Source organism: Panthera uncia, assembly GCF_023721935.1.
Source record: "Panthera uncia isolate 11264 chromosome A1 unlocalized genomic scaffold, Puncia_PCG_1.0 HiC_scaffold_17, whole genome shotgun sequence".
NCBI lineage: Eukaryota > Metazoa > Chordata > Mammalia > Carnivora > Felidae > Panthera > Panthera uncia.
Genome location: NW_026057577.1, coordinates 11915383 through 11987471, shown reverse-complemented (window position 1 = coordinate 11987471; position 72089 = coordinate 11915383). Strand labels below are relative to the sequence as shown.

Here is a 72089-nt window from a genome sequence, read left to right as displayed (position 1 = left end):
GGCTCTGTGCGGACAGCTCAGAGCCTGGAGCCTGCTTCGAATTCTGTGTCTCCCTCTCTCTCTCTGCCCCTCCCCCACTCACACTCTGTCTCTCGCTCTCAAAAATAAATAAAACATTAAAAAAAATTAAAAATCACAAAATATGCTAAAAGGCAAGGCAAAACAAAACAAACAAACTAAACACAGCCTGAGGAGTCAGAGCAAGCATTAGAACCAGACTCAGATATGACCGAAGTACTGGAATGATCAGATTAGGAATTTTAAATAACCATGATTAATATGCCAAGGGCCCTAATCAGGAAAAAAAAAAAAAAATGGACACCATACAAGATGAAATGAATAACGGAAGCACAGAGATGGAAACATCAAGAAAGAATCAAAAGGAAAGGCTAGAGATCAAAAATGCTGTAACAAGAATGAAGAAAGCCTTCGATAGGCTCATCGGTAGATTCAACATGGCTGGGGACATGTAAATCTGATCACATCCTTTTCAACTTGAAATTAGCTAATGGTTCCCTTCTCACTCAGAGTAGAAGTGGGAGGTTTACGATGGCCTGTGAGCCATACCTGATTTGTACACCTTCTCTGTACACCTTCTATCTCTTCCTCGTCCCCTACTCTCCTTCACATACTCACTCCACCACACAAGCCTGCGTGCTATTTCGCAAACACACCAAGCATGCCTCAAGCTAGGATGCCGCTACCTCTGTCTGGAAAGCTCGTCCCCCTGATATTGGCATGGCCGCCCCTCACTTCATTTTAATATGCTACATAACGTACTTGCTAATTTTGTCTGGGACTTATCGTCTCTTTCTCCAATTCCCCGCCAAGCCCACTTTCCCACCAGAACATAAACTCTACTTGAGAGTGGATCTGTGTTTTTATGCTTTGTTCTTCAATGCATCCCAAGAACCTAAAGTATTATCAGACACATGGTAGAACCTTAATATATATTTCATTGAAAGAATAATGGGTCAGAGTATCTAAAGATACAGAGCCATTCTTGACAGAAAATAAGGGAGGAATACAATAATAGAAGAAGACTTCAGCAACCCACTTCCAACATTGGATAGATCATCCAGACACAAAATCAGTAAGGAAACGGTGGACTTGAACAGCACAACAGAGCAAATGGGCCCAACAGACATATATAGAACATTCCATGCAACTGCAACAGAATACCCATCCTTTTCAAGTACACATGGAATATTCCCCAGGATGGATCATAGGTTAAGCCACAAAACGAATCTTATCAAATTTAAGAAAACTGAAATCATATCAAGTATCTTTCCGCACCACAATGGTGTGAAGTAGAAATCAATAACGGGGGAAAACAATGAAATCCACAAATGTGTAAAAATAAAAAAAAAAAAAAAACACTCCTAAAGTACCAGTAGTTCAAAGACGTAATCAAAAGGGGGATCAAAAAGTATCTTGAGACAAATGAAAATGGAAATGCAACATATCAGGAAGTCTTTCCGCTGAAATCAGGAGGAAGATAAGGATGTCCATTCTGACTACATCTATTCAACAGAGTACTGGAAGTTCTAGCCAAAGCAATTAGGTAACAAAAAGAAATAAAAAGACATCCCAACTGGAAAGGAAGCAGTAAAACTGTCTGCAATTATATGATCTTATATAAACAGGAAAGCATAAAGATTCCACCAAAAAAGTATTAGAAATAGTGAACAAACTCACTAAAGTTGATTGGCACACCTGACTGGCTCAGTCCATTAAATGTCTGACTTTGGCTCAGGTCATGATCTCATGGCTTGTGAGTTTGAGCCCTGCGTCGGGCTCTGTGCTGACAGCTCAGAGACTGGAGCCTGCTTTGGATTCTGTGTCTCCCTCTCTCTGTCCCTCCCTTGCTCACAGTCTATCTCTGTCTCTGTCTCTCTCTCTCTCCCCAAAATAAATAAACATGAAAAAAAATTCAGTAATTTGCAGGATACAAGATCAACATGCAAAAATCAGTGCATTTCTATACACTGGCAACAAACTATACAAAAAAGAAATTAAGAGAACAATTCCATTTACAAAACTGTAGCATCCAAAAACAACAAGTGCTTAGGAATTAAATTTAACCCAGGAGGTGAAAAATCTGTACACCAAAAACTAGAAAATTCAGGTCATGAAAGAAAGAAACTGATGAAAGAAACTGAAGAAGACACATAAAAACTGAAGATAACCCATATTAATGGATTAGAAGAAATAATATTGTTAAAATATCCATACTACCCAAAACAATCTATAGACTCAATACAATCCCTATTCAGATTCCAATGCATTTTTCACAGAAATAGAAAAAAAAGTCCTGAACTTTATATGGAACCATGAAAGACTGCAAATAGCCAAAGCAATCTTGAGCAAAAAAGACAAAGTTGGAGGCATCATGCTACCTGCCTTCAAAATCTACTGCAAACCTATAGTACTTAAAACTGCATGAAATTGGCATAAAATACAGATATATATAAAGCAATAGAGCAGAATAAAGAACCCAATAAATCCACACATTTCTGGTCAATTGATCTTTACCAAAGTTGCCAAGAAACACGCAACAGGGAAAGGACAGTCTCTTCAATAAATAGTGTTGGGAAAATTGTTTTCCACACACAAAAGAAGGAAATTGGACATTTATCTCACTCCATATACAAAAGCCACTCAAAGGATTAAAGACTTAAATGTAAGGCCTGAGAGGTGCCTGGGTGGCTCAGTTGGTTGAGTGTCCAGCTCTTGGTTTCTGCTCAGGTTATGATCTCATGGTTCATGGGTTTGAGTCCCGCATTGGGCTCTGCACGACAGCGTGGAGCCTGCTTGTGATTCTGTCTCCCTGTCTCTCTGCCCCTCCCCCACTCGTTCTCTCCTCTCTCTCTCTCAAAATTAAATAAACTTTTTTTTTGTTAAGTGTAAGGCCTGGGGCGCCTGGGTGGCTTAGTTGGTTAAGCATCCAACTTTGGCTCAGGTCATGATCTCCCTATTCATGAGTTCGAGCCCCGAGTTGGGCTCTGTGCTGACAGCTCAGAGCCTGGAACCTGCTTTGGATTCTGTGTCTCCCTCTCTCTATGCCCCTCCCCTACTCATGCTCTGTCTCTCTCTCTCTCTCTGTCTCTCAAAATAAATAAACATTAAAAAATCTTTTTTAATAAATAAATAAATACATAAAAATGTAAGACCTGAACTCATAAAACCATTAGAAGAAAACGTAGGGGAAAACACTTCTTGACGTTGGTCTGGGCAATCATTTTTTGGACATGACCACAAAAGCATAGGTAACAAAGAACAAAAACAGAAAAATGGGCTTTCAACTAGCAAAAAAGTTGCACATTAAAGTAAACAACCAACAGAGTGAAGAGACTACATATGGAACAGGAGAAACTATGTACAAACCATACATCCGATAAGGGGTTTATGTCCAAAATGCATAAAGAACTCAAATCAATGTCAGGAAAATGAATTACCCAATTAAAAAATGGACAAAGGATCTGAACAGACATTTCTCAAAAGAAAAAAGACAAGTGGCCAACAGATATATGAAAAGATGATCAATAGCAATAGTCATCGGAGAAATGCAAATCAAAACGACAAGGAGATAGCACTTCACACCTGTCAGAAAGGCCAATATCAAAAAGACAAAAGATAACAAGCGTTGGTGAGGACGTGGAGGAAAAGGCAACCCTTGTACACTGTTAATGGGAATGTAAAGTGCATTAGCCATCATGAAAAACAGTAAGGGAGATCCCTCAAAATACTAAAAATAGAACTGGCCCTGTAATCCAGCAAGCTCACTTCGGGGCATTTACCAGGAAGAAATGAAATCAGTATCTTGGAATGCTTTCTTCCTTCCCATGTATGTTGCAGGATTATTCATAATAGCAAAATATGGAAACAAACTACATGTCTGTCAACGAATGAGTGGATGAAGAAAATGTGGTACACATATGCAATGGAATATTACTCAGCCACAAGAAAGAAATGTTGCCATTTGCAATAACATGGATGAACCTGGAGGACATTAATGAAGCAAGCCAGACAGAGGACGAGAAATACTGTAAGATCTCACTTACAGGTGGAATCTTTAAGAAAAAAAAAATTGTTGCATTCATAGAAGCACAGAGTAGAATGTTGGTTACCAGGAGTTGGGGAGGTGGAGGAAATGGGGAGATATTGGTCAAAAGGTACAAAGTTGCAGCTACATAGAATGAATACATCTAGAGATCTCACGTACACCCATGATGGCTACAGTTAATAAAACTGTATCAAGGGGCACGTGGGTGGCTCAGCCGGTTAAGCGGCTGACTTCAGTCTCTCAGGTCATGGTCTTGAGGTTCAGGAGTTCGAGTCCTGCATTAGGGTCTGTACCAACGGCTTAGAACCTGGAGTCTGTTTCAGATTCTGTGTCACCCTCTGTCTGCCCCTCCCCTGCACATGTTCTGTTTCTTTCTCTCTCAAAAATAAATCAATATTTTAAAAAATTGTTTTTTAATTTTTTTAATAAATAAATAACAAAACTGTAGCAAACACTGGAAATATGCTAAGTGAGTAGATCTCAATACCAAAAAAACCTGATGTGCAAGGAGATATATTCATTAGCTTGACAAGAATAAGCCTTTCACTACATATATCATGTTATACACCTTAAATACACAATTTTTATTTTAAAAAAAGAAAAATGTGGAGATCAAAGTGGAAACTGACCTATCGAACATGGTGAGACAGAGAGGGGGTGAGTTTCAAGGAAGCAAAGTCAATTATCTTTCCCTTTGCAAAACCAGTAATAAGGGCTCATTGCAATAAGCAGATGATAAGGTAGATAATAAGGCAGTGTGTCCACTGGAGTCTTCAGGGTCCCATAAAGCAAAGAAAGGTGGGTCACAGAAGAATGAGCAAAAGGGCAAATACACAAGTCAACAGCAAGAGAAATGGAAGACCACCATTTTGAGGACGGTTGAGTACAAGGCTTCTCCCCCACACACATACCTTATCCATAGGCATCCACAGCCATAGGCATCAAGGAACACACCCAGGATCAGAAATTTGGCCTCCCAGAAAGAGCAGAGGGAAAGGGTGGTTGGTTTTATGCACCCACAGCTGAGTTGGTATGTTTAAAACAACTGCTAATGTAATCTAGATCTGAGGTCACAGATGCTGCCCCGTTTATCTAATATTTGCCAAGCGTTAGGTGAGAAATTACATTTGCCACCTCAATAGATTCTATGCGGTTAATTACATGAGTCACTTGTAAAAGCATAACCCGCCTCCCGTGTTCAGCAAAACTTCAGTGGTGTTCATACCATATGAGGTTTAGTGGTACTGAAAAGATCAATATAGAAACAGTCGTAACCACACAGCATCAACAAAAACCCCCAAAGCAATTTGTTCTGACTCCACAATGGGGGTTACATGTTCCCAGTCTCCATAGAACACTTTCCTTTAATATTTTTTCTACCAAATTCAGACAGCAAATTATATATAAATCAACTCCATTATACAGCGGAGACCTAGAGACCTCATAGGAGAGGGGCGAAGGGAATAGTAACTCTTAGCCCAAATAATTGCGCTCCTGACTCCATACATACAAGTCATCCCTTAGTTTAGAAAGAACGTTACCATGTATAGGACAAAGCGATCTTTTATTCAGTAAGGAATAAAGTAGCAAGCACAGTATAGCTGAGCAATCTCTGACCTACGAATTAGAATATCCGTGTTCTAGTCCTCCGTCTACACCTCAGAAACAGTGTCCTTGGGGGAAGTGGTTCGCCCATTTGGGCCTCCTCTTCCTCTTCTGCAGGATATTTCAAATTGTGCTATTACAATCGACTGAGATCTGAGATCATGCACATGTTGGGGAAACCATCCGTTATCATTGACATTTTACTATTTTTGCCATACATTCCAGAGCCATTATTACATTTAATTAGGAAACCGCCATGAATACACAAGTTATTGTCCAAGTTACCATGTTACATGGTCTTAGACACTGTGGACAGAAGTCACGGCATGATTCAATATCTTCCATGTGACTAGAGCATAAAACCCCCAAGACATGGAATATAGTTATTTGGGCTGCTTTTAAGGAAAACCATATTTTGAGGCATCATTTTATTTTCCTCTTCAAAGAAGACATCCAAAATGGCCAAATGTGTGTAGAGACACAGTAAGCAAGGAATAGAGGTAAGAGAGTAAAATTGTTTCAGATTTACACTTCATAGGATTCTAATGTCGTGTAGTGAAATCATAAGTAGGGAATATATTTTCTCGAGCTATCTACACTGCTATAAAGACACAGTGAAATATATCTTTATCTTGTTTGATAGCACTTGGTAAATATTGTTCACTTAACAGACGTTATAAATTACTCACTGCCAAACAGGAAAAAGAAAGTCAGCCTTAACAACTATGAAGTGATCAAAAGGCTATATTTAAAAACTTGGAGGCCATAGTCATAAAATGTGATTTAACTGAAGATTTTATGGTATGCTCATGAACAAGTAAATCAGACTCTTCAGTGTTTATCTCTGATAACTGCTGGTTTCACAAGCCATCACCCAAGAATGAGGTGCTGTAATTAACCCCTAACACAAGATTCCATAAGCAGCACACAGATAATAAAAATGACAATGGTTTCCCCATCTTTTGGTGTCGGCAAGGGGGCACCTTTTAACTTTCTTTCCTTGATCAAATATCAGATCTGAAATCTTGAAGGAGAAAAAAAAGGGGGGGGAGGGAACAATATCTGAAATATGATGAGAGTTTTTTAAGGTAACCTCGTCCAGAAAAATTAATTTTCAGAAAAAGCTGTCAAAATGTATTCATGGAACCAAAGTACAAATAAATCTTGGTCTACTTAGGGTTCTGCTTTGAAATAAAAAATAAGCACATTATCTAAGGAATATTCTAAAACAACTGTCGGCAAACTTTTTCCGTAAAGGGCCACATAGTAAATAGTTCAGGCTTGTGTGCCATACGGTCTCAGTTGCAAATACTTAACTCTGCAGTAATAGCTCAAAAGCAGCCATAAACAATATGTAAATGAGTGAACATGGCTGTGTGCCAATAAAACTTTATTTACGGGCACTGAAATTTGAATGTCATAGACTTCTCGCGTGTTATGAAATGTTTTTGTTTTGATATTTATCCGCCATTGAAATGTGTAAAAGCCACACAGTTCTCAGGCTGTTACAAAGACAGGGGCAATGCAGGATGTGGCCTGAGGGCTATAGGTCGACAACTCCTATCCTAAGATATCACGGACAGTATCACCCTAACAGACAAAGGTCGTTTTTTCCAGAAGGCTGTGGGTTTTTCTCCATTTATCTAATTTTTGGAAGCCAAGAAAGGAAAATCTATGCCCTACTTCTCATATAAGCTCTCACTATGGAATCATCATTGAGGCTGACCTACCCCATCTGGTGAAAGCATGGATAAAGCACAGGACACAGAAGAATCCCATCACCCCCAACACCTGTCCCTTCTATCCTTTTATACACTAAATTCTCTCCACGCAATATACACATACCACTGTCCTGTCCTCTGTCACTGTAGGGCTGTCTTTTCAAGACTGTCATAAAAATGGAATCAGATAGCGGGTAACCTTTTGAGACTCACTTTTTTCACCAAGCAAGATGCCTTTGACATTCATCCAAGGTGTTGTGTACATCAACTGTCTCTCTTCCTGTTTCCTGCTGAGGTATTTAGTGTCCCATCATGTGAAGGCACCACGGTGTCTTTATCCCTTCACCCACTGAAGGACATTTGGGTTGTTTCCAGTTATTCATGATTACAAAGAGAGCTTCTATAAATATTCACATATAGGTTCTTGCGTGAACATAAGCTTACAGTCCACCTGAGAAATTAGCTAGGGAAAGTCTTTCTGGGTCACATGGTAAGTATATGTTCAATGTCACAAGGAACTGCTAAAACAGCAGCTGGACCCTTTTGTATTCTAGTTACTTCACATCCTCACCAGCACTTGCTATCAGTATTTTTCTTGAGTTTGGTCACTGTAGCCGGTGTGCATTGGTTTGAATTTGCGTTTCCCCAGTGGTTCATGACGTTGGATATCTTTTCATGTGCTTACTTACCACCCGTATTTCCTCTTCAGTGAAGTCTCTGTTCAACTCTCAGACCCACTTTTAAGCTGGGTTGTTTGTTTTCTTACTGTTGAGCTTGGAGTGTTCTTTATATACTCTGTACAAGCTGTTCGTCGGGTATGTGATGTGCAAATACTTCCTCTCAGTCTGTAGCCTGTCTTTTCATACTCTTAACACTGTTTATTTATCAAGAACATTTTTAAGTTTGATCAACTTCAATTTATCAGTACTTTTTTTTTTTTATTTTAGGTATCTTTTTCCGGTATCGTGCCTAAGAACTCTCTAACCCCAATTCCTAAAGACTGCTAATGTTTTCTTGAAAATACTACATGGTTTTATATTTTGCATTTAGATGTTCTATCCTTTTTCTGTCAAATTTTTAAAAAACGTGTGGTTTAGATTAAATCAGACTGTAGGATTCTTCCTTCCACAGTTCTCTGAGACTCTGTTCTTTTTTTCTTTTCTTAATAGCATTTCTCAGGGCACCTGGGTGGCTCAGTCCTTTAAGCGTCGGGCTTTGGCTCAGGTCATGATCTCACAGTTTGTAGGTTCGAGCCCCGGGTCAGGCTCTGTGCTGACAGCTCAGGGCCTGGAGCCTGCCTTGGATTCTGTGTCTCCCTCTCTCTCTGCCCCTCCCCCGCTCATGCTCTGTGTCTCTCTCTCTCAAAAATAAATGGACATCAAAAAAAAAATCTTTAACAGAGAGCATTTCTCTGTGTTGTTCCAAATGGGTAATTTTCTCGATCTTCCAGTCCGCTGATTTCCCTGCCATCTCCCTTCTGCTATTTTGCCAACATGTAAGCTTTTGACTTCGGTTATCGTTATTTTTCAGTTTAAAATTTTTCATTTGGTTCTTAATTGTATCTTCTACTCGCTCAGATGTACTACCTGTTCGTTCTTTTTGAGAGTATTCACCCTTACGTACTGGAGCATTTTATAACAGCCGCTTCAAAGTTGATCCCTGGCAATTCCACCATCAGTACCATCGAGGCCTCAGCAACTATACTGTCTTCTCCCACGTGAGCTATAATTTTCCTGGCTATTTCTGTGCCAAGTCATCTTTTTGTTTTTAAGTTTATTTATTAGAGAGAGAGAGAGCACGAAGGGAAGAAGGGCAGAGAGAGAGGGAAAGAGAGAAAATCCCAAGCAGGCTCCACTCTGTCAGCACAGAGCCCAATGTGGGGCTTGAACCCGTAACCTGTGAGAGCATGACCTGAGCTGAAATCAAGAGTTGGGTGCTTAACCGACTGAGCCACCCACGTACTCCAAGTAATCTTGAATACGGTAAGACTGCAGCTCTTACTTAAATCCTATGGAAAATGTTGAAGCTTTGTTTTAGGAGGCAAACAACGCGGCTGGACCCAATTCTCAAGTTTTAATCAGCCTGCCACAGGTTGTGATTCCACTGCCAGCACCATTTCAAAGCCTCTGTGATGCTATTTGGACCTAGATGTCTGCTACCCAGTGACCAACCTGAAATCTAAGCAGTGGTCTGCTCTGTCATTCAGTTGTCAAAACTTACTGTTTAAGGTCAGATATTCACATGAGTAGCTCGGATGCAATCCCAGGAGCTCACAAACAAATTCCTGGAGCTACTTGGGCCAACTCCTCCCTCTCTGACATTTGTTCACTTCTCTTTGGTTCGCTGAAAATCCCCTTCTGGATCCATTAATCAGAAAACTGCAGCTTTACTTCCCCTGTTCTACACTTCTGGAGAATGTGCTATCAGGGACAGGCAGCAGGAAGACAGAGAGAGACAGAAAATCAATTCGGTCTTTGTCCCACCCTCTGGAGGCCACAGGAGGGAGGCTCCCCTCAGGGTCCCACTGGGAGAAGACGGCTGGAATTTCCACGTTTGGAATTCTCCCAGACTTGACTTCATGTATCTCTCCACACAGCTGACTGTGATCTTTCACTAGAATAAAACAGAACCGTGAGGGCTCCTGGGGGGCTCAGTCGGTTAGACGTTGGGCTCTTGATTTCCCCTCAAGTCATGATCTCAAGGTTTGTGAGATTGAGCCTCTTGTCAGACTCTGCACTGACAGCATGGGTCCTGCTTGACATTCTCTCTCTCTCTCCCTCTCCCTTTGCCCCTCTCTCTCTCTCTCTCTCAAAATAAATATATAAACATTTAAAAAATAAAAAGAGGGCCCCTGGTGGCTCAGTTGGTTGAGTGTCCAACTCTTTTTGTTTGTTTGTTTGTTTGTTTGTTTGTTTCTGAGAGAGAGAGAGAGAGAGAGAGAGAGAGAGAGAGACAGCCAGAGAGGGGCAGAGAGAGAGGGAGACACAGAACTCTAAGCAGACTCCAGGATCTGAGCTGTCAGCACAGAGCCCGACATGGACTCGAACCCACAAACCACGAGATCATGACCTGAGCCAAAGTCGGACACTTAACCAAATGAGCCATCCAGACGCTCCTGAGTGTCCAACTCTTGATTTAGGCTCAGGTCATAATCCCACGGTCATGGGATCGAGCCCCACATTGGGCTCTGCACTGAGCATGGAGCCTCCTTGGTGGGATTCTCCCTCCCTCCCTCCCTCTCTCTCTCCCCCCCCTTCTCCCTACTGTGCTCTCTCACTCTCTCAAAATTTTTTTAATTAAAAAATTTTTTAAAAAATAGAACTGTAAGTATCACAGAGTTTAGTGAGTTCTTGAAAGAGGACCCAGTTGTTCCCTTAATTACCTCCATTTTGACCTCCGTGTGTACTTTCCAATGGATTAAATCCTTCCTTCCAGCTTATGTCTTAACTCCAACCAAAGACTCAACAGGCAAAAAGTTCCCATGATGGGAACCCAAAGTAACCCCTCAAGCAATCAGGACTGCCATGACACCAGCAACACCCAGCATAACCGATCCCCAAGACAATGACTGACCCGACCTTTACTGCCTAGCTGCACAGATCTGTCAACCTTTGTCTCACATTTTCCTTACATAAACCTAGAGGTCTTTTCTGCACTTCAGAGCTAGTTCTTGGGACATTAGTCCTCTGTCTTCTCAGCGTCGGCCTCAGTGAAATCAATTTCTTGTTTCACCACCCCTGTCTCTCTGCCTTTGGATTTACTAGTGGCAAGTGGCCCAACCTGGCCCAACTGGGACCCCCAGAGCTCAGGTGCCCTTGGGCCTCTGCACCCCAGTTCCATTCTCTGAGTCCTTTCTAGTGAATTATCAAAATGGACAGGGGTTGGGGCGCCTGGGTGGCTCAGGTGGTTGAGTGTCCAACTCTTGGTTTCGGCTCAGGTCATGATCTTATGGTTCATGGGGTCAAGCCCTGCATCGGGTTCTGCCCTGATGTTGCAGAGACTGCTTGGGATTCTCTCCCTGTCTCTCTGCCCCTCCTGCAATCTCTCTCTGTCTCTCAAAATAAATAAATAAACTTAAAAAAAAACGGAGGGTGGTCTTTGGGAACCCCTAAATTTGAAACTGGTGTCAAAAGTGGGGGTGGTCTTGTAGACTGTTCCCTAACTTCACGTTCTGTGTCCCTTACTCGGATGTATTAGAATTAGGGTAGGCCAGAGGAGGGGGGCCTGTCTTTGAATCCAGCTCGTGAAACTATCCAGGCTTCTTCAAGACTCTGGCGTAATCCCAGAAGCAGAGAAAGAAAGTGTAATTGAAAAGCCTTCCCAGGGAATCCTGATAGGCTCCTGGATTTAAAACTACTTCCGCTGAGAATTCTTGATATTTTCTAAATATGTAACAAAACAGAAGATAGCCAGGAGTTGGACAGAGTTTATAAGTTGATTGCTTTATCCCTGTCCTGTTTAAAAGCCTTCTCTGGCCTGCCATTACCCAAGTAATAAATCAAATAAGCTTCACATTCCATATTCCCTGCAATCTAACCCCAAACCAGCTTTATTTTCTGCTGCTTTCTTCTACACTATCCCAGCGAGTCCTATCCCAAACCTCTGATTTAATTAGTGGTTTAGGGTGGGGCTCTGGCATCAATATATTTTGAAAGCTTCCCAAATGGTTCTACTATGGATCCAGGAGAGATAAGCTCCTAATGTTTTATTTTATAGCCAAGTAGATCACTACTTATTATATAAACCTAGGATAACATCATATTTTTACCTCTAGAAATCCACACATTCTTGAAGGTCCAGCACAAATGAGAAACGTTCCAGGAAGCCTTCTCTGATCACACTAGACCAGAATCAATGTCTGTTTCTCTAGGGTCCCTCTGTGTTTTGTATGCAACACTCCATAGGCCCTTCCACATTCCACATTACCTCATGCTTAAGAGGCTGCAACGAAGAAAAAGTATGATCCAAATATCAGCTCTGTGAATTACCCTATTATTTTTTTTTTAATTTTTTATAAGTTTATTTATTTATTTTGAGAGAGAGAGACTGAGAGCATGCAGGCAGAGAGAGAGAGAGAGAGAGAGAGAGAGAGAGAGTCCCAAGCAGCCTCCACCCTCTCAGCACAGAGCCCAACGTGGGACTCGAACTCACAAACCATGAGACCATGCCCTAAGCCAAAATCAAGAGTCAGACGTTCAATGGACTGAGCCACCCAGGTGCCCCTACCCTGTGATTTTAATACAGTGTTTAATTCCCAAAGATTTAAAGACTTGATCTATAAAATTTGAAAACCAAATGGTTATCTTCCAGTGTTGCTCTAAGGTATAAATGAGACCCTTCTGTGCTCCCCCCACCTTCTTCACATCACAGGGCATAGAAAAGACTATTCTAACAGCTTCCTGGTGGTGTTCCAGAGGCTATGGGTACAAGTGCGCCTGAGCTCCGGGGGTCCCAAACGGACCAGGTTGGGCCACTCACCGCTAGTAAATCCAGGGGCAGAGAGACAAGTGGTGGGTGAAACCAGAAAGGAATTTATTTCAGCGAGGCCAACCCTGGGAAGACCAAGAAGTAGCTCTGAAGTGCAGAAAACCCCTCAACGTTTTTATAAGGAAAATAAATATAGGGCAAAGGTCAGTTGGGAAGCGCAGGAGGGCAGTGAAGGTCAGGTCAGTTACTGTCTTGGGGTCAATCACGCAGGGTGTTGCCGGTGTCACGGCAGTCCCTGTTGCCTGAGGGGTAGTTTCAGTTCCCCTCATAAGACATTTTGTCCACCGGGTCTCTTGCCTGGGTTAAGTGACAACTTGGAAAGAAGGACTTAATTCATTAGAAAGCACCCATTGAGGTCAAAATGGAGGTAGTTAAGGCAACATCCAGGTCCTCTTCTAGTGCGGGCTGCTTGTGGTCAGAGGTGATGGGCAGTGGCTTCCCTCTACTCCAGGCCTTGTGCTACTGCTCCAAGAGTTAACAAGACCAGTATCTGGACATACCTGCAACCCATTCAAAAAATACTGATTGGGTGCCCATTAGATTCACAGGGAGAGCATTAAAAGCTACCACTGCTTGGATATCACCCCCAGAGATTATGATTTCATTCGCCTGGGCCACAGCCAGAGGCACTGGGGGTTTTTAAAGCTCCCAGATCATTCTCCTGCACATCTAAGGTTGAGGACCACTGAACATAAAAAATATGAAGCAGAAACATCATTACATGGGTGCTTGGGTGGCTCCGTCGGTTAAGTGTCCAATTCTTGGTTTTAGCTCAGGTCATGATCTCACAGTTTGTGAGCTCAAGCCCCCCATCATGATCTGCACTGATAGCGAGGAGCCTACTTGGGATTTTCTCTCTCCTTTTCTCTCTCTGCCCCACTCCCACTCATGCTTTCACAGGCTCGGTCTCTCTCTCTCTCTCTCTCTCTCTCTCAAAATAAATAAATAAAAACTTTAAAAAAAAGAAACATTTTTAAGTAAACTTCTAGGTTATAAATTTCTTAAGAATGGAGAAGGTAGATTTTTCAAATCTACAGCACAAGCTTCCAGGCTTAGTAGGACAGACGTACACACCGTATCATTAGGGTGACTCTAGTGTTTCTCAATCTTACTATACAAAGTAATAAAACAAATGTTAAGAAAAGGAAAAGTTCCATAAAGCCATGAATGGTTTCAGGCCTAGTTCTTTCAATTCAAGAAAGCTGAACATCTTGAAGCCTAAGGAATGAATTCCCCCATTTGTTTCTGGTCTTGGGTTTCGTGATAAACAGGCTTCTCTCTTACAGAATTTGCCTCCGGTGTTTGGAAACTTCAAAATGGAAGAGAGACTTTTCAGTGATTCTGGTTCTCATTGATGAAATCACTTAATGTAAATGGGGCTTACCTTTACCAATTCATCAGAAATTCTAAAGCTCCTAATCAATCCCATTTATATTCACAAAATCCCAAATGTATTTCCATTGAGTATTTTCACAGTAGATAATAGGTTCGACTAACCACTGGCCAGTGTCACCAAGAATAACAAAAGAGGCAATAATCCCAAATGAGGCATTCCACCTCTGTTCAAAAGCTTGAAATGTACCTGGGCAGGCCATGTCAACAAAATTTCAGGTAGTGTAAAATATATAAACCCCTGCCCTCCCCCCAACACACATGCATGCATGCGTGTGAGCACACACACAAAAACACACATGCCTGTTGTTTCTGTCATGCACCTTGGAGGTGAAACACTTAAGTTTGACTCTCCTAGCCTTCGTATACTATTGGATGTACCATTCAAACAAGTTTCTGTGCCTCAGTTTTCCATATCTATATAACAAGGGGCCATAACATTACTAATGCCTCTTAAGCACTGATTATGATTTGAAGAAACTTAGACTAAATGAAAGGGAAATCAGTATTTGGTGAGTGCTTGCTTTCAGAAGCTAATCACGTGGCTTCAACAAAGAAAAACATGCCTAAACAAGCTTAACAAAAACGAAAATTTGGAGGGTGCACCTGGCTGGCTCAGTCAGTAGAGCAAATGACTCTTGATCGTGAGTTCCAGGCCCACGTTGGGCATGGTGCCTACAGGACAGGTGAGGCAAAGCGAGGCGAGGCAAGACAAGACAAGGCAAGGAATTTTTTGGAAAATACCTGTAATACCCAAAAGTAGGCATTGGAAGAGATCCTCATAAGGGACTAGGTCTTCCTTGGAAAGAATTTACTTATCTTTCAAGGGAAATTCTTCTCTTTCTTGGTCTCTGAAAAGGGAGTGAAGTCTGTCCATGGTCAGCACATGTGCTGAGGTTCCTCTTGAACAAATTAAGAAAGACTATCATCCAGAATCCATCCTGCTGCACAGGCATCTCAAACTCTTACTCACCTGGTTTCTTTTTTCAGTAATTCCTCAACTACAGCCACACGAATGAGTGGACGAGAGCAGGAAGACAACATATAAATATATACGTTAGTTAAAAGGAAAAAAAAAAGCAACCCAGTTCTGTCACATTTAAAGAAAGAAAAATGTAAAATACTTCACCCATCTGTGTTGCAAGTTAAGAAAAGTATTAGGGCACCTAAACGGCTCAGTAGTTACGTGTTCGACTCTTGATTTTGGCTCAGGTCATGATCTTGGCTCAGGTCATGATCTCACAATTTGTGAGATCGAGCCCCACATTGGGCTCTGCACTGGCAGTGCAGAGCCTGCTTGGAATTCTCTCTCTCCCTCTCTCTACCCCTCCCTGACTCTCTCTCTTTCTCTCTCTCAAAATAAATAAACATTGAAAAACATTGGGGAAAAAAAGGAAAGCCCATTAAACTGGCATACATTTAAGAAGTATAATTTACAACAAACCCTATGTTGTACTTCTATGAAAGTAAAACCAGAGAAGAGAGAGAAGAAAAAGAGAGAGAGAGAAAATCAACACAATTGAAGAAGGAGTACGTGGATTTACAACACAAATATTTTATTCCCATCTAATCTGAGAGCACTTTTTTGTCATTTTAAGAAGGATTTAAGAAGAAAAATCCCACTTCCTGGCTGGAGAGTGTCAAACATTACATTTCATCTCAACAATGAAGATTTCTTCTTTTTTTTTTTTTTTATTTATTTGGGGGGGGCGGGGGTACACATGCACATGAGTGGGGAAGGCATAGAGGGAGAGAGAGAGAGAGAGAGAGAGAGAGAGAGAGAGAGAATCCCAAGCAGGCTATACACTGTCAGTGCAGAGCCCAACCTGGGGCTTAATCTCACAAACTGAAATTGACCTGAGTAGAAATCAAGAGTTGGACACTTAACCAACTGAGTCACCAAGGCACCCCAAGGTTGCTTATTTATTTTCTAATCGTTGACAACAGAGAACTTCTGTGAACTTCTTGAATAGTGTATGAAATTTTATAACTGATGCTCATTTTTCTGAAGAAAATGTTCAGAGGATTTATCAGATGTTCAGTTTGTGTTATCGACTCTCCCACAAATCGAGAACCACTTATTAAAGTTAACACTGAGTTTCAAAAGTCATGTTGCGTTTTTGCAACTATAGGCACAAAGCATATCCGAATTGATCCAATTGTTTGGTCTGACTGGTGAGCCAAAAATTTCTTCTTCATTGCCTCAAACAGGCAGTAAGTTCTGAGAACCAAACTTTGATATTTGACCAATTTGGATTTGTAGATCTGAACCTGAAGTCAGATCATTTTGGCAGTTTGATTAGTCTTCCACCACTTTGCTTCCTTCTACATTCCATGGACTTCCAGTGTCAGTTTGTCTACAGTTTCTCCCTGGGGGAGAGTTCAAACTCCTTCCCTTCAGGTACCCATGTTTGCATCACTGTCTAGAATTTTCTTTTATTTGACACTGGAGGAAATGACTACTTTTTAAACCCTCAAAGTCCGATGGCTCAAAGCCCGTGCTGCAAAGCCAGCCAATTTCCATGTATGTCTACAGTCCACAGATTTTCCATCCTTAATACAGATTCATAAAAGGAAATTTCGCCAATTGTAAATAGCATCATTTATCACGTTTATGGCTCCACCAAGTATGATTTCAGAATTTACCTGACTGGATGACTTTTACATGGCTCCAGTCTCCTGGCAAAAAAAAAAAAAAAAAAAAAAAAAAAAAATCATTTTTTTTTTTAATTTTGGCACATGAGGAGGGAGGAAGAAATGGTACGCAAGAAATATGTGCAGTTCTCAGTGTATCAATTATGCCTCAGTAAGGCTGGGGGTTTTTCTCTTCTTCTTTCCTTTTTTTTTTTTAGAAAGAAGGGGAGAGAGCAGGCTGTGCGCTGTCAGTGTGGAGCCCGACGCGGGGCTCAAACTCGAGAAGTGGGAGATCGTGACCTGAGCCGAAGTCAGATGCTTAATTGATTGAGCCACTCAGGTGCCCCAGTAAAGCTGTTTTTAAAAAATAAGTAAATAAAAAGCGAGGGACAAAAAAGATAAGAGCGCAAGATATCCCAGCCAGGACATATGCACTCTGCAAATTTATTTAGGCTGTGACACTATGTGACAGAGACCAATCCTTTGTTTTCTTTACCAAGCCAATCCCCCCACCTTAAATTATAAGAACATACTGCAAGTCATATACTCAGTTACCCCACAAATTAACCAGAGTCCTTACAAAGACTAGAAAGCAGTCAATTAATCGCATGAACAAAAGAATTTTTCATGTGCCTGCCATGTCGTTGCCACTAACCCCTGCTCACTCCTAAGCACCCTGAGTGCTCTTCACGGACACAAGTTGTGTCTTAGAATTGACCTTAACTTAATATATATGTTATTTTAAAAAAGAGTGCGATCAGCCCAGTGCTATGTTTTGTGTGTCTTTTATTGGAGGTGACACAAGTAATATTTGTGGTCAGTCTTTGGACGATGGAGAAAACATATATTTATGACTGAGATAAGCAATTTCGAAACATTTCATTTCCCCTTTCTTCTCCCTGCAAAATGAAACTTTACCAACGCTTAGGGTTTTATCAACATCTCCCTTCTGGGAGGTGGGGGGGGGGGTGCGCTTCACCATCTCAGAGTACATGCTCAGGTTAATGATTTGACCTCATGAATTGTAGCCTTGGAGCTGTAGGGATCCCCATGGATATAAGTAGGTACTGGCACCCGACTGTTCTTTTCCATTCCAAAACCAAAATTCAGAGCTGTAGCAGAGGACAGGTTCTCATCACTGTAAGACATATTTGCACGGCCTTCCAGAAAAGTGGGGGGGGGAGGGGGAGAAGGAATGTATTCATTAGTCTCTCAAATGCTGGTCTGAGAACAGGTGCCTGTACAGTATCTTCTGTACCTGGTGACCCCAGGACTTCTTCCCTTCCCTTCCCACCCCCAATCTCAGCCCCAACGTTGCCACCAAGATCCCACTTTGGATTCTAGAATTTGGGAACACTTCTCTGTGGCACTGACAGGCCACACATTTGGGGGTCAGTTGAACCAAAAGGCCTTGGAGAGCATTTGAAGTCCCTCCCCAAGTCTCTAAACTCTCATTAGAAGGGTTCACAGTTACTGGAGGGGTCATAAAAACATACACTCGGATATAGGATGGGACCACATCTACTGGATGTGCTTTGTGGCAATCTGTGTCTTCTCTGCTCATCAGTGTCTAGCAATTATCCACAATTTGGAGGGATGAGAAAGAAAAGGAAGCAGCCTTGTTTCACCAACAGCAGTTTCCGGGAAAAGCGTGGACATGGGCAGACTGTTGACTTCAGTGTTTGCCAGCAAATTCCAGGAGCTGAAGATACCCAAGTCTTCTGGTGATGACTTCCCTGAGATTTCCTGAAAGCAACTGTCTTCATCCACACCCCTTCCCACCCCCCACCCATAAAATGGCTATGTAAGCCTCTGAGCCTCCGTATTAAATCTCTTCCTTCCTGAATCTGAAGTGGCCACTGTTTTCTGGACATGGCCGGATCAGTCGTGGTTACACCCATTATCCTGCAGATTCTCAGAGCTGAAGGTATTAGCCTAGGAATTTGCTCTGTGTGCCCGTGAGAGTTACAATCCAGCAAAGACAGAATCTCCTAGAAAACACATAGTGAAAACTCACAAATCCCAAAGCTCCAGGGGAAAACACACATGAATCACCTCACTGAAAAATCACGTGCTGCCTAGCACGGGCCCCATGAGCAAAGGTAGCAAATACAAGTTCTAGAAACATCGGCTGTACCTCCATCCTCCTACTACACTCCCCTCATCTGTGATGTGGTGCGCTTCAGAGTTTTTCTCTCTGAAGTCTAGGGCAACTTTAAAGAAAGGTTTGACTCGAACACTGGTGGAAATCTGAGCAGCTCCAAATACGAAATTCTTCAAGGGATTGGGGACAAATTTATTTTGGCAGGAGTTAACTTTCAAAGTGTTAGAGGATAACAGATGTAAATATATGGATTTTCTCCTTTCAGTGGGCAGGGTTAATATAGTTCGTGTCTTCAAAAAGCAACCCACAGTTTCAGAAGATGGGCAAGAACCTAGAAAACGCAATCTTTGAGACCAGCACTGTTCAACAGCACTTCCTGTGATGAGAGAAATGTTCTTTATCTGTGTCGCCCTATCTATGTAGCTCCTGATTATATATGGCTGCCAAGAAAACAAATGTTTAATTTTATATAATCTTAATTCGTCTACATTTAAATTTAAACAGTCACATGTGGCTATGGAGAGCACAGATTTTTTTTCAAACCTGTTTGACACAGCTCTTACAACAATATAAATAGTTTATCGTATTAAATACATTTATAAAAACAATAAAATTGCCTCAAAATATCAAGTCCTCTATCTAGATAGAGTCAGTAATAAATGGATTGCTGTAGAAAGCCAGTATGTATTGAAGTCATAGCTATACGTCTCTTTCCAATTTAAAAATTAATTTGATTGTGGGGCGCCTGGCTGGCTCGGTCAGTAGAGCACGTGACTTGTGATCTTGGGGTCATGAGTTCAAGCCCCACATTGGACATAGAGATTACTTTAAAAATAATAAAATAAAATATTAATGTTTAAAGAAATCAACTGGGTTTTAATTTGGCAAGTAGCAGATGAGAATGTTCTTATAAACTCTTCAAACAATGCCGATAAACACCACGCCTCCTCACTTCTGCCCCCTCAGTCAATTTCGTTCCCCACATCCTGCAGGGACATGGCAGAAACACTACTATAGTTTAGATGTGTATATTTTCAGAATTTCTTCTATGTGTTTCAAAACATATTTGCATACAGATACAAGACAAACTACGGATCCATGTTAGATTAAATTAGATCATATTTTATTATTCTCAATGTGGTCACACCTATACCTTATTCTTTGTCATAGTTGTGTAACATTCCTAAGTGTGGATTTATTTTTTGTAGTCTATTTGATCATTTTGGTCATTGTTCCCTTGCTAGAATCCTAACTCGTATTTTTTTTCCTATTACAAATAATATCACAATAAGTGTCCTTTTATGCAATTCCTTGTGCATATTTTAAATTTTAACAGGTTACAAAATTTCCCCTCTCTGATGACCATATAATTCATATTCACCATTGCCTCCCCTGATATTATTAAAAGGTTTCTGTTTGTTTGCTTGTTTGTGTTTTTATGGTTTTTTGCCAATCTGATGAGTGAAAAGGGAATCTTATTAAGTTTTTATTTCTCTATTTACTAATGAGATCAAGCAACTTTCCATATGCCTGCTAAATTTCATCTTTTGTGAATTGACTATTTATATCTTTTTTTTTTTTTTTCAGGAAAACACATACTAAAATACAGCAAGAACAGGGTGACTTTCTTTTCTGGAATATACAGTGCCTTGCACATAGAGCTCCATAAATATTTACTGAATGAATGAATAAAACAACCAACATCATGAAAATCTCTCTCTCAAGATAAAAGGATAAATTAAGTCCGTATTGTTTTTAACTTAAGTTCCATATTTCAGAATATCGAGGGTAGACAGGTAAACGACCAGTTTATATTACAACTTCTAGAACTCCCCATTATTCTACTAGATTGGTATATTTTAAAAATCCAACTAAATATTCATTCTGTAATCCCCTCAAAAAGAATTTCTGATGGGGGCGCCTGGGTGGCTCAATCAGTTGATTCTTGATCTCGGCTTAGGTCATGATCTCACAGTTCATGAGTTCAAGCCCCACATCGGGCTATGCACTGACAGTGCAGAGCCAGCTTGGGATTCTTTCCCTCTGTTTCTGTCCTTCCCCAACAGTCACGCACACATGCTCTCTCACTCTCTCTCTCTCTCAAAATAAATAAATAAACTTAAAAAAAAATTTTTTTAAGTATTTCTGATGGAACGGTTATTCTAATTCCAAGTAATTTTTTCTCGAGACTTCAATCTCCCTAATATCTCCAGAGTAAAATAAGAATATTTTAATGCACGTTCTTTTCATATTTCACAGAGTTGTCATAGCTAGATTAGGATAACTCAAGCTTCTTTCCATCACAGATAACCCCAGAATGTTTTCACTTCTGCCTTACTAATGTCTGCTCTTTTCTGGTAAGAGTACTCTATATTTCTTGGTGGAATCTGCCTCTCCCCGGTCTCGATCCACATGGCATCTATAAGGCTGACTCCAATCCAGCCCTGTGGGTGGGTTTAGAACCAAAAAGCAGCCTGAGTAGGCAAGTAGAGCCAATCATATATCATCCCAGGGCTTCTGCAAGAGAGGCAACCTCTATCCAGTGTAAGACCAAGGTGACTAGCAGCCATTTTGCTACTTGGTCTAAAAAACATGCTTGAGAAGAAGCCCAAAGCAAAGGAGAGCAAAATCTAGAAATGGAGAGAGAAAGAAAGGGCAGGAAAGGAGAGAAACAGGTCCTGAGAGTGACATTTAAACCATGAGATTGGGGCGCCTGGGTGGCTCCGTTGGTCAGTTAAGTGTCAGACCTCGGCTCAGGTCATGAGCTCACGGTTCGCAGGTTCAAACCTCGCATCCGGCTCTGTGCTGACAGCTCAGAGCCTGGAGCCTGCTTCCGATTCTGTGTCTCCCTATCTCTCCACCCTCCCCTGGCTTGCGCTCTGTCACTCCAGAACAAATAAATGTTAAAAAAAATTAAATAAAAAATAAATCATGAGATCAAATTGCACTTGAAACCACATCTACCAGAGACTTCTCAAGCATACTAACATATGAAATTTTACAAGAAATTTTTAAGTCCTTTTTTGCCTGGAATTAGGGTTTTGGTCACTTACAATAGAAAGAATCCCGAAGTTGACACACTTGGACAATAGGTATTTTTTTTGAGGGATCATTCTGAATTATCCAGGATCCAGATCACCTCAGCTTCCCTCTCCCTCTCTGCTTACTCTAGACTTTGTCCAAACTTGCATTTCTATGCTTGACAACAGCATCACTTCTTACGTGTGAAACATATTTTCTTTTTATATTCTCTCATGGAAATAATGGCACAGAAGGTATATAGTAGATCCAATGCTATTATCCTTGTTTTAAAAAAAATTTTTTTAACGTTTATTTTTGAGACAGAGAGAGACAGAGCATGAACGCGGGAGGGTCAGAGAGAGGGAGACGCAGAATCTGAAACAGGCTCCAGGCTCTGAGCTGTCAGCACAGATCCTGACGTGGGGCTCGAACTCATGGATCACGAGATCATGAGTCGTTCGCTCAACCGACTGAGCCACCCAGGCACCCCTATCCTTGTTTTATTAATGAGAATAATGGAGGCACAGCAAAGCTAACGATATTCAAGGTCTGGGGCAATATCCAAGGCATCCAGCTAGCTGCTTCTTCTGAGCCCAAGCATTACCCACATGATGCTAAAGGTGCAGTGAATGAGGGGTAAGTCCCCAGACACTGCCAGAAGGTTCTGATGATGCCATCCTGGACCTTTCCTGGCCTCATGAAGTAGAAATCACCTTCAGTGTATACTCTACAGAAAGTGTATGAAAATGCCCTCTTCCATAGTACTAAATAGCCCACGACAGAGAATGTTCCCAACCACAGCCAATGCTGATCCCACCAAATGACTCAGGGAAAGGACAACAGAGACAGATACACAACTTATTACACAAAGCAATCAGAAGTCACTGGACCTCTGGCATCCAACTTTTTAAAGGAGACAGAGTAAACAGGGGTCAATACTGTAGTGGGAAAGCTAGGAACGTGATCTGGAATTAGACAAATTGGTGTTCAAATGTGAGCTTTGTCACTTATTACTTGTGTGACATCAGTAGGTCATTAGGCGATTTTATTCTTACTACCTCCTCTGAGTTGGCCCTACCTGCGGACTGTTCTGGTAAGTGGCAAGGAGGAGAGCCATTTAAGCAACTGCTCCAGACTTGAGATGCCCTATCAGAGCACAAAACGGTGGGCCTCTGTCATATCCCTGTCCTTCCTAGCTTCCTTCCAGGCAGTGATGACGTGACAACACGTACTACACAGTTTGTTACCTACCTTGACTTGCATTAGAGCCAGAGGAGCAGTGACCTGCATGGTACCCAAAGGCTCTCTTGCCTACAGGCTTTATACCTCATTCCTTTTTGTTTTGTCTTAGAGAGAGTGTACCACACGGGGCTCCACACTCAGCACAGAGCCCGAAGCGAGGCTTGATCCCATGACCCTGGGATCATGACCTGAGCCAAAATCAAGAGTCAGATGCTCAACCAACTAAGCTATCAAATTGCCTATACCTCAAGCTTTATCTGCATCACAAACCCTTCCCGAACTCCTCCCCAGGCTTTCATAGGAGGTCAAGCTCAGGAAACAGTGAATGTGGCTGTGAGTACCATTTGTATGGTTCATACATTTGTTTCTTTGTTGTTGTTGTTTTTCATTAGACTATCATGCATTTGGGGGGCACCCGGGTGGCTCAGCCAATTAAGCATGTGACTCTTGATTTCTGCTCAGGTCATGATCTCATGGTTCATGACTTCGAGCTACCTATCGGGCTCTGCACTGATAGTGTGGTGCCTTCTTGGGATTCTCTCTCTCCCTCTCTCTACCCCTCCCCCACTCTAAAAACAGACAAATAAACCTTTTTTAAAATGACATTTCAGGGGTGCCTGGGTGGCTCAATCAATTGAGCATCTGACCTTGGCTCAGGTCATAATCTCACGGATCATGGTTTCAGGCCCCTCATCGGGCTCTGTGCTGATAGTTCGGAGCCTAGAGCCTACTTGAGATTCTGTGTCTTCCCCTCTCTCTCCTCTTCCCCTGCTTGTGCTCTGTCTCTCTCTGTCTCTCAAAAAATAAATGTTAGAAAAAAATTTTAAATGACATTTCATAATTCTATAAAAAAAGAATATCATGCATTTGGAGAGGAGTTCCCACTGTCAGGAAATTTGTTCCTAGACACGAACAGTCATTTCTTTTGGATCCTTTGGCTTGTTTGCCCAAACCTGAAATGTGTCAAACATAAACCTCCTTCCATCTTCCCCCACTCCTTATTTTGTTACCTTCTCCACAAGGTTCTGGAGGTACAGGCATCTCTCAGAGACTCACTCATTTCACATATCCTAACAGATTTCCCCAAATGCAGGGATTTCCCCTACTAATGAATAGTACCCAAACCTGCCCTCACTGAGCCTTGATTTCCCATACGTAAGATGGGAGTAGAGGGGAAAAGTTGTGCTCAATTAGAAAACTACACATCACCTAGAGGATATCCCTCCAGGAAGCTATTCTACAGCTCCAGTCTGTACCCACGCAAATTCTGTCCAGTTAAGTAGAAATTCAGTTGACTTCCTTTACCCTTCCTGTGTGTGTGTGTGTGTGGGGGGGGGGGGACATGTTTGGCGCCCATTTGTACATTCCCTCCAAGAGTTCTGACCTACAAATGTATCTCTTCTTTGGATTCTCTTTTGAATCGGTTGTAACATCTGTCTGGTTCTCTCATTGATAAATGAGTAGGATCGAATCTTTAATACCTGTTCTCTATTGTATCTGTAGGATAATCACCATTTTACCTCTTTTGAAAACTATTCTTAACAGAAATAAAAATATTACCTATCTCGGAGGGCTAAATTGAAGCTTTAATATAGTTGGAAATGTCAAAGAGATGCAGCCACTCTGTCAAGAAAGTGACGTGCACAAAACATTATGTGCATTACACACTCAATAAATGTTATTTGTGATTATTTCCAAAGAGAAGGTCATTTTTCAACCAATCGTGGTTTCTTTACGTTTAAATAAATCTTTAGATAAATGACTCCATGTTGGAATTGCTAACGATAGATGCCTGGGAAAAAATGGACCTTCCCTCAAAATTATTAATAATGTTGGCTCCCAGCCTGGCCAACCCACGTCCAAGAGCCCCCTTCTTAGACAATAATGCCTTACTTACTGAAGCTCTTTCCCATCTGGGCATTTTCCTCATAAAACACAGCAATCCAAACATGGGAACAGAAATTTTACGACTGGCAACAATAGGGAATCCGTGTGAAAAGTGGAAGTCATTATTTCTAAGTACAAAATAAGAATGTGCCTCTAAAAACAAATAGAAAAGGTTAATTCTGGGGCTTCTGGCAGATCGATGTTACCTTGTGCCAAAGTACAACCACCTAACAGGAGCCCCAACAACAATGACTTGTTCAAGTTTTACTTCTTACGCTTACAGCTGAAAAGACATCCCCCAGACACTTGTTGCTTATTACCAACTGCTGGCCTTTGTCCTATGAAGGACAGAAGGACTGGGGAGACGGCAGATAATTTGAAAGATTTTATCACATAACTTTCTTTTTTTTTTTCACAATAAAAGAACCATATATTGTGATGAATGATTAATATTCCTGCCACTGATGTAATTTAACAATTGTACTTAATCTTATTTTCCTAAGTGTTAATATTTCCAGTATTTGAACGTTTCTAGCGCCTGCCCGGCTCAGTCAGTTCAGTGTCCAACTCTTGATATCGGCTCAGGTCATGATCTCACGGTTCAGGGGTTCGAGCCCCGCGTCCAGCTCTGCACTAACAATGAGGAGCCTGCTTGGGATTCATTCTCTCTCTCCATGTCTGCCCCTCCCCTGCTCACTCTCTCTCTCTCAAAATAAATAAACTTAAAAAAAAATGAATAACAGTCACTGAAATGCTCTATACTTAAGGTTCTAATATTACAAAAATTCCAAGGAGATTTTATATTTTTCTCACCTTTGTTTGCTTGCAACAAACACATCCCGTGTCCAAAAAAAAAAAAAAAATGTATTTTTACGTTACAGATCTAAATGTTTTCATATAACATGATTTGCTTCTTGATATCTAGTCTTGGTGACCAAATCTATTTGTAGCTTCTCAGTGTAGATGTTTGAGTCATCTTGGTTGCCAAGGGATGGAATTGCCATGTGCTGAATTCAATTAAATGTCTTAAATATCACACATACCCTGTCACGTTATGCAATTACTCTAATCCTACCAAATCAAATGCACCACTCACATTCCATTGATTGCCTCTGTGATGAGTCACTATTGTAGCCTAGAAATGTCATCCAAAAGAAAACTGTCAATTCAACCATAATCTACAGACCGCTGATAGAACAGGCATCCTGGAACCAAATAGAGCCCGGGGAAATTTAGTGCAGGTGGAATTATCAAAGACTGTAGCCACTCTAAGGCTTACAAGAACATTCCTGGTTGGACCCGAACAGACTCTATACTAGATACCAGGCTCCCATTCCATCCAGCCGGCACATACCCATTCCCCACAGAAACCACCACCAAAGCAGAGCATTTCAGCGATAGGGTTTGTAACAGACAACTAATTCCAACTCACTAAGTTCTCTAGGAAATCTCAACTGATAGAAGGGTATTTCCCCGTTATGATCGTGCTCGCTTCCTCATCGTTCGTGTGGGACATATTTGAAACAGCAGCGCACAAAAAGAGAAATACTAGTGTGAACTCTATTAATCAGGAAAAGCTTCGCTGAACAGACAAAATACTTTTTTTGTCTCCTGCACTCCTTTGCACGTCTCCTAATATGCACGTCTCGTAATGTGCATGCATTATGCATGCACGTGCATGCATAATGTTTAAGTGACCCCTAGCACTAGACCATAAAAGCATCGTACTCCCTTTCACATTCTCAGCTCCTAAGGCCTGTCACACCTAAAATCAAAACTCTCTTACCTGAGTGACTGATATGACGGGTCGGGCAGGTGGTGACCCTCCTGGACGTTTGTACACCGATCTCCTACACATCTGTTTAGGCCAGTCACACATTTTATTGTAATTATTAAAATCATAACAGCGGGAAAAGAAAAATCATCGCGGTTCTTCTGGAAAGCAAACGTAGGCCGAGCAGCTATGAAAAAAAAAAAAAATGTTGTTAAGTTGTAGACTAGACAGATGTAAATAATCAGAGAAAAACACAGATTTATGCTCACAGGTTGCTCTGCATACATATCTGAGTTTAAACCAATTTTAAACATTTTAAACAGACCCAAAGAATTCCAGTGAGCAGTCTGTGGGCCCATATCAAAGATTAGTAGAGGCACCCGGGTGGCTCAGTCAGTTGAGCATCCCACTCTTGGTTTTGGCTGAGGTCATGATCTCACAGTCTCTGAGTTCAAGCCCCAGGTCAGTCTCTGCACTGAGAGTGGAGCGTGCTTAAGATTTTCTCCCTCTCTCTCTTCCCCCCCACCAAGACAAAAAGTAAATGAATGTATCTATATAGATGTCACATTAAAATATTTAGGTTAAAAAAATTTTTATTTTTGTGTGTAGTTCCCTGCTTTGACTTTGATTTAACTGACCAAGGAAAGAATGAGTCCCCACTCCCTCAGACAAAAGAGTTCTACTATAGGCAATATTCCAAAAGTGTTCAAGGAAAGACCCTCTGATTAAACAAATCTACAACATAAAGGGTATGTGGACGTAAGAAGGCAGAATGGTGGGAAGGCAGGATCAGGCACAGCAAAGTTGCAGAGCGATGGGCCTTGCTTTTCCACGCATCTGGCTCCAAGGATTTTGCCAAGCTCCGCTGGCCTCATCTCCAGGGACTAAAATCCAAGATCATGTTCCTTGACCTGGAACCTCACTTCAAATTACTTGTTCATTAGCTTGAGCCATGTAGAGACATGTAAAATTTTCTCTTCGTCGTTTTATTTCACGACAAAATCGGCCCCAGTGTCATTATAGGTCATGTCTGGATGCAGCCTCAGGTAACACACTGGTTTTTGGTTTTGGTTTTGTTTTTTAACATTTTAGATTGCTTACTAAGGGGTAAAGATCTGGGGGGCGCCTGGGTGGCTCAGTGGTTGGGCATCCGACTTCGGCTCAGGTCATGATCTCATGGCTCATGAGTTGGGGCCCCGCGTCGGGCTCTGTGCTGACAGCTCAGAGCCCAGAGCCTGACTCGGATTCTGTGTCTCCTTCTCTCTCTGCCCCTCCTCCGCTCGTGCTCTGTGTCTCTGTCTCTCAAAATTGAATACACGTTAAAAAAAATAAAAAAAAAAAGAGGTAAAGATTTGGTTCTGTTCATTAGTTACCTTTTTCAAGAAACGTGCCATGTATGTAGACTGATTCCTCATGAGAAATGCTTCCTTCAACGTTTCTTCCCTGGAAATGTTTTAGGGAACTGCAGACCACAGCATCAGATAACAAGCTGTTTGTAAAAGTGCACCTTCTCAAGGCGGGCTCTGCGAAAAAGGTAGTTACAGAGGCTTGGATAAAGATTAAATATGTGAACTTGTTAAACTCATCTTTTACCTCATTTTGAAGTGTAGCTTTCCAAAATACCCTGGTATCCATCAGAGGCCTCGTAAGTGCTCAGCGCTGACCTCTAACCAGGGCCTCCCGAAGCCGACAGCTCAGAGAAGCCTGCCGAGAACCTTGACCCTGTAATTCTTGCATTTACCTTCCGGGTTCACTCGCGGCTCAGAAACTCTTTAATAATTACTAGGGGCCAGACCCGGGGGTGCAAGCGAATCTTCCCAGCATCATTTGCACGTTGACCCTCCAACCCACATATGTGAGCCCGCTCTCTGCCTTAAAGTCCATCTGTCAGGAAGACAAAAAAAAAAAAAAAAAAAAAAAGGCAGGCTGGAAGAAGAGAGCCTGGTTCAGCCACAGTCATCCACAACCATGATTTCAAGGAACTTCTGGGATTTCACATTTTGCACACTGGTAATCCTGTTTTATAGGATGCCATTTTCTCCTTCAAAACTACGTGATTTGGCAGGGGAGTGGGGCGCCTGGGTGGCTCAGTCGGTTAAACATCGCACTTTGGCTCAGTTCATGATCTCATGGCTCAAGAGTTCAAGCCCCACGTCGGGCTCTGCACTGGTGGTGTGGAGCCTGCTTGGGATTCTTTCTCTCTGTCCCCCGATCTCTCTGCCACTCCCCTACTTGCGTTTACTCACTCTCTTTCTCTGAAAATAAATAAACTTAAAAAAAAATGGGCACCTGTGTGGCTCAGTCGGTTGAGCGTCCAACTTCGGCTCAGGTCATGATCTCACGGTCCGTGAGTTCGAGCCCTGTGTCGGGCTCTGTGCTGACAGCTCGGACCCTGGTGCCTGCTTCAGATTCTGTGTCTCCCTCTCTCTCTGCCCCTCTCCCTCCCCCACTCACCCTCTGTCTATCTCAAAAATAAAGAAACACTAAAAAAATTAATAAAAAATTTTAAAAAATGAATTGTCTGCTCTTATCACATCTTCTTGTAGACATTGTGGGGATTAATTTAACCATATCATTTTATTATTTGTCATCAACCGCAAGCCATTTACATTGAAAATGTATCAACACGACTGTTAACAAGCCATGTCTAACACATTTCTGCCACTGAATTGCAGAAAACGGCATAAACGATAACTCTGTGCATCTGCTGGTAACACGATCAGGACGATCATGTGCTCGTGGCCCAGTTGGTCTGAATATAATGTGATAATGTGCATGCATAAGAACGCAGAGAGTGGTGGCTGATTCTCCACAAAGTTTATACACGTTTTATAGTTTACGTGGTACCTAAAAAATGTTTTGTGCTGCAAGCAAATACCTCATAAGGTTTTACTCAACAGGATTTTCAGAAAAATAATTCCTCTCTCCTAATTGCTAACTCCTCTCTCCTAATGAACAAATATGCCGTGGGGTGGTCCACCGACAGTATTTGCATGAACAAAGGGTTAGACCTGAAAGTGTGTGCTGTCATACATCCTGGGTTTTTCCACTTTTTTTTAGTGTTTATTTATTTTTGAGAGAGAGAGAGAGAGAGAGAGAGAGAGCGAGCACGAGGCAGGGAGGGGTAGAGACAGAGAGGGAGACAGAATGTGAGGCAGGCTCCAGGCTCTGAGCTATCAGCCCAGAGCCCAATGCAGGGCTCGAACCCATGAACCATGAGATCATGACCTGAGATGAGCCACCCAGGTGCCCCTGGGCTCTTTCTTCCACTCTTGACTCTAGTAGCCTCTCACTTTCAAGCAGTATCTCCCTTGAGCAAGGTCCCAGCCACTATGCCTGCAGCCAAACGGAGAGCTTCTGGGCAGATTTTGTACCTTCTACCTCATGTGAAATCAAGAGTATCTGAGACTCAGCCAAGTCACCATTTTATTGGACCCTCCAGGATTTCCCCACAGGGTAGGACATGGAAATACCTATGAGTGCAATTATTTGAAAGACTCAGAAACAGCAGAGAACAAAGGCAGGGTCGACAAATCCCTGTTCTAGCAATCACCACTCTCCCTCTTTTTCCCGTCTAACCAGAACCAGGCCTCTGAGTCCTTCTGAAAATAACTACCGGGAGTCTCCACCAACGGATCAAATGCAGCACGCAGGGTAGAACCTATTTGCCCCTCTGCCAGATTACATTTAAGGATGCAACTGCCCCACCAAATGCTGGCGGGCCAGAGGCGAGCAGGTCTTATCACCCAGAAGAGTAGCCGGATTTGCATCTTCCTTTGGGAGACTCCCCCGTTGGGGGACTGGCAGCTTAAAGGCCCGGACAAGTCCTGCAGAAAGGGAGACTATTGCCTTGAATTCAAAATTAATTCAAAAATAACAGAAGTGCCCTGACAATGTATAGTGTAAAACCAGCACTTAGAATCTCCTCACGCTACGTGTGTGAGGCCAGGCTGTACCTACAGCCGCTTCAGTGGGGTGGCCCTGGGAAGAGAATACAGCAGTACCCTCCCTCCCTCCCTCTCACAGTGAACAAACAGTTCCCAGGACTCCCTCCTCTGGGAGATCTTTGCATATAAAAGGGAGTGAACAGTAGGCGCAACCCCCCCCCCCTTCCCCGCACAGCCAGCAAACTCTATACAGCAACAGCTAGACAGCCTGTGGCCCATTGGCTTCCTGTCCTGGCAAGGGCACTGGCCCCTTTGTTCCAACTCCCTAAATACATGCTGTGTTTTCTATTTACTCAGAATCCTTAAGTGACTACGTTTGTTTTCGAGCCGTTGATCAAATACCATAAAATTATATTCAAAGACACCAAAGCCCTAATAACCTAAATTAAATCGGATAAGCAGCAGGTTGAACTGGTGAAAACTTAAAGAACAACCAAATCAGAATTTTCTGCTTGATAAAGACCTCAGAGGTCTAATCCCCTCATTTTATAGGTGAGAGAATGGAGGCCCACGGAAATGAAATAAATGTCAAAAGAAATTGATTTGACTGTTTATCTGGACCAAGAACAATGCAAACTGGACGTTGACAAATCATAAGCACAGAGAATGGATTTTTAGTACATTGAATATTAGGTGAAAGAAGGCTTGGGGATGAGGAAAATGTTAAAAACAGATTGCTTGTCAAACAATCAAACAACTCGCCTTCAGACGTACTTATTCTGTGGTACCTGCGGGCTCAGTTGGTAGAGTGTATGATGGTTGATCTCAGAGTTCTGAGTTCCAGTCCCACGTTGGGTACAGAGTTTACTTTAAAAAAATTATTTACTTACTTAATTATACTGATAACTTTTTTATTTCATTCAACACAGAACTTTTTGGTTTTTGTTTTGTTTTCAGAGAGAGAGAGAGCACGAGCCAGGGAGAGGGGCATAGGGAGAGAGAAAATCTTAAGCAGGGTCCATGCTCCCTGTGGAGCCCAACATGGGGCTCCATCCCATGACCTTCGGATCATGATCTGAGCCAGTATCAAGAGTCAGGCGCTCAACCAACTGAGCCACCCAGGCGCCCCCAAATTAGAACTTTTTAATATGGTATTAGAAAGCTGAGCAACTCTCCACCCCACCTCTGAAATGAAATTCCCAGGGAGAGCCAGTGGCAACAGATCGGGCCAAAACCCTGTAGGCATTTTCCCATGTGTTTATTTACAGTGTAATGGCACAATACCACACGTACAGCTCAGCAACTTGCTTTAGCACCTAAGAAGTAGTTTCTGACATCTATCTTTGTGTTTGATTTTGATCGAATGAATATTTTAATTACAATGAAATTGTTTTTCTTTTAGGTTCCAAGTCCTTTTGTAACACGGATGCTTTAAGACCGAGAACCATGATGTTTTGCGTCCAATACCCTGGTTCAGAAATCATTCTTTCTTTTTTTTTTTCATAATGTTTATTTATTTTTGAGAGAGAGAGAGAGAGAGAGAGAGACTGAGTGCAAGCAGGGGAGGGGCAGAAAGAGAGGGAGACAGAATGCGAAGAAGGCTCCAGGCTCTTAGCTATCAGCACAGAGCCCGATGCGGGGGCTTGAACCCATGAACCGTGAGATCATGACCTGAGCCGAAGTCAGCCGCTTAACCGACTGAGCCACCCAGGCGCTCCTCATATAACCTATCTTAAACCTCTCCCATAAAGTACATTTGTTGACTGAGATTATGGGTTTGCTTAATGATGATAGAATGATAGATGATAAATAGATGATAGACGATAGACAGATATGGCTAGATTTGTCGTTTATAAATCAGATCATTTAAAACTTCCTTAAATTTCAGGGGTGCCTGGGTGGCTCAGTCAGTTAAGCATCTGACTTCGGCTCAGGTCGTGATCTCACGGCTCACGGTTGGTGAGTTGGAGCCCCACAACAGGCTCTGTGCTGACAGCTCAGAGCCTGGCACCTGCTTCAGATTCTGTGTCTCCCTCTCTCTCTGCCCACCCCCCACCCCCTGCTCACACTCTGTCTCTGTCTCTCAATAATAAATAAACATTAAAATTTTTTTTTTTTTTTTTAATTTCATAGGGCGCCTGGGTGGCTCAGTTGGTTGAGCATCCAACTACGGCTCAGGTCATGATCTCGCAGTTCTGAGTTCAAGCCCCACATCGGGCTTGCTGCTGTCAGCACAGAGCCTGCCTCAGGTCCTCTGTCCTTTTCCGTCTGCCCCTCCCCTGCTTGTACTCTCTCAAAAAGTAATAAAAGCATTTATTTAAAAAAAAAAAAAGACTTCCTTAAAATTGAAACATACATAGGTTCTTAGCTTTATAATTTTCAAATCTTATAAAATCCCCAGGATGGTCTGTGAAAATACTGGGACAAACATCTCGTGAGCTCACTACAACCGTATCACAGGAGCTAAAACAGCAGGTTGCAAAGCGGAACCTCATCTTTAGTTTTCCCACATTTCATTCAATCCCATCCTGGTTCTGGGTTTGGAGAATGCAAAGGCATCCGAAGGTCAGGTTTTAATAAAGGATCAAACTTCCCATTGTTCTTTGAATAAGAGATCTCATGTGCGCACAGAGCTGTGCATAAGAATTAGTCCTCTTCCTGGTAGCAAGTCAGCTATTTTCAGCGCAGCCTGGCAATCTTCGATTTCTGAGTTTGTAACTATGGCAATAAGATTAAATGGCATTCAGTAAAATTCATTTTACAAATTAGCTTGGGAGGGTGTCCATGACTGCGATGGAAGGAGCAATGCAAAACTACTAGGAAACAAGAGGGAAATTACACTGGGTTTCATCGTCGTCTTCAAAGTAATCCTCAAAATCACCTAGCGCCATACGGCAGTTTGAGAGTGCGATACAGGGAGCTGAGAACGAATCATCAGATCACGGCTTGCTAGGTTCCTTGACTCAGCTTAAGCCACCACACCTCTCCACTTGCCCCTGGACCATCACACAGCGTCCTTTGTCTATGAATGCCTATGTGTCTGTGTGCTTGCCAGAGTCTTTGATGTGGGACTTTTTATACTAAATAACAGTCAAATCAATTTCAAACACCTTCATTACAGTACACAGCTCATTATGTTCTGGAATCATGTTTAGTTCCAAGCCCCAGGCCACGTTATAATGAGGACAGATAGTGCGCACTAGTCCGCGCTCTATAGTGTCTCCCTATTTCCAGGCAATGGCACAATCACCACCGGTCCAAGTGGAAAGCAGGCACTCATTTGCAGCCTTTAAAGATGGTTTCCTGAGGTTTCAAACCGTTTGCCATAAAACATCGTTGGGAGGGTTTTTTTTTTCTTTTTAACTGAAATATAGCTGACATACACAGATTAGTTTCAGGTGTACAACATAGTGATTCAACATTTATATACATTATGAAGTGATCACCATGATAAATCTAGCTACCATCTGTCACCACGTAAAGTTTTTACAATATTATTAACTATATTCCCTATGCTGTACATTACAGCTCCCTGTCTTGAAAGTCTGTGCCTTGTAATTCCCTTAATCTTGTTACAGTGTTAATGTCTTTCCTTTCTGTTGGTTGGTAGCCTTCTTACAAAGTACCTATGTAGATACGGAAGGAAAGACTACTGGATAAATAAATCCTTAATGAGTGATTATATACACACACACAGTATGGTACATATAAAGCAATTCTCTTAAATCTATTTTTTAAAAGAAATTGTATATGCAATGTTGTCTATTTCCATATATATCTATGCCTCTGTGTGTATCAACTTCTTTTCAAAAAAACAGATTTAAGACAATTACTCACTTTTTTTTAAGTTTACTTATTTATTTTGAGAGAGAGAGAGAGAGCAAGCGTAAGTGGGGGAGCAGAGAGAAAGGAAGAGAGACAGAATCCCAAGCAGGCTCTGCACTGTCCACACAGAGCCCAACGCGGGGCTCGAATCCACAAACTGTGAGATTGTGATCTGAACCAATATCAAGAGATGGACGCTTAACCGATGGAGCCAGTTGCCGCTAAGGCAATTACTTTATATGAACACTTAGAGGATAGATTCCATCCTATCCTGCTGGAGAGGATGTGGAGAAACGGGAACTCTCTTGCACTGTTGGTGGGAATGCAAACTGGTGCAGCCACTCTGGAAGACAGTGTGGAGGTTCCTCCAAAAATTAAAAACAGATCTACCCTAGGACCCAGCAATAGCACTGCTAGGAATTTACCCAAGGGATACAGGAGTGCTGATGCCTAGGGGCACTTGTACCCCAATGTTTATAGCAGCACTTTCAACAATAGCCAAATTACGGAAAGACCCTAAATATCCATCAACTGACGAACGGATAAAGAAGATGTGGTTTATGTATACAATGGAATGCTACTTGGCACTGAGAAAGAATGAAACCTGGCCATTTGTAGCAACGTGGATGGAACCGGAGAGTGTTATGCTAAGTGAAAGAAGTCAGGCAGGGAAAGACAGATACCCTATGGTTTCACTCATAGGTGGATCCTGAGAAACTTGATAGAGGATCATGGGGGAGGGGAAGGGGGGGAAAAAGAGAGGGAGGGAGGCAAACCATAAGAGACTCTTAAAAACTGAAAATAAACTGAGGGTTGATAGGGAGAGGAGGGGTGGGAAGGGGAAAGTGGGGGATGGGCATGGAGGAGGGCACCTGTTGGGATGAGCACTGGGTGCTATATGGAAACCAATTTGACAATAAATTTCATAAAAAAAAAAAAAAAAAAAAAAAAAAAGATTTCCATCTTATCCACCATCGGTTCACCGAGAAGTTCCAGGTCCTCAACAGGCCAACAGTGTCACGAGATTTACCCTTGTTTTGGTACGGCAGAAGAATGGACAGAACACTCACAGCCTCCTGTTTGCTCCCTCATAGCTGCACGATTTCAATGCCTAAGTGACCATCCATGAAACTGTGGCATTACACTTGAAAAGAATGTGACATAGTGTCGGCTGCCAGCGTTTCTCCTCCCTGATTTAATTATAAATTCTTGCTAAAAGTCAATAATAGGGGAATTACTTCCCCGGACACACAGGACATTACCAAAATTACTCGTGTTTCTCTGTTGCTGGGAATAGAAGGTAGCGGGGTAGACATTCTCTTTGCTGTCACAATTGATTATCATTGATTAATTGTTCATAATTCTAGATGGAAACAGATGTACACCGGCATATAAATAATCCTAACTTGTTTTCTTGCCAGCCAGTCATAGTCGGTTTGGCATCTGAGGAAACACTGGTGGAGCACAGGAATTGCGAGGCTTTTTAAGAGGATTGTTACCAGGATAAAACAGATTTTTATGCAGCATAAGCAAGTGATAACAGTTTTCATGTTAACCTTGAAACTCGACTTGAGAACAGGATTCAGCAATATTTTTACTGCTAGCCCTGAATATCTTAGAGGGATCCCTGGGAAGAAGACAGTCCTTATGTAAAGGAAGCACTTGAACCATCGGTCATAATGGAGTATGACAGCCAAGGTCTAACACAGGGGGCCAGATTACCAAAAGCAGTCTATCATCTGCATAATCCAGGGTCAGCAAATGGAGATGAAACAGACCAAAGGGAAACCTGAAATCAAGCCTTGTCCTTCAACGCATGTCATTAGAAGCCTTGGTTTAAAGTGGCAGAAGTGATAGTATCTAGGAAACGAGAAAGCTCGCTAACCAGCAAGGATGCAGCTCTAAATCATTCTACACACATCAGCTGGGAGGCATAACATTTTTGCAAATGCTGGGATTAAAGACAAAGGGCCACCTCGTGTTCACGACTGGAAAAAAAGCATTCATGAGCTATCCTTTACCTCAAGCAAGCAGGGTAAGCAAAAAACCTAGGTTTGTGGACAAACTTACTTGTCTGAAAAACAGGTTTACCTCATAAACGTTATACTGTGTATTCGTAAGATAAGGGTTTTGCATTGGAGTCACTGAAATTTACTTCATCCTTGACATTTTCAGGTCAGGTAGAGGGGAAGGATACATAAACTTCCTTTCCCAAGAATAAATGTTAGCCTGTTTAAAAGAGCTGTCTTGTGGGGTACCTGGGTGGCTCAGTCGGTTGAGCGTCCAGCTTCGGCTCAGGTCATGATCTCGTGGTTCATGAGTTCGAGCCCTGCATCGGACTCTGTGCTGAGAGCTTGGAGCCTGGAGCCTGCTTCCGATTCTGTGTCGCCCTCTCTCTCTCTGCCCCTCCCCTACTCATGCTCCATCTCTGTCTTCTTCAAAAATAAATACACATTAAAAAGAATTATAAAAAAGAAAAGAGATATGTCTTGAAATGCAAATGCGAGGCTATTTTCTCACCAGGCATTCGTGACCTGTAATCAAGGTACTAATCACTCAACAGCAAAACAGGGAGGAATGTGAATTTTAAAAGAAAGCAATGTTAGTGCTCTAGAACATACATATACAGAAAGCTAAGAGCATTAAGATTCTTCTGCAATTATTGAAGATTCTTATAAATCAAATAAGAAATTAGTATTCCTGCTTCATTAGCTGGAGGCACCTGCTCATTAGACAAGAGAAATATTTGCAGTTTGGGAAGAGAAAAGAGACTGCCTAAATAAGCATCAAAACCAACTGCCTGCTACATTTGTAATCCTACAGAGTTTAGAATCCTATGAATGGGAAAAGACTACAACAAGACTGAGCTCACCCTCATGCACTGATGATGGAAACGGAAAATGGATCAGGAAACATCTAGGAAAACAGCTTGGGAGCCTCTCCAAATTTTAAACATAAAGTTACCAGGCGACCCAGCAATTCCACTCTTAAGGAAACACCAAACGGAAATGAAAATACTCATCAAAATAAAACCCTGGGGTGCCTGGGTGGCTTCCTCGGTTGAGCGTCCAACTCTTGATTTCAGCACAGGTCATGATCTCACTGTTCGTGGGTTCGAGTCCCGCATCAGGCTGTACACTGACAGTGTGGAGCTTGCTTGGAATTCTCTCTCTCTCTCTCTCTCTCTCTCTCTCTCTGCTCTTCCCCTGCTTGTGCTCTCTCTCTTCTCTCAAATATATACATAAACAAATATATTTTTTAATTTTTAAAAAATGGTACACATAGGTTTATAGCAGTATTTATTATCCATAATAGCCCCAAAGCGGGAACAACGCAAATGTTGATCTAATGATGAAAGAGTAAATAAACTGTGTTAAAGCCACACCACAGAACAGTATCCAACAATAAAAAGATACAAAGCGCTGCTACGACATGGATGAACCAAGAAAACCTCGTGCTAAGTGAAAGAAACCAGCCATAGAAGACCACCTCTTGCATGTTTCTGTATAAAAGATTGCCACTGACAAATCTATACAGACAGAAAGTAGATTAGTTGTTGCTTAGGGCTGGTGGGGAGAGGGGGGGAATGGAGAAAAATAGCCAACAGGTATTGGGATGCCTTTTGGAGTTACAAAAACATTTTTTCTTAACTTTTTTATGTTTCTTTATTTTTGAGAGAGAGAGAGACACAGAGTATGAGTGGGGGAGGGGCAGAGAGAGAAACACACATAGAATCTGAAGCAGGCTCCAGGCTCTGAGCTGTCAGCACAGAGCCCGATGCAGGACTCAAACTCACAAACCACGAGATCATGACCTGAACTGAAGTTGGACGCTTAACCGACTGAGCCACCCAGGTGCCCCTAAACATTATTTTTTTTTAAGTTTACATATTTATTTTGAGAGAGCATAAGAGCATACACTCGGGTAAAAGAGGAAGGGGCAGAGAGAGAGGGAGAGAGTGAGAATCCCAAGCCACTCTGTCAGTGTAAACCTGACACAGGGCTTAAACTCACAAACTATGAGATCATGACCTGAGCTGAAATCAAGAGTCAGACGGTTAACCAACTGAGCCCCACAGGTGCCCCCATAAAAACATTCTAAAATGGGATTATGGGGATAGCTGTACCAATTGCTAAATAAACTGAAAACCACTGAAGTATATGTGTGTGTGTATGTATATATATACATACATATATATATGTATATATATATATATTAAACAGGTGTAACTTTTATGGCATGCAAATTATATCTCAATAAAGTCGGGTTTTTGTTTTTGTCTTTTCAAAGTCATGCTACAGCCAGCTCAGGAAGAGAATGCTTAGGTTAGCAAGGAAGCTGCTACAGAAAAGTAGTAAGAATTTTCAAATAGAAGGCTGATTTTCATCACTGGTTGTCGGTCCCTACCCTCTCCCCACCTCCACCCACAACGTTTCTTCTGTTAGTGCTGCAGCTATTAGACAGCCTATAAAATCTCTCTTGCGCTCATTGGTTGTTGACTTTGGTTTTGTGGGGTATTTTTTAATGTTTGTTTTTGAGAGAGAGACAGAGCACACGCAGGGGAGGGGCAGAGAGAGAGAGAGAGACAGAATCCAAAGCAGGCTCCAGGCTCTGAGCTGTCAGCACAGAGCCCCACTCAAGGCTCAAACCCACGAACCATGAGATTGTGACCTGAGCCGAAGTCGGATGACCAACCGACTGAGCCACCCAGGCGCCCCTGGTTTGGGTTTTTTTTTTTTTTTTTTTCAGACAACAACGTACAGACAAAAATTCAAGGCTTACAGGGAGAGGGTCTACCAATTACTTATGCAAATGGTGACTCTTCCCCTTCTTGTAACTGATGAATGCCCTGTATCCCCTAGAGCCAACCTCTGATGGAAGGGGGTGTCGGGGTAACAGGAGCCTGTGGATGAGGTTTACTCTCCCTCCCTTTTGGCACAGGGGGAACAGTGCAGAAACGGGGAGCCGTGGCTTCACGGACAATAGAGCAGAGCAGAAAGAACTGATGCTTATCTGTGACTGAGAAGGCTGTACCATAGTCAGTAATTTCAAACCCCTTTTAATTCTTTTAAGCAGTAAGACAGGAGGCTTCACCGTTAAACTCAGGGAGCGACATGCCTCATATTACTGAACACCAAAGGATCAGAATCTCCACCTGTCCTTGAAAAAAGACACGTGCTGTCTGCTCCTGACTGCAGTATTTCAGGGGAAGAAGTGTTCTTTTCTTGTGGTTTCTTATTGTGTTTTTTATTTTCTCTCTCAGGGAGCAAACCTCCTATGTTCCCTTTGTAGAAGAGGTTCCCCAGGAAACTTCCATTCAGAGCTGGAAAATGGAAAGAGAGATGCAAACTGAGATCCTGGGGAAATGTTAATGAAGCCCAGGGAATCTCTGGGCCCCACTGTGGGATTTGCACATTGACAATGACCGGGAATATCATTTAACAGGAGGGGGAGGGGAGTTTCTTCGGTGCTCCACTGTATGGGCCACTTGACCAGAATAGATTGAATATTCCCTGGCTTTAGCGTTGGAGCCATAAATTGCCTGCTCTTTCCTGTCAATGAAGAGATTCATTTCAGATCCACCTCGTTCCTCTTTTTTGGTCTCAGATTCATTCAGACCTCAAACCTCTTGTTCCAACATTAATGCACTGACCTATAGGGAAAGCAATTCCACCACCGCCCTTTGTACTCATTCCACCTACAGTCTCTTTCCTAAGGATTTTGATGCATGGTTTAAAAAGTTGAGGTCCGATATCAAAGAGACCTGGTTCTTCAAAGATCCTTAAGTGAAATTTACAAAATTAGAGATTACATATAGATAACACACAGACATTTTACTTGCTGTGGCGAGTCTGATTATAACTGGTATTTCAAGGTTCTCTGGGGAAAAAGAACTCTCTGGGATGTCTGAAACATGCAGAGGGTATTTCATATCAATATTTCCTAAGGGAAAACCATGAATGATAGTGACAATACCTTCCGTTGGTGTAGACTTCGCAAAGCACTCTCCCCTCCCTTGTCTTACTGGAGATGCCAAAGGTCATTTGAAGTCGAGGAGACAGAGTCGTTTTATAGACGAGGAAATGTGTCCAGAGAAAGCAGAATGCTCATCAAAGACATAAAAGTAGTAACAAGAAAAGCCAAGATCATAACCCACGTCCCTGACCCCTCAATCAAAACCAATCTGCCTCTTTGAGTGAGGAAGCATCGCACCTAATCCTGCCCCAAATGGAGCTCTGAATCCCCTTCTCCTGGTGAGATAAGCCTTGCCTGGGACAGAAACTACATCAGCATTGTAGTCAACAGGAGCTAGGATTTCCTGCTTGCAAAGCTGTCAAGAACAAGTGTGGGGATTAAGAAAGATGAAGAAGATAACATCTACAAGGGACCACAGGGTCACCTGGAAAGGGGCACTGGCTCCTGTGCCCATGGTCAGACTTGAGCCTCCAAGCAGACAGCTACAATGTCAAGTGTGCCATAGGGCCTCTGGAGTCCTGCAGCCAGGTGGAATGCGCCCTCCATGGACTCCACGTGTCCCATATCTACTTGACTTTGCACTGGCCATTCAGAAGGAAAACTGCCTGGTATCTTAGAGCACTGCAGACAACAAACTGGTGGTTACCGGAGGGGAGGTTGGTTGGGGGTGGGGGGGGTGGGGGAAATAGGTGATGGGGATTAAGGAGCGCATTTGTCACGATGAGCACTGGGTGATGTATGGATGGGCTGAATCACTCTACTGGACATCTATTGTACACGCAAAACTCAGATTACACTGTATATTAAGTAGCTGGAATTTAAATAAAAACTTGGAGGGGGAAAAGAAAAGAGCATGAGATGTAGAGCTGGAGGATTTGAGTTCCAAAGGTGACCTTGGGCTGTTACTTGACCCGGCTGCATTTCTGTAAAAAGGGCTAGAATTCATAGCATTGCCGTGAGGATTAAATTAGCTAACACTTCTGAAACGTTTGGCAAAAGTATATCCTCAGTAAACGTTAACTATTGTGAATATCATTAATTTTTTTTAATGTTTATTTCTTTTTGATAGAGAGAGACAGAGTGCAAGTCGGGGAAGGACAGAGAGAGAGGGAGACATAGAATCCAAAGCAGGCTCCAGGCTCTGAGCTGTCAGCACAGAGCCTGATGCGGGACTCGAACTCATGAGCTGTGAGATCATGACCTGAGCCAAAGTCGGCCATTTAACTGATGGAGCCACCCAGGTGTCCCTTGTGATTATCACTATTAATCTAACATACCTATTTTACAGAAAAGAAACTGAGGCATAAACAAAAGACAATGTTTGCGCTGTAGCAATGATGTGTAAATGATGATAATAACATTTATAATAATAATAATACCCAATCTACAAGCTTATTGTGAGGATGAAATTTACACGACACGTGTCTTTTGAAATGTAGGTTATTTTTGTATATATGCTTATACACCATTTGGATCACGTGCCCTTGAAGGCCAGAGCAGTCTGTCCTCCATTTTCTCCCTCCTCCAGAGCCTGGAAGGGGCCTTCCACAGAGTCAATGCTAATTAAGTGTTCACCAAATTAATTCAGCATGTGGCCACTTTACGGGATGTCAGACATCCGATCCAGAGGTTACAAACTATCTAATTTATTACATTTATTGAATCTTTTTTCTGGATTCAACCAAGACCTACTTTCTTCACTACATTATCAACAAAACACCATCAATCACTGATTTGGTAAGTGACCGGCAGGCCCTCCAGTGTAGACCGCTGTTTGGAATGGTCTGGATCACTTCCACTGCTACGGACGTGGCTTCTCTCCAGTTAAGCAGGTCTAAATGTCTAACCCTCAAGCGTCCATCTTGATGTAAGATGAGCTTCTTTTTCCAGAAGTTCATCTCCAGCAAGACTAGGAGGTCAAGGTAAAGCAAAATGAAACTCCTTTGCAATAACTACCACTGTGAATCACAGTCCTCCTGCACTTACAGCTCATGGATGCCTTGAAAACTCCATGGCTCACTTCTCTTATCTGGCCCCTAGCCAATACACTGTATTTGTTCAGGACTGTTCTCAAAGGGGCACCTGGGTGGCTCAGTCAGTTGGGCATTTGACTTTGGCTCAGGTCATGACCTCATGGTTCGTGGATTCGAGCCCCGCGTCGGGCTCTGTGCTGATGGCTCAGAGCCTGAAGCCTGCTTCAGATTCTGTATCTCTCTCTCTCTCTCTCTCTCTCTCTCTCTCTCTCTCTCCCTGACCCTCCCCAGCTCGCACTCTCTCTCCCCCTCTCAAAAATAAAGTGAGATGTCCAGGGGGCCTTGCTGGAAAAGGGAGATGTGCAGGTGCCATTGGACATATCAGAACATCCCCCTGAATAACTGCTCAGAAGAGCCTAGGCTGGTGCTATCTATCAGGGAAGAGACAAAGACAGAGGGCCTTGGGAATCTAACAGGTGTTTTGTTCTAGATGGGTGCTAGCGTCAAAAGCGCTCGTCAGAAAGGTGTGGATGAGAGCTGCTGGCACTGCTCCTTCCCTTCCTTGTATCTGGTCTGTAGACATTCACCTTGAAACTCCTTTAAAAACCGTAATTTTAGGGGCACCTGGGTGGCTCAGTTGGTTAAGCGTCTGACACTTGATTTCGGCTCCTCATGAGTTCAAGCCCAGAGTTAGAGTCACTCTGCACTGACAGTGCAGACAGACCCTACTTGGGACTCTCTCTCCCCCTCTCTTGTTCCTCCCCTACTCTTGCAGGTGCATGCACAGGCTCTCTCTCTCTCTCTCTCTCTCTCTCTCTCTCTCAAAATAAACAAGTAAACTTTAAAAAAAACAAAAACAAAAACAAAATACTCTTATCCAGGAGGAAAGCCAGATCCAGAACACCTGCACCAGGTGTTCTAGAAGTTTCAGAATCAAGGTTCTTTATGGTTGAGAATGACATTTTAGGTTTTTCTCTCACCTCCTTTTGTTTAAGTCAGAGTTGCCCCAGCCTCTTGAAGCAATGGCCTTTCACAACGTAAACACACGTTCCCACACCCACAAAAGAAAAGTCAGCCAGAATCTGGTTATTTATGAGAAATCTAGAAATAGGACTCTGAGTCACTGGAAGAAGGTAGAAACCTATTCGTTCAATTTTCTGACAAGAAAAAACAAAACAACAAAAACATCACTCTCTGAGCTTCATACTGCAGTCCTGCTTCGAAATTATTCTAGGAAGACAATGCCAAATTATGGGCATCCAAGGACGTCCCAGCTAAACCAAAAAGAAAAGTAGGTGAGCAATGAACCTTATTAGCATGTGTCCTCCTGGGCTGATGACTGTCATTAGACTGCTAGAAGATGACATCATTTTCTCTAAGAGGCAGTCAGCTTGAAAATGTCAACTCTCTCGGTGAATTAATTCTTGCAGCTGCTTTATGTTGCCTTCTGCTCCTTGCTGAAAGAAACGGACATATTTCATTTCTGGGAACTGTCAGACATGTTGCTGTTTTAAATATTACATTTTAAGCCCAATCCAACCCGAACATATTGTGTTTGGAGAAGCCTGGTGGAAAAAACGTTGACTTCAATAAAGGAAAAGGCCAAGGTGTAACACTTGGTAATCTTATTTGAAAAGTAATCACTTTTTTGGGTTCAAATTGCTTCCATTTTATAATGGCTTTTTTTAAAAAAGACTTTTCTAGTATGAAGTTAATAGGAACTCTTGCACTACAATGATGTGGTCATAAAATATTCTTCCAGGGAGTCAAGGGTGGGAGCGAGGAGAAAGGAGGTAGATTTCAGAGCAGAGATAACCTACCTGCAAAACATCACCCATCCCAAAGTCCTGGCCTCTGAATGAAGCTCTTTTTCACCTCACCAGCCACAGGAGGAAAAAAAAAAATAGTACTATTTATTATTTTTTTTCAATAAACATTATTGAATGTTTATGTTTTTTTTTTTTTTTTCAGTTCCTGTGCTGGGCACTGGGGAAATATTTAAAAAAATTTTTTAATTTTTTTTTTTTTTTTTTTTTTTTTCAGTTCCTGTGCTGGGCACTGGGGAAATGATTGAAAGACATTTCTCATCTTTTTTTATTTTTTTTTATTTAAAAAAAATTTTTTTAACGTTTATTTATCTTTGAGACAGAGACAAGCATGAACGGGGGAGGGTCAGAGAGAGGGAGACACAGAATCTGAAACAGGCTCCAGGATCTGAGCTGTCAGCACAGAGCCTGACGCGGGGCTCGAACTCACAGACCACGAGATCATGACCTGAGCCGAAGTCGGACGCTCAACCGACTGAGCCACCCAGGCGCCCCTTCTCATCTTTAAGAGAGCTCCAAGTTCAGGGCCACCTGGGTGGCTCAGTCAGTTAAGCACCCAACTTGGTTTTGGCTCAAGTCATGATCTCATGGTTCATAAGTTCAAGCCCCACATCAGGCTCCACACTGACAGTGTGGAACCTGCTTGGGGTTTTCTCTCTCTCTTTCTCTTTTTCTATCCCTCCCATGCTCACTCTCTCTGTCTCTCTCAAAAATAAATAAATAAACTTAGAAAATGTTTTTTAAAAAAGAGAGCTCCAAGTTCATTAGAGATATGGCAAGGGAAATAATAAAAGTTTGGAAGCTCCCTGAGAAAAAGAGATTCAGTGAGTTTTCTGAGAGTGAGTTTTAAAGGAAGATTATGCGTGTTTACAGATACACCTGCACCATCTTTTATGTAGGGGTGAGCGAGAGAAAGTGGGGGAAAAAAAGACAAACAGAAAACTATCTTTAATAACTACATAGGCTTTCATAAATGAATAAAACTTTCATAAATGAATAAAACACCTGACCGGGGTGTCAGAAACCAAAAAGAGCCTCGAAGTACCCCCAAAATATCTTCCCTGTTTTCTAATGTATGAAATACTTTGAGCTAGAAACAAATACGTTGTCTGTTTGTGTGCTTTTATTTTTTACAGAGAAAGAGAGACAATCTTAACACAGTCTCCACGCTGAGCCGTAGAGCCCAAGAATGAGCTTGATCTCACGACCCTGGGATCATGACCTGAGTTGAAATCAAGAGTCAGACACTCACCGCACTGAGCCATCCAGGTGCCCCTGGAAACAAATACTTTAAATCCACTGTTAGACTTGAAAACATGTACATCAATGATTTAAATAAACATGAAACTGTTACTGATTGATACTGTACCGTCTTTCTGATAGTGAGTTTGCAGAGAGGTGATCGGGAAAGCATAATGCCTAAAGTAATAAGAAATGAGCCAAATTAAGGGCTAGCAAAAGTGGTGTGTTTCCTTTCATGTTTTCATTCTCCATTGTTTTAATTTACATGCAGCAAAATGCACGGATCTTAGGTGTGAGAGTTTGATGTTTCATGAATGCAAATACTCATACAGCTCACGTGTCCCCGTCAAGACCCAGAACATGTTCACCAGACCCATGGAGTTCCCTTCAGCCCTATTCCAGGCAATGTCCAGCGCCCTACTGCCAAAGGCAATCACTGTTCCAATCTATTTCACCATAGATTAGTACTGCCTGTGTCCTTAAGTTTTACATCAACAGAAATATTCTTTTTGCATCCTTGTTTCTGACATCTTTCACCCAGCACAACGTATCTACAATAGATTTCACACGGCACAATACATCTACATGTTATGAAAAGCAGGGGCTGCTTCCTGTGTCTTATTGAGCCGTAGTCTGTTGTATGCACATATCACAATCTGTCTCTCCAGATCTGCTGACGGACATTTCGGGTGTTTGCAATTTTCAGCCGTGATGAACAGAGAGCTATTCTTGCACAAGTCTTCTTGTGGATGTCTGTGTTCATTTCAACTGGGTAAATAACGAGGAGTGAATCGCTGGGCTCTGAGGTCAATGTGGGTTTCAACATTTTTAGGGGGATTTATCATAAAAGTAGGAGCATTTAAACTTGACCTAAGGAGGAGGTAGAAAAGGAAGTAAGGGCCACCCAGGCTGTCAGAGGGGGGGTGAGCCAAAGCAGGAGTCGAAAGGCAAAGGTCCGTGGAATGTGGGAAGGTGAATGGTCAGATGTGAATCATAAGGCAATGGAGGGCGTTCTTTCTGGCAAACAGCTCCTGGGATGTTTCCAAAGGCTCTGTTATTGTTAGCAGGGTCTTCAGAGTCTGAACTAATTACTGGAACTTTTGAAACTGTTGCTAAGTTTCTCAGCAAATGCCACTGTTTCTGGGAAGCCTAAGAAAATAACAAGAATGAAGTCCTACCTCCGGTTCAAGTAGACCTGATTTGGTAGAATTGGTATCCAACTGGGAACTGTGTCCACACTGTCATCCAGACATCGTTTCCATTGTATCTTTTTTATTTTAGTCTTTGTTTATTTTTGAGAGAGATTGAACATGAGCATACCAGCGTGTGCGTAGATGGGGTGGGCAGAGAGGGAGACGGAGATCTGAAGCAGGCTCCTCGTTGACAGCAGAGAGCCTGACGCGAGGCTTGAACTCACAAACCATGAGATCGTGACCTGAGCAGAAGCTGGATGCTTAACCGACTGGGCCACCCAGGCATCTCATCATTTCCCTTGGATTTTAAAAACAGGATCTGAAGGAAAACAGGTCATTCCCTAGTGGGACCCAGTCTCAGCCACTTTGATGGCACAAGCCAGTTCTCTGTCCTCTTCTGCACACTCAGATCTGCAGCTAAGAGCCGTTGTTAAATAAGACAGGCCAAGTTGCTGGCTGGAAATGTACACTGTTCAAATTCTATAAGTTCAGTCTATTTTGCCAAAGTCCCCTTTAAGTATATTATTAATTTCTTTAAATGGATTGGGACACCTTTTTTTTTTTTTTTTTAGGTTTATTTATTTAAGCAATCTCTACACTCAATCTGGGGCTAGAAGTCACAACCTTGAGATTAAGAGCAGCAGAGTCTATTGACTGAGCCAACCACGAGCTCTTCAGTTGATTAGGATTCTTATATATTAGAGTTGATCATTACCAAGGAAAATGAGGGGCAACTGTGTGGCTCAGTCAGTTAAGCATCCAACTCTCGATTTTGGCTCAGGTCACGAGTTTGAGCCCCATGTTGAGCTCTGCACTGACAGCAGGGAGCCTGCCTGGGATTTTCTCTCCCCTCCCCACCCCCTCCCAAAAGTGAATAAATATTTTTTCAAAAAATAAAAATAAATTTTAAAAAAGGCAATGAGAGACTGCTGAATGATTTGAACTACTGTTCTTTGGTTTTTCTACCCAAAACATGGTACGTAATCAGGGACGGATAGCCTTCTGGGTCTACGTTATTTCCCGGCAGTCTACCAACTATTCTCCAAGAAAATAGATTTCCCAAACCACAACCCAACCCCGCACCCCGCCCCCACCCCCGGCCCTCTCAATAAGGACATATAAAAATCACAATATTAAATACAGTGACAGCAATAACACACACAGAGACACTTCTAGGACATGGACAGTCCACAACTGACCGTGTAGGTAAGAGTTCAGGGCTATTCCCACCTTTTCCTTCCAACGGGATCTCACGTGTCCATAGAACTCGGGTTATTTATACACAGGATCAGATAAACTGCTCTAGGTTACACGGCAGTTACGGGAAAAAAGATCCCAGTGACATAAAAACAGAGGCTACTGCTCACTCCTGCTACCCACTTGTGCTTGAGTGTCCAGGAAGGATAAGGAAGGAGGAGGCCCGGTATTTCTACCACCAACCATGTCTCCGGGGTCAGGCCCTGTAAGCTCTCTGAACTCAACTACTTTATCTACGGGATAAAAATACCGTGCTACATGATCTCTCAGACCCTCTCCAACACTGGGATTCTACAACACAGAGAGAAAAATCACCCAGTCACAAGAACACCCATCAAACAGGCACAGAGTCACCGGACGGAACCATGATTCGGCTGCTCCAATTATTTTGGTCATTGCCGTGATCAATAATGTTCTCCGTGGCCTGATCAATTACGCCTCTGGCTGTGTGGATCATTAACGTGACTGAGGCACCCCACCAGACCGTGCATGAACCATTCCAGTGTCTGTGGTCAGCCGAGGCTAGAGGGAAAAATGTCCAAGCGTCCCTCCGACTCGGGGGCTTTTTTTTCATGTGGTCTTGGTCCCCCTTTTATTTTTGAAATGGAAATGACTCACAGGGCCCCATGAGTAAAAGCAAACTAAGGACATGGAGGCAATATTCAACTCTGTAGTCTTAAAAAAAAACAAAAACAAAAACAATAACAAAAAAAAAACTCCTCCCTGGCTGACACCATATTAGGTACAAGAAAAACAAACTCTGAGTAAGACATTGCCCCAGCTTGGAGCGCCTTGGTGGCTCAGTCGGTTAAGCGTCTGACTTCGGCTCAGGTCACGATCTCACGGTCCGTGAGTTCAAGCCCCGCGTCGGGCTCTGTACTGACAGCTCAGAGCCTGGAGCCCGTTTCAGATTCTGTGTCTCCCTCTCTCTCTGACCCTCCCCCGTTCATGCTCTGTCTCTCTCTGTCTTAAAAATAAATAAATGTTTAAAAAAAACTAAAAAAAAAAAAAAAAAGACTTTGCCCCAGCTCCCCTGACACGCACAGTCTACTAACGTAGGTCGGCAAAGAAACAATTATGCTGCCCTCAGAGATTGGCAATCCTGGTTCTCAGGCCTTTGGATTCAGACTGAATTACAACCCTGGTTTTCCTGGCTCTCCAGCCGGCTCACGGCAAAGAGGTGAGACTTCTTGCCTTCTGTAACTGTGGGAGCCAATTCTGGTTTTATGTACTTCTCTCCAATTCGATCTGTATCTCTGGAGGCCTCTGATGCATACACCCTGTTAGCTGCTTCCAGACATGCCTTGAACAAGACTTCTGTGCCTGAACAACTTTGGGGAAAGTTACATCCCGTTTCCCCTCTCTCTGCACCAGTGGGCATCAGGCAGCCAGCGGCTAAGAGTCGGGTTCAGGTGGATTTCATCTGACTCTTCACAAACTTGTACAAGAGGACGCTTTGAAATTCTCATAGGACTAATTTTTCACGGAACTTACTTTAGAAAACACTTGGCATGGGGTGCCGGGGTGGCTCAGTGGGTGAAGTGTGGACATCCGGTTTTGGCTCAGGCCATGATCTCACGGCTTCTGACTTCGAGCCCCGCATCAGGCTCTGTGCTTGGGATTCTCGGTCTCCCTCCCTCTCTCTCTCTCTCTCTCTCTCTCTCTCTCTCTCTCTCTCTCTAAAGGAAATAAACAAACATTTTTTAAAAAAATAAAAAATAAAACACGGATAATAAAAGTACCTCTTAAAAGCTCCTACAGGAAACCAAGTCAGAGAATGCACTACAGCTTGTAGCATAGGATGCCGAAAAATAAACATTGTCATTAGTCACCTCGGCAGGCAAATCACTTGAACATTTTAAACCTGCTGTTTTGTAAACAAACAAAACAACAAACAACAACAACAAAGGAAAACAGGTACAGGAGACACTATGCAAATCACGTTGTCTTGATGCCCCCCCCCCCCCCCCACCATTGTCCAAGTGATCCTCTGCTTCTGTCCTGACAGTTTGCCTTTTAGAATCAGGGTGGCCCTTTTCTGACCTTGGGCTCCCTTCTCAACAGCACTTGGAATTTTCACTTTTGTCATGAAGGCTATTCTTTTCCATCATCAGCCAAATCCTGCCAGTTTGTGAATGACACCCCCCCCTTCCGACCCCGCCCGCCCCGGAAGAAGTTAGGTCCTTAACCAAACCAGGACAATCAACTCTTTAAGGCCAGAAGGGTATTCACTAAGAAAATATTCCCACAGTGCATTAAAGAGTATCTTTGTAGTTTAGATCAGTTACCGTCACATTTCATACTTATTCCCACAGAGCAGATGCTTTGTGTGTTTGGAGATTGTAATAGTATTTTATGTCATTGATAATCAGTACTGAGTTAGAAAGGTCTCAGTTTCTAGAAACACATGTCTGAATTCCTTCGAAGACCATATGTGACTTATTTTATTAAAATAAAACAATCATCTTTGTCGGGGCGCCTGGGTGGCGCAGTCGGTTAAGCGTCCGACTTCAGCCAGGTCACGATCTCGCGGTCCGTGAGTTCGAGCCCCGCGTCAGGCTCTGGGCTGATGGCTCGGAGCCTGGAGCCTGTTTCCGATTCTGTGTCTCCCTCTCTCTCTGCCCCTCCCCCGTTCATGCTGTCTCTCTCTGTCCCAAAAATAAAAAAAAAAAAAAAAAATGTTGAAAAAAAAAAAAAACCAATCATCTTTGTCGACAACCAAAATTTCTAGCTTTCCCCCTAAACTTACCAATACCATGAAATTTCTTGGCCCTAACAAAAATATTTTTCATTTACAAAATCATAGGCACTTTTCCTATTGGGATCGGCTCAGTCACCATATTAAAAATAACTAACTAACTTCCTGTGCCACTGATTATAAATAGCACCCAATACTAATCATTATCATTCACTCTCAAATTTGCAACCTTGTTTCCTCTCCCATGACATGAAAGATGTCATTGCAAGCGCATGAGCCTTATCGTAGACTCTGGGTCATTTATCACCAAAAAGTCTGGTTCCTTTAATCAACCAGCCTTAACAGGCATTGGATTTGTCAGAGGAAACAGTTATATGCTTTTATCCCCTTGACTTAGCATTATCTACGAGGGCAGTAGAAAGTAGACAAATGCATTGAAGAATAAAAAATACTCGACAGAAATATTTTAAATATTTTTTCTAATTTATTTCATTGAGTACTCTCTACACCCAAAGTGGGGCTTGAACTCATGAGCCACACACTCTTCTGACTGTGTCAGCCAGGCACCCCAGAGATGGAAATACTTAAATAACATTTTTCTATCTCAGACAGGTTCACATTATCTCTTGAAATGATTCTGACCAGTATATTAACATCAAGCAAAACATTTGAAAAGCAGGGATAAAAATTCATCCAGATCTATTTAAAATCATCTAAATCTACTGGGAAAACATTCTTGATGATTATACATCTATTGCCTTAAGAATGAAAAGTAGAGGGTTCAAGAGCTAAAACTGAGGGACATACCTCCACCTTCAGCTAAGGCTACTTCTGGCAAAAATGGACAAATGTACTTGCCACTGTCCTGCTGTTGATTTTGCATATGTTAAAGCGCCCCATCCAGGGTGACTGAATTGTTGTAGGAAAAATGCTATATGGCTTTTTTGGCCACTTGGAAGTATAACGATGGTTGGTGGGGCCAGGCCATCTACTTAAAGAGAGGAATCCAGCCCTGTCAGAGAGGTCTAGTTAAGAAAGGAACTGTTGCCAATAGGCTGGCTTTAAGAAAACAAAGTAGGGGTGCCTGAGTGGCTCAGTCGGTTGAGCGTGTGACTTCGGCTCAGGTCATGATCTCATGGTTCATGAGTTTGAGCCCCGCGTTGGGCTCTGTGCTGACACCTTAGAGCCTGGAGCCTGCTTTGGATTCTGTGTCTCCCTCTCTTTCTGCCCCTCTCCCATTCACACTCAGTTGGTTAAGCATCTGACTTTGGCTCAGATCATGATCTCACCATTCGTGACTTCAAGCCCCATGTAGGGCTCTGAGCTGACAGCTCAGAGCCTGGAGCCTGCTTTGGATTCTGTGTCTCCCTGTCTCTCTGCCCCTCCCCTGCCCTGCTTACGTGCTCGCTCTCTCTCTCTCTTGCTCTCTCTCAAAAATAAATAAATATTAAAAAGAAAATTTAATAAAGCAGAGTCAAAAGTTCTGAAGATTTGCAGGGGTTCAGAGAAGTAAAAGGGTCCCCTGAACCCGGGTGGGTAGTCGAAGTCCAAAGTCATGGTGAACTGTGAAAGACACAAAAAAGAAAAAAATCAGGTCATATAGTACAGAGCTAGCAAGCAGGGTTATTTTACATAAGCCCAGACTTATACATCATAGCAGTTTCTCAGAACATTGCTAGGACAGTCTGGCAACTGGGGGCTAAGCCCTGGGGAGCAGCAGTGAGTAAGATAAAGTCTTTGGTCTCTTGCAATTTTATTTTATTTTACTTGATTTTATTTTATTTATTTTAGAGAGAGAGAGAGAGCAGGGGAAAGGGAGAGAGAGAGAGAAACTCAAGCAGTCCCCATGCTCAGCACAGAGCCTGACTCATGGCTTGATCCCATGACCCTGGGATCATGACCTGAGCCCAAATCAACACTTAGACGGTCAACTGACTGAGCCATCCAGGCGCCCCCCAGTTTATATTTTAGTCATGAGAAACATACATTAGGTCCAGAAACAAAGAAACAATACAATTTTAGAAAAGAATACATTTTACCAAGAAAATAAAGGACTAGAGCCATAACAGGTAACTGGAATAGACATAGAGTGAAACTGTCAAGCCGTGTGTGAATCCGCCTCGGTGGACTGGCCAGGGCCCCTTTCCAAAGGCACATCAGAACGGCATGACCAGAGTTTCCCAAGAGTGGTGCGTGAGCCAGTGTGAGGTGGGCTTATGGGTTAACTTTTAAAGATCTGAAGAGTTGTGTGCATTCTTTGCTGTCTTCTTTTTCTGGCAAGGTACACTGCTTTTTCTGTTTAAGTTAGTGATACAGTTTTAATAAAGATATTTAAGGTAAAAAAAAAAATAAACAGGAATTTAGCCATCTAATTTTAAATTTATTTGTTTTTGAGAGAGAGAGAGAAAGAAAGAGAGGGAGGGAGGGGAAGAGAGAGAGAGACAAGAGAATCCCAAGCAGGCTCTGCACGGTCAGCACAGAGCCCAATATGCAGCTCCATCTCACAGACCATGAGATCATGACCTGAGTTGAAACCAAGAGTCCGATCCTTCACCGACAAAGCCACCCAGGCACCCCCAATACTCCCACTGTAAATCAGCAACACCTTTGGACAAGCACTCACCTAAGTTACATGAATGTGTCAGATGCTGTTAAAAAACAAACAAACAAATAAATAAATAAGCCACGAACATCCTGACCAAAAAATGGGAGAAGGCTCACAACTTGAGGCGTGGACGGTGGGCAAGAGAATTAAACCCAGAAGAGAGTCTTGGGGTGCCTGGGTGGCTCAGTTTGGTTAAGCCTCCAACTTCGGCTCAGGTCATAATCTTACAGTTTGTGGGTTCAAGCCCCGCATCGGGCTCTGGGCTGACAGCTCAGAGCCTGGAGCGTGCTTTGGATTCTGTGTCTCCTTCTCTCTCTGTTCCTACCTCCCCTCACACTCTCTCTCTCTCTCTCAAAAATAAACATAAAGAAAAGAAAAGAAAAGAAAAGAAAAGAAAAGAAAAGAAAAGAAAAGAAGTGAGTCTTTGAAAAAAGTTTCCATCAGCAGACAGAACAGTGCAACCTGAGGTCAGGCAGTGGAGAGCTTAGAACACCCATTTTTCCGAAGGTCCGTTAAGCGGCTCTGGGCTGTCCCGCCCAGGTGAGCCTCACAGCAGGTAGCAGATCCCCAACCACCAAGATCAAGAATCACACAGAGGACAGCCAACCTTGAAAGAAGGTTGACAGAAGGCACTCAGACACAATTCACACTGACAGCAGGGCGACTGCATTTTCCACCAGCAGTGACAAGTCCCCGTTTTCAGGGAATGCCATACTACATGCAGAGCTTCCTGCTTAGGTCTTATGTGCATTATTTAATTTAAAGCTTACAGCATCCTTGTGAGACAAGTACTGCTATTATCCTCATTTGACAGAGACATGACCTCACTTGCCCAAGGTCAAACGGCTACTCAGTAGAAGAAAGAGGATTTGAACCCAGGCCCACTGGTCTAGAGACACTATACTAACCAGTACTTGTCAGAGGCAACTTAAAGAGACAGAAATGCAAAGATTCACTTACAAGATAGAACTCAGTGCAAAGTAAAGACCAAGCATTGGGGATGAGGCAGAAATCCTTATGTCAGAGCCAGAGCATATAAGTTCAGAGAGGAACCAGCATTGAAGACAGTTTAAAACTTCACCCAGCATGCCAGGCTAGCCCTCCAAAAGTCTCCTGAATCAGGTCAGGGGCTGGTCCTGGAGACCTGGACAAGGCTAAGTAGGCCTTAATGATGGTAAGGCTGTAGGAATTAAGAATCATAGGGGTCTCAAAGCATAAATATCATAGGGGTGCCTGGGTGGCTCAGTCGGTTGAGCGTCCGACTTCAGCTCAGGTCATGATCTCGCACTTCGTGAGTTCAAGCCCCGCGTCAGGCTCTACGCTGACAGCTCAGAGCCTGGGGCCTTCTTTGGATTCTGTGTCTCCCTCTCTCTGCCCCTCCCCTGCTCATACACTGTCTCACTCTTTCTCTGTCTCTGAAAGATGAATAAACGTTAAAAAAAAATTAAAAAAAAATCTTCCCCTCTTTAAAAAAAAAATCATAAAGATCATAAAATACTTCCCCCCTCCCCCACCAAACCCAACCAGAGGGCTCTTCAGGGACTACCGTCAAGCACCATGACTTTCTGAGACGGAGAGAATACAGACACAAAACATTCAACTGGCATCATCATTAAAAGCTAACAAGTTTTCCCATCAAATTCAAGAAGACAAAAATAACTAAAGTCCTTATCCTTAATTGTCACTGTTTTGGAAGTCTTAGCCAAAATACAAAGGCAATGAGGAGAAAGAAAAGAAAAAAAGAAAAGAAAAGAAAAGAAAAGAAAAGAAAAGAAAAGAAAAAAGAAAGAGGGAGGGAGGAAAGAGAAAAAGAGAGAGAAAAGAAAGGAAAAGAAGAGTGAGGGATGGAAAGAAAGAAAAGAAAAGGAAAGAAAAGAAAAGAAAAGAGAAAAAAGAAAGAGGGAGGATGGAAGGAAGGAGAGAGAGAAAGAGAAAAAAAGAAAGGAGGTATAAGAAAACAGGAAGGGAAATTTATGCTGGTAACAAACTATCTGTGAATTACCGAGTTTGGTGAGGGCTGAGCTACCTGGTCTCAACACCTCTTCTGTGCCTCTAACCCTACATCTCCACAGTCAGAGGGGGTTTCTTGTCGATCGGTACCGAAGTAGTCACATATGTCCTGTGATAATTAGGAAGGACCCCTGGTCTCCACCCAGCTTAAATAGGAAAAAAAAAAAAAAAAAAAAAAAATGTCATACAATCTCTCATCTAAATGATGTGTCCAAATCTGAAAAGGCAATCTATCATTTCAGTAGCTCATTCAACCAAACAATGCTTGCTAAAAGCAATTCCCTCTTTACCGGAGCACCCTCAAGAAGTTTCCCTGTTGCACTATTTACGTTTAATTACAGCCTTTAAACAGCTAAATGTGGAAATACGGGGCGCTTTATTAGTCACATTTCTAGTTAAATATTATCATATTCCTGAGTTTTATTCTAGTAATGGTTCTAAAATTAGATTGCTTCCTAACAATAATGAATACGCCTTTCTTCTAAGTACAGTTTAGTAGTCTCGGACTGATAGCAGGCTAAATTAAGGGCTGTAGTGCATTGTAAATGTGGAAGCTCTCCCCAAGCAATCATTCTGAACAAACCTAATCTTTCTTCCTCAGGATGGAATATTCCTTCCTCTTGACCCAGACCTTCCTTTTCCAGGATGCTGATTTGCACGGAGAGCGGCCAATTTCATTGCCCTGCGCCGGCCCACATGGGACCATGGCTACAAGGGAACTGCCCTCTCTCTGCAAAGCATCCTGTACGTCAAACTATTGTACTCCACGGTGTTTGTGTGTGTGTTTGTGTACATCTGCTCTTGGGGTGGGCCTCGGGCCACTGCCTGAGTTGAGAGAAAGCCTCTTTCATCCAACTACCTGCAGGTTACCAGCTGGAATAGCAGACAGAAGCAAAACATTGAACTCGCGTCACATCCAGAGAAGGAAAGAAAACGCTGGCACCCAGCTGGTTAAAGGAGGGGGAAGACAAACACCTTCTTCGCGGACTCGGGAAAGAAAAATACATTCAAAACTTAACCACATGACTGAAATGGGAGGGTAACAATGAATTGTTTTCAAAAAAACATTTCTGCTTTTTATGATAGATGTACATATCGAGGTATATGTGTCTGCAGAAAGAAATGTATTCCAGTCCTCCCAGGTGCGAAAGGAACATGTAAGCCAGGCTTTGTACACCGTCACGAGACAAAACTGCTGTCAACATGAGACTCTTAATCCAATGCTCCCTGCTGAACTTGGCACAGAATCACTGCCCCGTGAGATCTGGCATCCTGCCTCATCCTGAGGGAAGGGCTGAGCCTAAGAGAGGTTTAGGGTCGCTTCAGATCAGGTTCTGCGTTATTCTTAGCTCATTCCTAAACTTGGAAGGTGAGCCTCCACCTCTGCGGGGAACTTAAGAGATTCTGGAGAACTGTAGCATATGTTTTTACACTTAACTCAGCAGCAACAGGCAATGCAACCATCACCAAGCTTGGAGTCTCGCCATCCAGATCCGGGGCTGAGCTCTGCTACGTAGGGGACCTGTGGCTTTGGACAAGTCACGCCATTTTTCCTCCTACATAGCATCGCAGGTCTACCACAGCGGTTTGGTGAGCCTTGCCTGATGGGCAGCACACAACAGGAATTTGCAAACATGAAAGCATCGTATTTTTTTTTTAATGTTTTTATTTATTTTTGAGACAGAGAGCATGAGCAGGGGAGGGGCAGAGAGAGAGGGAGACACAGAATCCAAAGCAGGCTCCAGGCTCCGAGCCATCAGCACAGAGCCCAATGCGGGGCTCGAACTCACGGACCGTGAGATCAAGATCTGAGACGAAGCCAGACGTCCAACCGACTGAGCCACCCAGGCGCCCCACATGAAAGCGTCGTATTAACACAAAATACTGCTTTCATTGTGACTATTTGTTGTTATAAATTCACTAGCTTTTAAGTTCCTTTCCCTACATTCCCTACCCCAAACACATGGAAGCCTATCAATGAACATTCAGTTGATACTCGTTTACTCCAGGAGCTTCCAGTAGTTAAACGTACAAACTTGACCGCATCAGACAAATCTAGAAAATTAGAAGGGTGAACGAGAGGATCCCTGGGGTCTCTTCCAGTTAAAATGGTCTCTAATCTCTGCTTGTCCATACCACTCCTGGGAAACTTGACCTTGTTGCCACTGTCCCTTGGCTGCTGTCCTCATACCTCTCGGCATGTTGTCCTCAAAGCATGCTTTTCTGTTTGACTTTTCTCCCTGGTGTCTGACCCGAGGCTCAGGATACGTGTGCTTCAAAACGGATGAATCGAAACAATGCTGTCACAATTAAATTCTCCTCAGCAAGCAACGCCAATGCTTCCCTTTGTGTAGGTAGGTAGCCATGTGGAAGGAGACACAGGTAGGTTCAGAGATCTTGGGAATGGTCCAGAACGTTGGAGGATATTATCATACATTTCACATAAATGCTTTATGCCTTCCTGATATCACCAAGTCATAGGACCAACAGGAGGGTTCCATCCTGGCTTCGCCCCTTGAAGTGGGTAAATCTTGACGAGCCATACAGCTTATTCATCCAACACATGGTTAGTGGGCCCGGCAGTGCTCCAGGCAATAAAGACGTAATGGTAGGGGCGCCTGGGTGGCTCAGTCGGTTGAGCGTCCAACTTTAGCTCAGGTCATGATCTCGCAGTTCATGAGTTCGAGCCCCACGTCGGGCTCTGTGCTGTTGGCTCAGAGCCTGGAGCCTGCTTCAGATTCTATGTCTCCCTCTCTCTCTGCCCCTCTGCCACTTGCACACTCTCTCTCAAAAATAAATAAACGTTAAAAAAATTTTTAATAAAATAAAATCTTAAAAAATAAAAAAATTTAAAAATTTAAAAAAAAAAGACTTCATGGTAGACACAAATAGGTATGATTCCTGCTCTCAAGGAGCCTATGACTAAACGGCATGAATCTTTACACACACACACACACACACATATATATATATATGAATGATTTTTTAAGTATTTATTTTTGGGAGTGTGAGCAGGATCCAAAGAGAAGAGAGGATCCAAAGCTGGCTCTGTGCTGACAGCAGCGAGCCCGACGTGGGGTTTGAACTCACAAACCGTGAGATCACGACCTGAGCCGAAGTCAGATGCTCAACGGACAGAGCCACCCAGGTGCCCCGGCATGACAGTCTTTGATCAAAGAATCAGACCAATCAGTTTACAGCTGCAGTAAGAGCTACAGACAAGGAAGAGAGAGTGGCACCGTGCTCAGACAGTGTATAATACGAGAAAAACTGATGTGGTCACAGTGGATCCAGGAAGCCTTCTCTCAAGACGTGGTCGTGGGGCCAGCATCTAAAGACAAAGCAGAAATTATGCAGCCAGAGAAGACATGGGGCGTGGGGTCGGGAAGACACAACAGGTCCAAAAGTCCAGCTGAGATTTAGTGAAATGAACTAGAAAAACGTCTGTGTGACGGCAGCACTGCGTGTGGGGGCAGGTAGGGAGACAGACGGAACACGCCGGCTGCATGGGCCACGTTCAGGATTCCGGTCTTTACCTGAAGAGCAGAGGAAGGTCACTCAAGTCTTAGAAGTTGGTGGTGGCATAACCGGATTTGCATTTTGAAAAGATCCCTCGGCTGCTGTGCAGACAATAAATTCAAGAAGGTCAAGGGTGTCCTGCTGGAGATGGGCTAAGATGGCCCCCCGGACGGAGGCTGTAAGGACAGAGACACAGACCCTGGTGCATCACCATGCCGGGTCCCTGTGCACGATTTTGGAAGGGTTGAGTCCTGAGCGCCTCTGAGATCCAATTGAGATGTCAAGTAGGCAAGTGGATATAAAAGTCTAAGGCGGACAGGAAAGGTCAGAGCTGACAATAAGATTTTGAGCCAGAGCTGACAAATGAACCGTGAGACCCAGCCAGGAATGAGGTTATCTAATGAGAGAAGGGACAGCAAGAACAAACAATCTCAGAACCCTTGTTTCTTCAGCTGTAAAAAGGAATTATGGCAGCTGTTTTACAGAATTTTTGTAGCTGAGATGTAGTAGGCTGTCGGTAAAAATCTGGATGATATTATTATGATAGCATTAAGAAAAATAAAAAAGTAGCTCGTTGCAAAGCAAGTGACAGGATGACCCGATTTTTTTTTTATTTTTAAAAAAGTATTTTAATTTTTTTTAACATTTATTTAATTTTGTGTGTGTGAGAGAGAGAGAGAGAGAGAGGCTCTGAAGCAAGCTCTGCACTGACAGTACAGAGCCCGATGTGGGGCTCAAACTCACGAAGATTATGACCTGAGCCGAAGGCAGACGCTTAACCAACTGAGCCACACAGGCACCCCCAAAAAGTATTTCAAATCAGAGAAAAACACACTGGGGCTTTACTTTGCACATGTATTAACCATCACTGTCAGGGATGTGTATTTCTCACAGTCCTCGATAATTTCTCAATTGTCTGCAATGAACATGCGTTCTTTCTATGGTGAGAAAACAAAATGTTTCACTGTTTCAATTACATGAAAGCGCTTTTCCAAAAGTAGAGCCAAAGATGATGAAACCAGCTAAAACAACAGGCTCTGAGGGTGGCCCGGGTCTGGCACACGTGGCCGAGTGGCTTTGTTGGAGGCCAGTTTGTGCTTCCAGGTCTCCGCCACAGAGACAGAGGTGAACTCCTGGGATCGGACCAAATGTCCGTTGTGGTTAGTAAGCTGACCTGGCTGGGTTTCCATGGCAGACGTGGCCTGAGAACCACCAGCCTTGCCAAGCCCTTTGTCTAATTCTCCACAAAGAATCGCCACAGCACAGAGGTCCCCAGGAGGCCTGGACAATCCACGCCTGATTGCCACAGACGAGGGAAGTTGGCAGCAATGGCTAAAGTCCCCTTGCTTCCTTCTCTTCTGACCAATAATCGGGAAGCTTGTGATAAAGTGTGTCCATTTGTTCACACCTGAGCCTGCTGTCGGGGAACGTGGGGCTTTGGGCTACAAGGGACATGTGTGTGTCCCTGCTTGCATTTCCCTAGCCTTTGGCCTAAGTGAGGAAGGACGTTCAGACAGGGGGCATGTGTGTCTCTTGCAAATAAATGTCGTGCGGTGTGACAGAAGGAATTCTATTGACAGAACCTAGAACGTGGCTCTAACCTCCTACAGGTCATCTGCCTGACCCCGACCGAGTACCTTGACATCTCTCTCTCTGTTTTCCCTGTAAAATGAAAACCACTCTCTGACAAAGAGCTCATGCGATGCACAGGCAGAATCCCCATGCTGCCCAGGCAAGAACTTATAAAACAACACTCATCTGAGTGTCTGGGGACAGGCCGACAATGAACACCCTACTAAAATCAAGGACCGGAGGTTCCGGAAGATGGCGGCGTAGGAGGACGCGGGGCTCACAGCGCGTCCTGCCGATCACTTAGATTCCACCTACACCTGCCTAAAGAACCCAGAAAACCGCCAGAGGATTAGCAGAAGGGAGTCTCCGGAGTCAAGCGCAGACGAGAGGCCCACGGAAGAGGGTAGGAAGGGCGGCGAGGCGGTGCGCGCTCCACGGACCGGCGGGAGGGAGCCGGGGCGGAGGGGCGGCTCGCCGGCCAAGCAGAGCCCCCGAGTCTGGCTGGCAAAAGCGGAGGGGCCGGACAGACTGTGTTCCGACAGCAAGCGCGACTTAGCGTCTGGGAGGTCATAAGTTAACAGCTCTGCTCGGAAAGCGGGAAGGCTGGAGGACAAAGGGAGGGAGAGCTGCTGAGCCCCCGGACGGCAGAGCTCAGCTTGGCGGGGAACAAAGGCACTCGCCAGCGCCATCTCCCCCGCCCATCCCCCAGCCAAAATCCCAAAGGGAACCAGTTCCTGCCAGGGAACTTGCTCGCTCCGCGCAAACACCCAACTCTGTGCTTCTGCGGAGCCAAACCTCCGGCAGCGGATCTGACTCCCTCCCGCTGCCACAGGGCCCCTCCTGAAGTGGATCACCTAAGGAGAAGCGAGCTAAGCCTGCCCCTCTTGCCCCCGTGCACCTTGCCTACCCACCCCAGCTAATACGCCAGATCCCCAGCACCACAAGCCTGGCAGTGTGCAAGTAGCCCAGACGGGCCACGCCACCCCACAGTGAATCCCGCCCCTAGGAGAGGGGAAGAGAAGGCACACACCAGTCTGACTGTGGCCCCAGCGGTGGGCTGGGGGCAGACATCAGGTCGGACTGCGGCCCCGCCCACCAACTCCAGTTATACACCACAGCACGGGGGAAGTGCCCTGCGGGTCCTCACCACGCCAGGGACTCTCCAAAATGACCAAACGGAAGAATTCCCCTCAGAAGAATCTCCAGGAAATAACAACAGCTAATGAACTGATCAAAAAGGATTTAAATAATATAACAGAAAGTGAATTTAGAATAATAGTCATAAAATTAATCGCTGGGCTTGAAAACAGTATACAGGACAGCAGAGAATCTCTTGCCACAAAGATCTAGGGACTAAGGAACAGTCACGAGGAGTTGAAAAACGCTTTAAACGAAATGCAAAACAAAATGGAAACCACGATGGCTCGGCTTGAAGAGGCAGAGGAGAGAATAGGTGAACTAGAAGATAAAGTTATGGAGAAAGAGGAAGCTGAAAGAAAGAGAGATTAAAAAATCCAGGAGTATGAGGGGAAAATTAGAGAACTAAGTGATACACTAAAAAAAAAATAATATACGCATAATTGGTATCCCAGAGGAGGAAGAGAGAGGGAAAGGTGCTGAAGGGGTACTTGAACAAATTATAGCTGAGAACTTCCCTGAACTGGGGAAGGAAAAAGGCATTGAAATCCAAGAGGCACAGAGAACTCCCTTCAGACGTAACTTGAATCGATCTTCTGCACGACATATCATAGTGAAACTGGCAAAATACAAGGATAAAGAGAAAATTCTGAAAGCAGCAAGGGATAAACGTGCCCTCACATATAAAGGGAGACCTATAAGACTCGTGACTGATCTCTCCTTTGAAACTTGGCAGGCCAGAAAGGCTTGGCACGATATCTACAGTGTGCTAAACAGAAAAAATATGCAGCCGAGAATCCTTTATCCAGCAAGTCTGTCATTTAGAATAGAAGGAGAGATAAAGGTCTTCCCAAACAAACAAAAACTGAAGGAATTTGTCACCACGAAACCAGCCCTACAAGAGATCCTAAGGGGGATCCTGTGAGACAAAGTACCAGAGACATCACTACAAGCATAAAATATACAGACATCACAATGACTCTAAACCCATATCTTTCTATAATAACACTGAATGTAAATGGATTAAATGCGCCAACTAAAAGACATAGGGTATCAGAATGGATAAAAAAACAAGACCCATCTATTTGCTGTCTACAAGAGACTCATTTTAGATCTGAGGACACCTTTAGATTGAGAGTGAGGGGATGGAGAACTATTTATCATGCTCCTGGAAGCCAAAAGAAAGCTGGAGTAGCCATACTTATATCAGACAAACTAGACTTTAAATTAAAGGCTGTAACAAGAGATGAAGAAGGGCATTATATAATAATCACAGGGTCTATCCACCAGGAAGAGCTAACTATTATAAATGTCTATGCGCCAAATACCCGAGCCCCCAGATATATAAAACAATTACTCATAAACATAAGCAACCTTATTGATAAGAATGTGGTCATTGCAGGGGACTTTAACACCCCACTTACAGAAATGGATAGATCATCTAGACACACAGTCAATAAAGAAACAAGGGCCCTGAATGATACATTGGATCAGATGGACTTGACAGATATATTTAGAACTCTGCATCCCAAAGCAACAGAATATACTTTCTTCTCGAGTGCACATGGAACATTCTCCAAGATAGATCATATACTGGGTCACAAAACAGCCCTTCATAAGTTTACAAGAATTGAAATTATACCATGCATACTTTCAGACCACAATGCTATGAAGCTTGAAATCAACCACAGGAAAAAGTCTGGAAAACCTCCAAAAGCATGGAGGTTAAAGAACACCCTACTAACGAATGAGTGGGTCAACCAGGCAATTAGAGAAGAAATTAAAATATATATGGAAACAAACGAAAATGAAAATACAACAATCCAAACGCTTTGGGATGCAGCGAAGGCAGTCCTGAGAGGAAAATACATTGCAATCCAGGCCTATCTCAAGAAACAAGAAAAATCCCAAATACAAAATCTAACAGCACACCTAAAGGAAATAGAAGCAGAACAGCAAAGGCAGCCTAAACCCAGCAGAAGAAGAGAAATAATAAAGATCAGAGCAGAAATAAACAATATAGAATCTAAAAAAACTGTAGAGCAGATCAACGAAACCAAGAGTTGGTTTTTTGAAAAAATAAACAAAATTGACAAACCTCTAGCCAGGCTTCTCAAAAAGAAAAGGGAGATGACCCAAATAGATAAAATCATGAATGAAAATGGAATGATTACAACCAATCCCTCAGAGATACAAACAATTATCAGGGAATACTATGAAAAATTATATGCCAGCAAATTGGACAACCTGGAAGAAATGGACAAATTTCTAAACACCCACACTCTTCCAAAACTCAATCAGGAGGAAATAGAAAGCTTGAACAGACCCATAACCAGCGAAGAAATTGAATCGGTTATCAAAAATCTCCCAACAAATAAGAGTCCAGGACCAGATGGCTTCCCAGGGGAGTTCTACCAGACATTTAAAGCAGAGATAATACCTATCCTTCTCAAGCTATTCCAAGAAATAGAAAGGGAAGGAAAACTTCCAGACTCATTCTATGAAGCCAGTATTACTTTGATTCCTAAACCAGACAGAGACCCAGTAAAAACAGAGAACTACAGGCCAATATCCCTGATGAATATGGATGCAAAAATTCTTAATAAGATACTAGCAAATCGAATTCAACAGCATATAAAAAGAATTATTCACCATGATCAAGTGGGATTCATTCCTGGGATGCAGGGCTGGTTCAACATTCGCAAATCGATCAACGTGATACATCACATTAACAAAAAAAAAGAGAAGAACCATATGATCCTGTCAATCGATGCAGAAAAGGCCTTTGACAAAATCCAGCACCCTTTCTTAACAAAAACCCTTGAGAAAGTCGGGATAGAAGGAACATACTTAAAGATCATAAAGGCCATTTATGAAAAGCCCACAGCTAACATCATCCTCAACGGGGAAAAACTGAGAGCTTTTTCCCTGAGATCAGGAACACGACAGGGATGCCCACTGTCACCGCTGTTGTTTAATATAGTGCTGGAAGTTCTAGCATCAGCAATCAGACAACAAAAGGAAATCAAAGGCATCAAAATTGGCAAAGATGAAGTCAAGCTTTCGCTTTTTGCAGATGACATGATATTATACATGGAAAATCCGATAGACTCCACCAAAAGTCTGCTAGAACTGATCCATGAATTCAGCAAAGTTGCAGGATACAAAATCAATGTGCAGAAATCAGTTGCATTCTTATACACTAACAATGAAGCAACAGAAAGACAAATGAAGAAACTGATCCCATTCACAATTGCACCAAGAAGCATAAAATACCTAGGAATAAATCTAACCAAAGATGTAAAAGATCTGTATGCTGAAAACTATAGAAAGCTTATGCAGGTAATTGAAGAAGATATAAAGAAATGGAAAGACATTCCCTGCTCATGGATTGGAAGAATAAATATTGTCAAAATGTCAATACTACCCAAAGCTATCTACACATTCAATGCAATCCCAATCAAAATTGCACCAGCATTCTTCTCGAAACTAGAACAAGCAATCCTAAAATTCATATGGAACCACAAAAGGCCCCGAATAGCCAAAGTAATTTTGAAGAAGAAGACCAAAGCAGGAGGCATCACAATCCCAGACTTGAGCCTCTACTACAAAGCTGTCATCATCAAGACAGCATGGTATTGGCATAAAAACAGACACATAGACCAATGGAATAGAATAGAAACCCCAGAACTAGACCCACAAACGTATGGCCAACTCATCTTTGACAAAGCAGGAAAGAACATCCAATGGAAAAAAGACAGTCTCTTTAACAAATGGTGCTGGGAGAACTGGACAGCAACATGCAGAAGGTTGAAGCTAGACCACTTTCTCACACCATTCACAAAAATAAACTCAAAATGGATAAAGGACCTGAATGTGAGACAGGAAACCATCAAAACCTTAGAGGAGAAAGCAGGAAAAGACCTCTCTGACCTCAGCCGTAGCAATCTCTTACTCGGCACATCCCCAAAGGCAAGGGAATTAAAAGCAAAAGTGAATTACTGGGACCTTATGAAGATAAAAAGCTTCTGCACAGCAAAGGAAACAACCAACAAAACTAAAAGGCAACCAACGGAATGGGAAAAGATATTTGCAAATGACACATCGGACAAAGGGCTAGTATCCAAAATCTATAAAGAGCTCATCAAACTCCACACCCGAAAAACAAATAACCCAGTGAAGAAATGGGCAGAAAACATGAATAGACACTTCTCTAAAGAAGACATCCGGATGGCCAACAGGCACATGAAAAGATGTTCAACGTCGCTCCTCATCAGGGAAATACAAATCAAAACCACACTCAGATACCACCTCACGCCAGTCAGAGTGGCCAAAATGAAGAAATCAGGAGACTATAGATGCTGGAGAGGATGTGGAGAAACGGGAACCCTCTTGCACTGTTGGTGGGAATGCAAATTGGTGCAGCCGCTCTGGAAAGCAGTGTGGAGGTTCCTCAGAAAATTAAAAATAGACCTACCCTATGACCCAGCAATAGCACTGCTAGGAATTTATCCAAGGGATACAGGAGTACTGATGCATAGGGGCACCTGTACCCCAATGTTTATAGCGGCACTCTCAACAATAGCCAAATTATGGAAAGAGCCTAAATGTCCATCAACTGATGAATGGATAAAGAAATTGTGGTTTATATACACAATGGAATACTACGTGGCAATGAGAAAAAATGAAATATGGCCTTTTGTAGCAACATGGATGGAACTGGAGAGTGTGATGCTAAGTGAAATATGCCATACAGAGAAAGACAGATACCATATGGTTTCACTCTTATGTGGATCCTGAGAAACATAACAGAAACCCATGGGGGAGGGGAAGGAAAGAAGAAAAAAAATAAATAAATAAAAAAGAGGTTAGAGTGGGAGAGAGCCAAAGCATAAGAGACTGTTAAAAACTGAGAACAAACTGAGGGTTGATGGGGGGTGGGAGGGAGGGCAGGGTGGGTGATGGGTATTGAGGAGGGCACCTTTTGGGATGAGCACTGGGTGTTGTATGGAAACCAATTTGACAGTAAATTTCATATATTAAAAAATAAAAAATAAATAAAAAAATAAAATAAAATAAAAAAATAAAAAATAAAATCAAGGACCAAGGGGTCCTCCCTCCTAAACCACCACCTCTAACCCACCACCCCTAGCTACTCACCATATTCCCTTACTCTGCTCTCTCCATAACGCTTATAGCTACCAGAAAGTCTTTTTGTCAACACCTATTTTCTATCCCACTCCCCCATCCCCCACCCCTCAACACCCAAGAGGACAAAGTATCCTCGTGCCAAGACCGAGTACGGTAAACAACAGGACTCAAAAATGGTAAATGAATGAATCTGAATGCCAAGGGGTCCTTGTTGGTGATATGCGTCTTGCACATTTCCCAGAATAAAGTGTAGCCTTTTGACTAGAGTATTAGAATAGAGGCACAGGAGGGGGTGCCTGAGGGGTTGAGTCGGTTAAGCACCAGACATAGGCTCAGGTCATGATCTCACAGTCCATGAGTTCGAGCCCTGCATCTGGCTCTGTGCTGACAGCTCAGAGCCTGGAGCCTGCTTCAGATTCTGTGTCTCCCTCTCTCTCTGCCCCTCCCTCGCTCATGCTTTCTCTCTCTCTCTCTCTCTCTCTCTCTCTCTCTCTCTCTCTCTCTCCCTCTCTCTCTCAAAAATAAACATTAAAGAAAAAAAGCCTAAAAGGTTTAAAAATAAAATCTCAATAAAATAATTATTTTTTTAATATGAAATTTGTTGTCAAATTGGTTTCCATACAGCACCCAGTGATCATCCCAGCGGTGCCCTCCTCAATGCCCATCACCTACTTTTCCCTCCCCCGCACCCCCCAACAACTCAGTTTATTTTCAGTATTTAAGAGTCTCTCATGGTTTGCCTCCTTCCCTCTCTTTATCCCCCTTTCCCTCCCCCCTGGTCTTCTGTTAAGTTTCTCAGGATCCACATAAGAGTGAAAACGTATGGTATCTGTCTTTCTCTACCTGACTTATTTCACTTAGCATAACACTCCAGTTCCATCCACGTTGCTACAAATGGCCAGATTTCATTCTTTCTCATTGCCAAGTAGTATTCCATTGTGTATATTAAAATAATTTTTTAAATAAACGTCTTACTTTTAACCTTAATTGTAAGAACCTAAATAACATTCAAATACTATATTACAAAATCTCATTCATTATAATCTAAATTGTGGGCAACGGAAAACCGGAAATCTTAGTTAATCTAGGTTCCACTTAACAGAAGGAAAATGTGGGCCACCTGAGAGTCTCAGTCGGTTAAGTGTTCCACTCTTGATTTCTGCTCAGATCATGATGTCACCGTTTGTGAGTTCCAGCCCTGTGTCAGGCTCTGCACTGATGGTGGGGAGACTGCTCAGGATTCTCTCTCTCTGCCTCTCTCCCCCACTCTCTCAAAAATTAATAAATAAGCTTTAAAAAAAAAAAGATAGAGATAACAATAAGAGTGCCTCACAGGATTGAAGTTGGGTTTAAATAATTTTATGCTGGGTGAGGAGGTGGGGTTGGGTGTTCTAAATGGAAAAGCATTATGCAAATATGAGCTACTGTCTAATAAAGAACCCAAGACATTCGACATTGTCAAAGTAAGAAGGAGATGCCAATATAAAAAAGAGAGTTAGCTTTGACTTGAAGACCCATGAATGGGAACCAAACTAAATGGGCTGCAATGTATTCTAGCCCCAAAGAAACAAAGACTTTGCAACGTATTGCAGGCATTGCCCAGGGGTCCCCGGCCACCATTTTTAATGTTCTGAGTGCTTACCTGAATCTATCATCAGAGTATTCTTTACAAAATGAGCTAAAATATCTTGTTTTCTTCCATACACTTGCAAACAGTCTTCATATGTGTCTGAACCTTGGCAAATAGTCAATGTAACATCAAATTATTGGGATTTTATTTCTGTAATATGAATAATTAAAGGCGGTTATCGATGATGATGTGCTCCCTGAGCACAGACGGTGAACTCATGAACGGTAGGTACTTCACAGAACCATAACTGACTCACAGTTCCCTGTCCACGGGGTTCAGCAAAGGCTGTCAGAGAGAACCAGCCACTGGCCATGATGTGATCATTGCATTATAGAAAAGGTATTTCAAAGGAAAAAGAAGCTGATCTCCTATCCCATACATATCAGAAATGTTATCTTCAATCATCAGAAGAAAAGCAGACAATCGTGACTAGACCGATTGTTAAATAAGATTTAAAAAAATTTTTTTTAGTGTTTATTTCTGAGAGAGAGAGAGAGACCGAGAAGGGGAGAGACAGAGAGAGACGGAGACACAGAATCTGAAGCAGGCTCCAGGTTCCGAGCTGTCAGCACAGAGCCCAACGCGGGGCTTGAACCCACAAACTTTGACCTGAGTCAAAGTCGGACACTCAACTGACCGAGCCACCCAGGCAACTTTCAATAAGATTTTTTTCAAGTGATCAATATGGCATGTCTCGATTTCTCTTTTTTGTTTTTCCAGATCCAAGAACACACTAAAAGTAACCTTTTGCGAAACTCAAAAAAGACATTTATTTAAAAAAAAAAAAAAAAGACATTTGTAAATTTGGCCTGAAACATGTGTGATTGAAAGCCCTTGACTTTTGGCCTCTGTTTTTTTCTTCTCTTTTTCAAGGAAGCTTCAAAGTCAGAACTGGTGGCTTTAGCAGAGCCCTCGCTTTGAAGAGTGTGGGGAGGAGGGAAGTCAATTAAAAACAGGTCACGGGATGTAGCTTTTCAACTAAAATGGCTGCTGATTTTTATGCACTGGAAGTTCTGAGCGATCAGCCCCAACTTCTTAATTGTGCTAACATCATTAACAGATCATAACATCTTCTCTTTCAGCAGAAGTTTTGACTGTCTGTGAGTGATCTGGCCGCCACCCCCCACCCCATGTTCTGACAAGGATGATGATGGGTGGAAGCCATCAAAGTAACTACCTACAGACTACAGTCAGATTAGACTCTTTAAACCAGTTGTGGTTGCTGCTCGTGTGCCTGGGCCACCCTCCTGCCACCAGGCCCTTGCACTGCAAATGACCCTCCCAGACTGCTTGCTTGAAAGACAGAGTCGGGGGAAGGCAGATCATAGGGCATCCATATGCAAAATGTTCCCCCGGAGGTGGACAGTAATTTAACATAATTGTAGAAGGAAAAAAAAAAAGAATTTGTTTTGTAGGCTGAAAACCGTCAAACCAAGAACAATCAAGAAAGCCCCTCTCTTTGCCCAGCCGACTCAAATAAAATTGTGACCTCTTCACTAGAACGTCTGCTGCCATTACTATTCGTTCTATTCGGATGTGATTCCGGGCCATCGAACTTGAAAGATTTGTCAATGTTTTAATAATCCCTGTTTCCCTTCGCTGACAATGTTTCCCAGTTATGTGGTTCCCCCAGTTTTATTAGGTGTGGTTAGTCTTACAAGGGCTTTTTTTCTTTACTCTGGGGCCTAGGATTCTAGGGGTTGCCCCCACCATGTACAGGAGGACCCCCATTGGCAATCTGTGCTCTCAACCATGTCCAAGGTCGTGCTCAGAGAGCCTCCCTCTCTCTCGGTGGCAGGTGGGTTCTAAGCAGTGACAGACAGCCCCGCTGTGTGTGGCTAACAGGTGCCACACAGACTGTGCTGCTGTGCCCCTGTGCGCCGAGTTGGGTCTTCCCTCTGTCAGACAGTGAGTCTGAGAGCAGGCAAGCTGGTGGGAACGTCCCGGAGGGGAGGGCGCAGGGCCCGGGCTGGCTGTGGGAGTTCTGCACTCACAGATGCAGCTTCCAGCCAGATGCCCAGCCTTTCCCTGCGGGCCTGAGACCTCACACCGTCAAAGCCAGTCGACTGCTGCTGCAGAATCAGAGCTCTGTTCCTGGAAACGGAGATCCTGCCTCCCCTCCCCCCAAGCATCTGTAGCACCTCTCTCTTCTGACCCCTCAAGACGGAAGGAGAATCAGGGTCATTGAAATTTCCTGCATTCCGGAAGCACACTATTAATCTGCCTGAATTCTGGATACATTTTCTCACTTCTGCAGAACCTTCAAATGAAAAAAAAATTAAAAAAAAAATAAGGAGGCTCGTTTTCTCTAAGGGGAGTTCTCAAAATGACTCTGGGCAATCAGAAATCCTAACTGAGGCCCGGTCATGTGCCTAGTGCGACGCGAGGTCGGATGTTCCTTCCTCCTAATGAAGAATAAATCCCTGGCTGAGTAGAAAAGACAAGCAAGGCCCAATTCAAGAATATATTGCAGAGAGATAAGCAAAGAAATCCACGGACGTGCTTTGAAGGAAAAGAAAACAACGTCTGAGCAGTGGAAACCTCCCCCCCCATCACTGAATTACAGTCTGTAATCAAAATTAGAGACGGTTTAGATCTCTAGTGATTGTCCTCCTATGTTGCTAGTGTCGGGGGGGGGGGGGAATGCCTAAAAATCCGGTTTACCTTCCTTTACATAGTAATGTAACCAATTACAAAGGCCACAAAGTCACATGGAAAACTGTTCACAAAGGCATGTGTTGTGAAAAAAAAATGCAAAAATTCTGGCCATACTATAATTACAAGTATCTAAAATCATGTCAGCGGTTTGTGCAAATTACTGTTTTTGGTATAAAACAATATTGTCATTGTTTCCCCTCGCGTTGCTATAATTTTGCTTGTTGATCCTATCAGTGGCGTTTGGAGTGTTGGTGTGTTTATTTCAGTGTTAAGAATCCACTGGTCTGTTGGCCACAAATCAGCTCCACTCCGCTCATGGGGCAAAACTACATAAAGGAACAAGGCCAGACCCTGGTTCTTAACAAGGTGATTCGAGGTTTGCGGTCACATGTTGCTCTGTCTCTAATGAAGTCTCACAGCGGATGCAGGGACTTGTCCTTGGGCACGCTGGCGAGTGACCATGGCAACAGCTCACACAGTCCCCCAGGTCTACTGCTCACTGTTACACATCTCTGATGGGGTAGGGGTGGGGGGCTGGGGGAAAGCCAGGCTCACCTGGCTGCCAGAACAACGTGGAGATTGGAAGGAAGGACATAATCCCTCTACAACATAAGGAGCTTGATAAAAGCAAGCCAGCTGATTAAAGATTGCCAGGCTGCTAAAGAGAAAAATGAAAGTTGGCCCGTCCCTGAGATAGGCGCGATAGAACCATGATCCTGTACCCTGCTCTTGATGTTAGCTCCACGGCACTCTGCACCCTGTGTTTATTATATTTTAAGTGCATTTGATACTCACATACCCACCCATACGTGACAGGGTAAGGCCTCTGTTGTACAGATCTGTTTCCTTCTAGGAAGTGCTCTGGCTAAGAGAATTGACATCATATATTCCAACAAATCAGACATGGAGTAACTAAATATGGAGCCCAAAGCATTTACCTTCCCTTTTAGATTTAAAACAAATCGTATGAGGGGCGTCTGGGGAGCTCAGTAGGTTA

At 43.0% G+C, this 72089-nt stretch overlaps 1 long non-coding RNA gene across 1 annotated transcript; it reads right to left on the bottom strand.

The window, feature by feature from the left end:
- Positions 1-17676: 17676 nt before the first annotated feature.
- Positions 17677-35921, bottom strand: LOC125935417 (uncharacterized). The gene is made up of 4 exons (XR_007461656.1): positions 35716-35921; positions 28307-28456; positions 26946-27120; positions 17677-18065 (listed from the first exon to the last, which is right to left on the bottom strand). It is a non-coding gene; the product is annotated as an uncharacterized LOC125935417 (long non-coding RNA).
- Positions 35922-72089: the final 36168 nt, after the last annotated feature.